This window comes from Gossypium hirsutum, chromosome A09 (assembly GCF_007990345.1).
Source record: "Gossypium hirsutum isolate 1008001.06 chromosome A09, Gossypium_hirsutum_v2.1, whole genome shotgun sequence".
Taxonomy (NCBI): domain Eukaryota; kingdom Viridiplantae; phylum Streptophyta; class Magnoliopsida; order Malvales; family Malvaceae; genus Gossypium; species Gossypium hirsutum.
In genome coordinates this window covers 61952415-62021084 of record NC_053432.1, presented here as the reverse complement: position 1 = coordinate 62021084, position 68670 = coordinate 61952415, and the positions used below count along the sequence as shown (strand labels likewise).

The 68670-nt window shown below is 32.2% G+C and overlaps 4 protein-coding genes across 14 annotated transcripts; 1 reads left to right on the top strand and 3 right to left on the bottom strand.

Moving 5' to 3' along the window:
- Window positions 1–8920: 8920 nt before the first annotated feature.
- LOC107889102 (uncharacterized) lies at window positions 8921–10158 on the bottom strand. Its single transcript, XM_016813427.2, has 2 exons — window positions 9713–10158; window positions 8921–9259 (listed from the first exon to the last, which is right to left on the bottom strand). Exons 1-2 carry the CDS (start codon window positions 10003–10005, stop codon window positions 8983–8985), a joined length of 570 nt encoding a protein of 189 aa, XP_016668916.1. The 5' UTR covers window positions 10006–10158; the 3' UTR covers window positions 8921–8982.
- Window positions 10159–18303: 8145 nt separating this feature from the next.
- LOC107889101 (protein HEADING DATE 3B) lies at window positions 18304–23152 on the top strand. Of its 6 annotated transcripts, none has more exons than XM_016813425.2 (6): window positions 18304–18346; window positions 19284–19342; window positions 19433–19675; window positions 20825–21639; window positions 21839–21890; window positions 22037–23152. In XM_016813425.2, exons 2-6 carry the CDS (start codon window positions 19337–19339, stop codon window positions 23024–23026), a joined length of 2106 nt encoding a protein of 701 aa, XP_016668914.2. In that variant the 5' UTR covers window positions 18304–18346; window positions 19284–19336; the 3' UTR covers window positions 23027–23152. The 6 variants fall into 6 exon arrangements, with proteins under 6 accessions (XP_016668914.2, XP_016668913.2, XP_016668911.2 ...); XM_016813424.2 differs by having other exon boundaries at window positions 18324–18568; XM_016813422.2 differs by lacking the exon at window positions 18304–18346 and adding an exon at window positions 18374–18587.
- Window positions 23153–25501: 2349 nt separating this feature from the next.
- Window positions 25502–41288, bottom strand: LOC107889099 (isoleucine--tRNA ligase, chloroplastic/mitochondrial). 4 transcript variants are annotated; one of them, XM_016813420.2, is made up of 22 exons: window positions 41068–41288; window positions 40353–40551; window positions 39982–40136; window positions 39806–39907; window positions 38882–38951; window positions 37383–37495; window positions 37118–37186; window positions 36537–36644; window positions 35581–35731; window positions 33822–34053; window positions 33407–33693; window positions 33095–33231; window positions 32235–32382; window positions 31885–32016; window positions 31152–31280; window positions 29936–30063; window positions 29673–29837; window positions 28804–28929; window positions 28295–28368; window positions 26557–26806; window positions 26266–26445; window positions 25502–25976 (listed from the first exon to the last, which is right to left on the bottom strand). In XM_016813420.2, the coding sequence occupies exons 1-22, from the start codon at window positions 41155–41157 to the stop codon at window positions 25734–25736; spliced, it is 3288 nt and encodes a 1095-aa protein (XP_016668909.2). In that variant the 5' UTR covers window positions 41158–41288; the 3' UTR covers window positions 25502–25733. The 4 variants fall into 4 exon arrangements, with proteins under 4 accessions (XP_016668909.2, XP_040932274.1, XP_016668908.2 ...); XM_041076340.1 differs by having other exon boundaries at window positions 26557–26737; XM_016813419.2 differs by having other exon boundaries at window positions 39806–39919; window positions 41068–41264.
- Window positions 41289–53324: 12036 nt separating this feature from the next.
- On the bottom strand, window positions 53325–57966 carry LOC107889098 (uncharacterized protein At1g51745). Of its 3 annotated transcripts, none has more exons than XM_016813418.2 (3): window positions 57512–57966; window positions 54898–55889; window positions 53325–54778 (listed from the first exon to the last, which is right to left on the bottom strand). In XM_016813418.2, coding segments are annotated over exons 1-3 (1956 nt in total). In that variant the 5' UTR covers window positions 57514–57966; the 3' UTR covers window positions 53325–53816. The 3 variants fall into 3 exon arrangements, with proteins under 3 accessions (XP_016668907.1, XP_040932273.1, XP_040932272.1); XM_041076339.1 differs by having other exon boundaries at window positions 57780–57960; XM_041076338.1 differs by having other exon boundaries at window positions 57835–57958.
- Window positions 57967–68670: the final 10704 nt, after the last annotated feature.

The window sequence follows — 68670 nt, the reverse complement described above, 5'->3', positions numbered from 1 at the left end:
GTCGCAGGAATAGGGTTACGAGGCATTACTGATCAAATCACAACATACGACATACATTTCTCAAACATAAATTCATTATCACTTAAATATTAATCAAATATAATTACATTGTCCCTTATAAGGCTCTATGAGACTTAAAACATGCTTGAAAGAGGTTTGAGACTAAACCAATAACATTTGAAAACTTTGTGAACCTTATAAAATTTTCATGTATACAAGGATCACACGCCCGTGTGAGCAGGCCGTGTGCCTCACACGGTCACCAGACACGCCCATGTCACAAGCCGTATGGAAACAGGACATACATACTAACTTGCATCACATGGCCGGAGACACGCCCGTGTGCCTTGACTGTGTGAAATTTGAAGGGTATACTGACTTGGGTCACACGGTCAGCCACACGCCCATGTGCTAGCCCGTGTGTCACACACGGCCAATAGACACGCCTGTGTGTCTAAGCCGTGTAACTCACTGACTTGTTTAAATAAGTTACAACAGGCACACGGTCGAGTCACACACCCGTGTGGGGCACAAATAGGCTTGGTTTAAGCCATATTTCTCACCCACTTCAAGCGCACCTAAACCACAACATACCATTTTAATACACTTATAGGCAACCAAAACATGCCAATTCATATACAAATCATGCCATTTCATCTTCAACCATTTCATTACTCAAATCATAACCATAAACATACCAAAACAATATGTCTTCAACTATTTCACTACTCAAATCATAACCATAAACTACTCAAATCATAACCATAAACATACCAAAACAATATGTTTTCAACCATTTCACTACTCAAATCATAACCACAAACATACCAAAACAATATGTCATTACCAACAATTTCACCTGTCTTTCCTATGCATTTTTCTCATCATTTCATCAACAAATTCATGCCACAAAATATACCAATTCATCATCCCTATATCATACCAAATCAACCATGATATATCATTGGTAACCAATCAAAACAATTAACCACTTAGCCATCACAACAACCATACCAAACATGCCAAAACACAAGGTTATATATACATCACATATCACTTACCAAATTCATAAATTAAGCCAACCCAAATGGCCAAATACACACCCACATTTACATCATTTACAAGCTAACTCTTATGGCTAATTTTCATAGCTCAAAACATATCACAATAACACTAGCCTATACATGTCATATACCATATTTACAAAGCATCAAAAGTACCAACAAGTTGCTCGATAGTGTGACGATGTTCCTGATGATCCCCGAGTCCGAGCTAGCTTCGATTATCTATAAAACAGGGAAATAACACACAAAGTAAGCTTTAAAAGCTTAGTAAGCCATATTCAAATAAAAGTACCATATGAATCAACATCATTTCCATCAATAGGCAAACTATGAGTAAGCACATATAAGCTCACAAACCTTTCCCAATATATACATATTCAATATCATGAGTGAGTTCATCAATTACTTTCCTTTTTAATACTCATATGAATCTCGTATGTACCTGAGTCACTTAACACATTCACACATTCTTTCTTGACTTGACTTTGCCCATTGAACTTTTTGGAATAATTAAGGATACTTGGAAATCACATATAACTCGTACAATGCCATATCCCAGATATGGTATTACATGTTATCAGATATCGATGACGATAGCCCAGCTATAATCTCACACGAAATCAAATAACGATGCCAATGTCCTCGACATGGTCTTACACGTAATCACATAATGATGCCAATGTCCCAGACATGGTCTTACACATAATCACATCTCGTTAATCCTAATTTCATGACATTCATATCCTATACTATTTCTAAAGTTCATACAAGACTTTCGCATATTGTAACGCTGTCGATTCTTACTCGTATTTGATCATTCAACATTCATAGCAGTTCAATGATAATTAAACATATATAATTCAATTTAAAGGCATTTATTTGCATATGAACTTACTTTGTATTCGAGATAAACGGATTGGATCGACTATTCGATAACATTTGATTTTACCCGATCTAAATCTGATTTCTTTCGTTCTTGATCTATATACGTTCAAAATTAACTCATTTATTCATCAAATCATTCAATTCAGTCCACAAACACCTATTTGGACATTTTTACACTTTATCCCCTAAAGTTTTACATTTTTACAATTTAGTCTTTATTTCACAAATACAAAAAATTCATGAAATTTCATTAAACCCAAGCCTAAACGAATTTCATATAGGTCCCTAGAAGCCCAATACTTTCATTTATTTCACATTTCAACCCTTCAATTTATAATTTTCACAATTAAATCCCTAATAGGTATTTTTACTCAAAATCACTTAACAAAACTTGTATAACTATAAAAAAATATTCATTTTTCATCATAAAACATTCAAAAGCTTAAGCATTCATCAATGTCACTTCACAAAATCATTAAAAACTTCAAAAATTTTGGCATGGGCTAGTTAGAATACAAAGCAATGATCTCACAAATGTAAAAATTATCAAAACCGAGCTAAAATCGTACCTTAATCAAGCTATGCAAGTTTCGAACCCTAAATGAGCAACAATGGTTCCTTTTCTTCTTCAATATTCGGCAAGATGATGAAAATTGAAGGAAAAATGGCTTTTGTTTTATTTAATTAAATTTAATTTACAATTTTACTATTATAACCTTAATGAAACCATTATAAAATCACTTAATACATGCCCACTTATGTCCATTAACCTTTAAAATGGTATAATTACTATTTAAGGCCATCATATTAAAAAGTCAAGGCCAATTGACACCTTTAACTAATAGCATGCAACTTCTACATTTAACGCGATTTAGTCATTTTTCTCAAATTGACTATTAAACGATAAAATTAGCTCACGAAATTTTCACACATGCATATAATCATGCTGTAAACACATAAAATAATATTAAAATAATTTTTCAACCTCGACTTTGTGGTTCCGAAACTACTGTTCCAACTTAGCTAAAACCGGGTTGTTACACCAACTTCTAACCTAAACGAGCCACGAAGTTACTATAACACAGGGGAAAACAAACCGAGTAAGCTTTTAATCTTAATAAGTTCGTATAACGGGAAATTAACTTACCATTCATTTACAGTTAAGGTAAACATACAAAATAAATCTAAAACAATTCGGCCAATAGCCTAAACACATATTTTCATCAAACGTGTTAGTCGAGTATTTCTCATGAATATTAAGAAACATATATAAGTTCATCAATAATTAATTTCCATATACATATGCTTTTCACTTGAAGTATTCATGAACCATGTAAAATCATATCATTGTATTTTAAGTATATACTTGTTACAATTCATCTTTGAGTCATATTATCTCATGTAAGAACTTTGCCCGTTGAATCATTTAAAATATCGATGGATGCACGGGTAGTACACACGAAATGTATAAATCTGTAATCCGTCAATTCATATTCAGGAATGCTCATAAGAGCACATAAACGGAAAGCTCTCTCTAGATCCATATAACGGGAAACTCATGTGAGTCATGTAACGGGAAGTTCAAGCGAGCCAATATCGGGAAGCTCCGAAGAGCCATATATCGGATGCTTATAAGAGCTGTGGTGTGTCCGCAACACATGCAGGATTACAACCAATTGGGATGCTCCGAAGAGCTATTAAAGGGAAACTCGCAAGAACCATATAATAGGAAGCTCGTGAGAGCCAAATATTGGGATGCTCATGAGAGCTAATAACGGGACGCTCTTTCGAGTTGTGGTGTGTCCGCAACATATGCAGGATTACAACCAATCGGGATGCTCCGAAGAGCTATTAATGGGAAGCTCACAAGAACCATATAACAGGAAGCTCGTGAGAGAAAAATATCAGAATGCTCATGAGAGCTAATAACGGGACGCTCTTTCGAGTTGTAGTGTGTCCGCAACATATGCAGGACCATAACCAATTCAGGAACCCTGTATCCATCGAATATCATCTATTCAAACGAGACTTAGCACTTTTCAGACATTATCGAATATGCGATCCATTCTTATACATAACAATTTTATACATTTCACATACATAACATTCAATTCAAACATATAAATATACAATTTAGTTACACAAACTTACCTTGACAAGTGTTCGTGTACAAAAGCTACTAATCCGACACTTTCTCTTTTCTTCAATCTAACTCCGTATTTGGTCTATCTAAATCTATATAAACAAATTTAACTCAATTTAATAAAATTCATATTCAATTCAATCCAATTCACATCTTAGGTAAAATTACCATTTTGCCCATATATTTTTGATTAATTACAATTTCGTCTCTAGGCTCGGAATATGAAATTCATGCAATTTAATCCTTATTCCAAGCCTAGCCGATTTTTACATATAAAAATAACAGCTCATGTATTTCAAAAAATTCATAATTTTTCCATAAATTTTACCTTTTTTTCAATTTAGTCCCTAAATCATAATTTCATCAAAATTCCCTTAACAAAAGTTGTTTATCTATCAACAACTTTTTATTTTCTACCATAAATCTTCATAGTTCATGCATACTCATCCATGTCAAAACCCTATTACTTTGATAACTTTACAAATTAATCCCCGAGATAGCTAAATTAAGCTATTACAATTTCAGAAACATAAAAATTATTAAAAACGAGACTTGAATACTCACCTAATTGAGCAATATAAGATTATCAATTCTTCAAGCTTTAAACTAGGGTTTCCATGTATTTTTATTTGGGAAAAATGATGAAAAGGATGATATTTTGTCATTTAATCATTTATCATCATTTATTATTTTCACTTTCCAATTTAGTCCTTTTCTTTATCAAATTTTTCATTGATGACTAATCATACTTATCTACTAACTCTTCTTAATGGTCTATTTTCCATATAAAGACCTCTAATTTTGAATTTCATAGCTACTTGATACTTATAGCTACTAGAACTCAACTTTTGCATTTGATACAATTTGGTCCTTTTATCAATTAAACATGTAATCGGTAAAATTCTTCTTAACAAAATTTTTATACAATATTCCTATCATATGGTAGACCATAAAAAATTTTAAAATAAATTTTCTTCCAGACTCGAATTTGTGGTCCCGAAACCACTGTTCCAATTTAACTGAAAACGGGCTGTTACAATCAATTCCTAAAAAGCAGAACTTACCTTATTTCTAAGAGCAAAAGGATTGGTTAATGGTCATTTTGGTCGAATGGTATGCTATTGGAAGGCCTATGCTCCTTTAGCCAAGGCAAGTGGCCAATTAGGTCATAACTTTGGACGACATCAATCAGGAGGTCAAAGCCATTTGTTCTGCTGACATGTGTATAGGTTGGGGAAGGGTTAACAATAGCCTCCCCTAAGTTGAAAAGTAGGTTACAAAGTGACCTTTTGTGGGACATTTCTTTACTCACATGTTTTGAGATAGAAAAAATGTTTTTTTTTGTCGAGAAAGATAAAAAGTTGTTTTAATTCTTCTAGAAGGTTTTCCATAAATGCCAAGTTTAATCCAAATTCACTTAGGGAGTAATGGCAATGATGAAAGGTGTTTGACATGGTGCATATGGTCAAATGCCATTGGTCATAGCCCTCAAACCTAAAACGGTGTGCTTGTGAAGACCTTTGAGAAAATCTATAAATCTTAGACTTGGTTGTCTTTGAAACCTTTTTTGTTTTATTTGATTTTCAAGGTTTTTCCTTTGTATTTTCAATCATCTGAGGTTCTTCTTTGGTTGTTAGAGTTACAGGCTTCTTGTGTTCATCATCAAAGTTTCTATAGACTTTTTTTTCTCCCTATTTCATTTGTTGTTGTCGTAAGGATTTAACCATGTCTAGGAACTAAGGATCAGGATTTTCAAGGGGAAGGAGCTCTACTAAGGATCAGTCATGGGGGAACAGGTCCATCGTCGTGGAAGATAGGTCCACCACCATGACATCAAGTTCAAAGGGGGAAAACCATAATATGAAAAAGTAGTAGATGAAGTGGTTGTTAGTGGTATGTACAAATGTATTACCACCACGAAGCAAGAGATGTGGAGGGTATTGAGGTGCAAGATGCTCCTTCAAACAATGTACAAAATAAAATACGTCACTTTCGACATAATAAATATATAATTTCATCATTCAAAACAACTATTTCCAATTTCAAAATATTCATGGTAAAACCACTCACACCTTCTTACTTTCAATTATTCACATAAAATCATTCATTGAATTATTTATAATATCATTCACCATTTATTTCATCTGTAAACATAATACTTTCATCACTTAAATATAGAAAATAATTCTGCAAACTTAATTCTTACAATTTCACATCAAATTATACAATTAATAAATATAAAATAATAATTTAAAAAACTTACCCATATTTTCTCTCACTTCCATCTTTGTTTTCAAGCCTCTATGGTTAGTTTAATATGAACGGACATTTTTGAATTAGAATTGGATTTGATATCTCACTTGAATTTCAAAGAATTTTTTTGTTAGTAATATGCTTGAACAAGAAAATGACCAAATTGTATTAAATGTAAATTATTTTTCCTCTCCCACATTAGGGTATTTATAGAAGAGAAATATTTCTCTTCATATTTCTAGAATTTTCTTTATTTATCTTTATTTAACATTTAATTAATTTTATCAAGGGTTCACATTAATCACATGATTTTAATCCAATGGTTATAATTTTCCTCATAAAAATATCACATTTTTTAAATTTAAAATTGAAAAATAATATTTAATGACAAAATAACCAAATTGCCCTTTAAAATATTTTGACATATTTAAGACATAAGGGTTAAATAGTCATTTTACCCTTTCCCATCACTCATTTGTTTGACAAATGGCATACTTATGTGTCCTAAGTATAAAATTCATGGTATAATTGCAATTAAGTTATTTTCTCATAAAATAGTAAAATTGTACTTTAGTCCTTATATTTTTCACCACTTTCCACTCTAGTCCATATTTCAAATTTTCGACTCCATCTATTGATTCATATCCATGTCATATTCATACAAAATATTCCTTATTGATTCATATCCATGTCATATTCATACAAAATATTCCTTAAATTTTTTCCCTTTTTTCTAGAATAGTAAATTTGCACTTGTAGCTCATTTTTCATAAACTTTCAATTGAATCTTTATTAAACTTTCGCTATTCATACTTTCTTTTTCATTGTCAAAATTTGATTTTATTATCATTATTCAATTAATAAACTCTTACTTTTTGAAAAAAAAAATTACTATTTATCTTTCGAAATATTAAATGTTTCATAACTTAATTTTTATTAATTAATTATTTAACATTAAATTAATAATTAAATATCAAACCATATAAATTATATTGAATCAATCAATTCAATCCATTTTAAATATAAAAAATTACCAACTTTTAACCTTTAATTTAATGACTAAAAGAAATAAACAGTTTCACTACTGATTTTATATACATGGAAACTAATGTTCAATCTTCTTTACAATATTTTTTTGGTGAAAAGACAAGAATTTGATAAAAAAAATACAATAAAAAATATTTTTTTGGTGAAAAGACAAGAATTTGATAAAAAAATACAATAAAATAAAACTAGTTCCCCAACAAGGAAATGTCAAACACTTGAAGATTTTCTCTCCTTTCTTTAACTAGTTTTGCGATTCTATCAACCTCTTCATTCTCCTCCCTAGAAATATGTCGAATGTCCTAATGTCTTACTCTAGCCAAATTCATGGATAGCTAGAATTGCCTCCATGCTATCAGTTTGAATCAACACGGTGTCATAATTCTGCTCCAAAAGAAGCGTTAATCCATTCAAGATGCCCCACAATTCAGCTTCCATAACAGAGCGAAAGCCCAAATACATGTTGTAGCCTAAGATCCATCTTTCATTTTGATCCCTCATAACACCCCTAATTGCAACAAAACCAGAACCCTTTTTAACAACACCATCAGATCTTAAGCGAATCCAATTATTGTGCAAGGTCGAAAGTGGTGATGATATTTGCAAAGCCCTCTTACTTGCCTTACTTTTAAAGAATCTATAGTGTTTAGCCCAACTGCAAGATACTTTGATAACTTCATTTGTACTAAAAATTTAAAAAATACACTTATATAATCCTTCACAAATCGAGAAATTAAATTTCTACATCTTTCGAGTTAAACGAAAAGAACTCAAGAAGTGGCCTTTATCCCCCACTCAAATGGAAAATTCTTTATATAATCCCTTTTAACTTTTAGGAAATCATAAGTTAATATAATGATAAAATTATATTTTGTCATTCTAAATTTTTTTATTCATTTTCACTCAAAACAATTCTTCTAGCTTCTCTTGTTGGAAATTATAGATTGCAAATTAATTATTTATGAGCACTATTCAAATTTAAAGTGATGATTTATCATCTTGCAAATTAGTTATTCATAAGCACTATTCAAATTAAAAGTGATAATTTATCATTCAATGAATACATTTCCGTGGGACATGTTTCTTCCATGAAGTATGTCCAAAATGAAGGGTTATGACTCTTCAAAATAATATTCCTTGAGTGCATATAAATAGAGGGATTATGGTGCTTACAAATTACATTAAAATCAATTCAATTTTAGAAATTAGAATAAGTGTTAGGGAATTCCTTGATTTTGCTAATCAAAGGAAACTCAAAACTTCGTTGTATCACGGGAAGATCTTTGTCTTAACCCTCTAACAACTTTTGGGGGCAAATAGTTCTCTTTAGAAAATGTCACCTGCACCTAGAAGTTTACTGTTTATTTCTATATAAATCTTTGTTTCTATCGTCTCCACTCAAATTATCCAACATCTCTCTTGTCTTGGATTTGAACATTGTAAAAAAAAAAAACCAACATTGAGAGAGCTTCGATAAGTAAAGTTTTGGGGTTATAATCTTGTGGATCTTCCCGCACTAAGGAGTAAAATGTGGCTCAAGTTCAAATATAGTTGAAATTCAACATGGTTATCGAATACCGAAAATCTCGAAAATCAAAATTTCTTTGGAATAGGAATTATGGGAGGCCTACCACTTAAAAAACTACTTCTAACATTCCTCCCTAGGCATGACGATGAAAGCCCATGATTTCTCCATAATTTCTTACCAATGGTGGCCCTTGGAGGAGTGTACAATTTATGGCTTTTACATGCCTTCAATTTCTTCCTATAAAATGGGGTTTCCTTCTTTGCGAGTTCTTCAACGGTGTTCACACTTGAAAGTGATGTAAATGTTTGTGATTTCCCTTGAAAATATTTGGAAAGTCCTCTCCTATAACACCAAAAAAACTCGATCGTTAAGCATATGATATAAAATCAATTATCGATAATACAAGAAAATATCTAAACACATGGTTGAAAGCAAAGGGAGGCAATGGCGTTGGCTTCCAGAAAATGGTACATCTACTATTTAACTCTTTAAAATTTATAAAATTACATATTAATATAATAATAAAATTATATTTAAAATTTATGATTCATCTACTGTTCCTAACGCAAATTTTTCACTTAATTCCTATCTAAATATATTTAACTTAGAATTGATTATATATATATATCAGTTCTTGTATATGCATAAACATGTTAAGCATCCAGATAATACAAGCAAAAATCTAAGCATATAACTTAAATGATGTGGGATAACAGTATTTCATGGTACATAAATGAAGAAATATGCATATAGAAATTTGTAAATTAGGGTTTATATATGTATGTATATACTTACTTGATGGGGAGTTGGGCCATGAGCTCAGATAAATGAAACAAAGGTCCATCAATGGTGGAAGAAGATGAAGATGAAGATGCATCATCCACCATGTCTAATGATGATGATGATGAACAAGTTCTTGAATATACATCCCCGATGAATGATGATGATGATGAACTTGTAATCTCATCATCATCATAAATAATGATATGATCATCATGATCCTTCATGTTCATCCATTGATCTTTCTTCTCAACAAAATTTGGAGTACTTGCAAACATTCCATTATTCATATCAGCTTCTTCACCCATTTCTGCAAATTCTTAGGGGAAAAAATAATTTATGAATGTTTCAGAAAAGGAAAAAAAAAAAACCAAGGCAATACCTATAATTATGAAGAAGATTAAGATTTATATATATGTATATATTTATAAGTGTATATAATTTGAGAAGCTGATATGCATGACATGAAAGCATACATCTGGATTAGGTTTGTTGTTATCTTTTATTATTTATTTTCAGGATAATGTCTGTATGACAGAAAACACACACATTTTCCATGATATTTAACAAAAAAATGGTTAAATATATTTGGTACATGATATTGATTTTAATATTCAATTTGGTACTTAAATTTTTTTTGTCTCAATTTTATACTCGAGTTTGACATCATTTTTCAATTTAGTGCCTAAATCAAAAAATTCAATGAATATAATTGACATGTATATTCTAATAAAAAAAACCCAATATTTATTAAAAGAAAAAGCTCTAATACTAAATTGAACATTGTAACTAAATTTAAGTATGAAATAGTTTATTAACCGAAAAACTATGAAGTGTGACCAAAATTAACATTTAAAATTAAAAAAATTAATTAATAAAGTGAATGGAAAAGAAAAAAAAAGAAGAAAATCATTGTTTAAGTGTTATCAAAGTATTTGGATAATTTCTAAAGTTAAAAAAAATTAAAAAATAGCCTTGGTTTAAAATAATAATAAATTTCATGTAAAAATAAATTTCATTAAATATTTCATACAACTAATAGATAAGCTTAAAATGCCCAAATTCATATTTTAGTCCATCTACTTTTTATTTTAAGAATTTATCTTTTTATTTTTTAAATTTTAAAACTTAGGTCTATTAGTTAATACTGTTAAAATTATTTTATTAAATTCATGTTCATTACGACGTCATTTTTTAGTTACATTGCTACAAAAAAATCAAAATATTACACCAAAAAAATTAATAATATTAACAATTGGATGTAAATTTTGAAGTCTGAAAAATCTTAAAAATTAAAATAGAGAAACTAAATTCCAAATTTATAAATAGTAGAGGGACTTATAGCATATTTTAACCAAGAAATAAAAATTAAGGTTGAAGGATATACACGTGTTGTTTGCTGGGAATGGAGGTGGATGAAGTTTCCATGCCCTAAGAGGTTAGATTAGAAGTGGTCTTTGTCAGTAGTAAATTATTAATGGCTTAGCCCTTATCCATAAGATTCGACATTATCTATTTTGATTTTTTTTTTGGACATAGAATTATGTAGTAGAATAATTATAAAAGATGATAAGCTTATTGCCTTTCAACGTCCGACACCAACATTTTCAACATCTTTTAATTTCAAATTTAATCAATTTATTCAAATATAAAATTAATAATGAGTACTACCTCAATTATTATATCAAAACTACTAAATTTTAAATTTTAAATTATATAAATATAAAGTAAGTAATTGCTTTGGTCCTAAAATTAGAAATTTGAATTTTAATATTTTAAACTATATAAAATTAATAATGATAAAATTACACTTTAATCCTAAAGGTATAAGGCTAAGGCATTATCTATTTTAATGATTAATATATATAATCTAAATTTAAGATGATTTGAAATAAATTTACAAGATGTAATTTTTTTTATACAATGTATAGAATTATTCATAGTCCCTCCTCAATTTATAAATAGGAAAATAATACATTTCAGCGCATTCGAACCTACATCCTCCTACATAGACAACAATGCCCATGTCAATTTTTTTAAATCGAATCAAATTTTGCTCGCCCTTAATCTAATTAACAGATATAACAAAAAATTTTAATCGAACCTGTAGAGAAATAAATTAAACCATTATTTCCTAATTCAACCGATTTAACTGATTCAATTAGATAAATTTTTTATAAAAAAAATTGTTCGAATCCAACCAATTTAGTTCACATAAATAAATAAACGTTGAAGGGAGGGCCACATTGTTTTTGGTTTCCTATAGTAAGAAATTCACAAGCCGCTCTTATATTTTCTAGCGTTATTTCAGCAAAATCCTAACCGTTTGGGGTGGTGGGTGGGGCCATCATCGCATCATCACCATCATCTTCCACGTAAGCATTACTTTTTAGAAATTATATATTATCGGTGGGCTACTCAGTAATCACATGATCCCAAACGCTACGAATTACATGTGGCAGATAATTAGGTGGTGACCTAAATGGATAACTATCACCCATGTGGAGAAAATCTAAAAACTTTTATCAATTAACGATGTTGACCTTTGACTTTCCCCATTCTTCTCTTCAAATTTTAGGTCTAATTATGGTTTCAGTCCCTTAGTAAATTTGATGAATTTGTATTTAATTTTTAAAATATATTTTTGAAAGAACCTTATATTTGATACTAATATGTTTACATTGAATAAAATACTTCCATCCGTTCAATATTTTTATTTTTATTAATAATAAAATGTTTGACTATGTTAATATTACAAATTAATTAAATATCAATATAATGGGATAACGTTTTAAGAGTTATTTTTTATATAAAAAAAATTTTATCCATATTTTGGTATGCCAAATTCTAGTCAACCATGAATAAGTATGGGATATGAAGTATATGAGAATATGTATCGAAGATGATAATGGATTAGGGCGTGAAGAATATTGCCAAATCCACTATTGTTCTATTGTTTGTATGATTTGTCTTGCTTTATTGTGGATGTTAAATTTTAAATATTCCTACCACCTTCATGAAAGTTGTATATAGCCATAATGTCCATTTGGCCATGGAAACCATAATGTTAGGCTCAAAGTTATTTAGAGGGGTGAATTGGGATTTGAAAATTCTGTTCTAAAGTTAAGAGAGGGTAGAAAAACTTGATTAGCATCAGCATTATTTTCAGAGAAGGAGAACGTGGGTTCAAACACGTTGAAATGTGTTTATCCTTCTATTTAAGGGTGTGAAAGGGTGATGGGTAGTTGTATACGTTGTATCAATAAAAAAAATAGGGTAAAAAAACTTGACACAATTGATTTTTGGTAGTTCAGTTCCAATTGCTTACCTTTACTATCTTAGCCTCACTTACCGGGATTTTCTTAATTTCCTAACTTGAATAAGATACTTTTGAAGAAAAAAGTATAACCTTTACAACTCTATTTTTTTTGTAAAGTTAAAATAGAACATTTTTCTTTATTTTTCAAGGCTAAACTAAAACCTTTCTAGTTTTTATAGCTCAACTGGAAATCCTTCTCAATTTACAATTGAAGAAATTAAAATAAAGAAAGAAACTACTTTAAGATAGGTGTTTACAAGATTTAGGGCCACTAAAAACTAGAATAAAACTTGACCCAAAATTTTGCAATGAAGCACTAAAAAACTACAAACAAGAAAAAGATGAAAAAAAATCAACCTCTTAAAGTAATTTTATCTTTAATTTGGTATTTGATATTGATGTCTTTCATCTTATAATATTCTTTGAGGTTTTCATCTATCAAAGAATTAATTTGTAATTATTGAAGACAAAATATAGCTGTTGCAACCTATGCTAATGATACCTCTAAGAAATATAGCTATTAGAGACACTGTAGTATCGATACCATGAAGCTAGGTATTGATTAGGGAAAATATTAATACTTTGCCCCTCTAGAATTATTTGTGGCTACTAATTCCCCAAGGTATCGATATACTTTAGTACTGGGTATTGAATTACTTTAAAACCATTTTAAACAGTTTTAAAACAATTTGGTATCAATGCCAAAACATAAAGTATAAGATAAAACATATTTAGACCATGTTTTTGAGTATCTTAAAATCTTGAAAATGTATAATAAATATATTAATAATATTACATAAAAATAATTTAAATATATATAATTTATTATATCATAAAGAGAAATTTGTAAAATATGATCTTTGTTCTTTAAAATACATATCAAATATAAATTACGTGAAGAAATAAGAAGGCAAAAACATGGACATCGAAATAGATAATTGCAACAATGGACATAATAGTATACATTAAATTTGCAAAAAACATGATGCAATTAAAACTCGAATGTTCGACCTTTTGTATGCTGCCATTAATGTCCCATGTGCAGGGTCGTGGAAGGCCTCAGATTTTCGATAAGTCAATTTACTCCATGCGAATAAATTTTAAATTTAGGTAAATTATTAAAATAGTCACTTATGTTTGAAATGTTACGTCTTAATCACTTACATTAACGTGTTGTAACATTTTAGTCACTGAGTCATTAATTGCTGTTAACGGTGTAATGATAAGTTAACGTGGTATGTTCAATCATCATAGGTATTTATACCAATACCTAAAACTACTCATAAACGCTATATATTCTTTTGGATTTTTTTTTTGAATAGTTTTATTATAGGTTTTAATCATATCTTCTCTTTTCAATACAATACCTAGAACTACTCATAACTCCTTTCCAACCCTTAAATAGGAGACAATATGCTTCAACGCACTCAAACTCAAGTCCTCCTATATTGGCAACAATACCCATATTAATCGAGCTAAGACTCAATTGGTTGATATCATTCGAATTTATAACATTCATAGTTGAATAAATTTGAATAAATCTAAGTTTAGGTAATTTTGGCTTTTGGATTTAGGTTATTCCAATTTTCCATTTAGATTTGTTGGATAAGACTATTTCAAGTGTTGCTTGTTTAGGTAATCTTACATTTGAATGGGTTTAAATATTATTGAGTTTAGGTTGTTGACTTTTTATAATTTTTTCGAGTTTGAATTTTTATTAATTGAGTTAAAATTTTGAGTTCAGATCAAAATTGAGTTGAAAACTTACATAATATCTTTGTTTCATGGACTTCAATTTGAATGTGAAACACAAAAAATAGACATGTTATTTACTCAAAGTTTTGTGGTTACTAGTGTAATAAAATAAAGAATAGTTAGTATAAATTTAAACTTGAAATTACAAAGATGAGTCAAAACGCTTATAAAAAATAAGACTTCATCAACATAAGCAAAAAATTTTCCTTCTCTTTGCTAAAATTAAGTTATGGGAGTGGCTGAATATTATCAATTGAATTAGTTTATAACTAATTTATATATAAAAACATGTGTAAAAAATAATACTTCTACCAAAGGTAACAGCAAAGTCATGTAAAAGTATTCGGTAATGGGATGCACAATTTCTTTTAGTACATTACAATTTTGGGTAGAGGGCAATAATATTCACTCAAATATTCAGTTCATTCTATTTTGGTCACTTAATTATTAATTTATTTCGTTTTAGTTATTTAACTTTCCGAAATTAAATATTTTAGTCATTCTTTTGTTAGTTGCCTAACAAAAGTCTAATGTGGGCTTTGTTTTATTGGCCTAATAACAAATTTATCTCTCTAATGTTTACACATTCTATTAATTTGATCCTAAATCCAAAAAAAAAAACAAATTTAGCCCTCTTTGTGTCATTTTAATCCTAATTATAAAAAAATTAAAAATATTGGGGGCTAAATTTGTCATTTTAAGTTTTTTAAATATATTTTTATAATTTTTAGAATTAGAACAAAAATGACAAATTTTGTAAACGTTGAGGGTTAAATTTGTTAAATTTTTTAGATGTAGGATTAAATTGATAGAATATGTAAACATTGAAGGGTTAACTTTATCATTAGACCAATAAATAGTTGAGTGACTATTTTTATACTTTATCCTATAATTTTTGAGGAAGGAGATGAATTGTACATAGTTTTGGATCAAGGAATGTAACATTATTGGAGGTAGGATTTCCATGTTTGGATTTCTAACATTATCTTGCGCGGGTAATTTTATTTTCCCAGGTAATTTCAATACCAAGTAGTTAATCTGACATTCTCATGTTTTTTTCTTTTTTTACAAATTTACCCATATTTTTAGTGACTATAATAAAAAAAAAGGTAAACTATACTGTAGGTCACCTTAAAATAGCATTATTTTTATTTTGGTTACTCTATTTTTTTGTCAATTTAATTACTCTAATTAAGATAATTGTTCGAAATAGTTATTGTCGTTAAAAATTATGTTAATCCATTAACGAATTACTAACGTGACATCTCTTTTTTACTTTTGATTAAAGATAAGAACCTCTCTATAATTAGTTAAAAATATTTTTTTTATTTATTTGCAACATGAAAATTCTAATTATGATATTATCAACATTTAAATTCTCTTTAAGAAAAGAAAACCTAACGACAACAAGAACGAATCATGACCATAACTCGATCCTTTTCAATAAACCCACCTATCAACATAATACCACCAACCACCCTTTGATGTGAATAAATTCTTCATTAGAAATGGCCAATATTTGTTTTTGGCATTGTTTCATCAGAGGTCAGGCGGCACATTCTTCCCAACCGGCCAAAAGGATAAACAAAATCAAATCGTGTATTGGGCACATTTTTAGATAATAATGGTAGAGCTGAAATGGGTGTAATAAAGAGTAAAGCATGGCAGCAAGGAAAGAAGTTGAAATAATTTAATGATGCCGTTACAACCATAACATGGAGAATCACAGCGTATATCAAAATGATGAACCCTCCAAAAGAAACAACATTCATAACCAACTTAAAATGATCGAATTTCATGAAAAGGTCCTTTTCAGTTGAAATCCAACAAATGCAGAGGAAACGTATCAATAAATTACTTGAAGCCATTGAAGGAAGTGGTCCAGTTTTGCTTCTTCTCTACGTGCCATTATCGTTGGTGGCTTGAGTTGGCCGGTGACCAAAAGCACCACAGCTAGGTTTAATAAGGGCTTTAGCTGTTGTTGGCGGTTGAGTGGCCGGTGGTGCTCTACTGGTAGGTTATGGTTCGTCGTCATCATTGTTGGATCCTTTCTTCTAAAAAAGATTCAAATATTGAAATATTTATGTTGCAAATAAATAAAAAATGCGTTTTGGACTAATTATAAAAGGATCTCTAACTTTTGTCAAAAATTAAAAAAAATGCCACATCAGCGAGCCGTTAGTGGATTAACGAAATTTTTAATAACAATGACTAATTCGAACAATTGTCTTAATTAAAATGATTAAATTGATAGAAAAAACTTTAAAATGACCAAAATAAAAATAACACTATTTTAAGATGACATATAGTTTACCCTAAAAAAATAATGAATCAAACTCTCTAGTTATGTGATATATTCTTCAGTTAACATTGCAATTATATTTATTTATATTATAAGTTGAGAAAAATTAACATTTTGTTTGAAATATTACATTTATAACAATTATTTTTATCAAATTTACCCTTAAACCATTACGAATAAAGTTTTATTTAGTTTTTTTTCCTTTGAAAACGAGTTTTATTAGGTTAAATTAAAGGTTAAGGGTTTATTTACATACAAATTAAAAAATTAAGGGCTTATTTGGATACTAAATGAAGTATACTGATTAAAGTTTAACTGTTTAACCTCAAGTTGTGGTCAGGGTGTTCACATCCTCCTGTAAGCATAAGGACTTAATTAAATATAAGGATAAATTTAAAGGACTTATTAAATATATTATCCTATTATTTTGTTTTGCTACCTCTAAAGTACGGTGAATTAATCACGTGTGATTAAAATATCTATATACACGCACAGCCAAGTTAAAACATAAAATCTTTATTTCCTTTACCGAGATTTGAGTTTAATTAATATCTATTCAGATGTTCATCTTTAATCCCAAGCGCTAATAAAGGGAGTGACTGTCACTCGCATATATGTCACGCCATATGAATCACTATTCGTCCGTGTAAACCATGCACCAAACATCCACGTGAGTATCAACCACGCAACTTCCATTGTTTTCTTGCAAAATCTGGCGAGAAAGTTAAGGAAAAAATAAAGCAAAATCGAAACAAAAGATTGATATTTTTTTTAGTTTTTGGTCAAAATTTGATGGTAGTCCCTGTACTTTGATAAAAATTATAAATTTAGTCCTATACTTTAAAAGTTAAATTTTATTTCATTTCATTTTTTTGATTTTATTCCAATCATTAACATTGTTGAATTTATCAACTTATTATATATATTTTTTTTTCAATCAGATGCGAGGCCATATGAGACTAGTTTAATCAACAAGCTAAGCTGATAAATTTTGATGAAAAATATTAACAGTTATCAATAATTGGACTAAAATTTTTAATTTTTAAAAAATAAGACTTTTTAATTAAGGAAACTAAAACTCAAATTTTAATAAAGTACAAGGGCCGAATAAATATTTTAATTATTTTATTTTTTAAAAACGGATTTTTAGTTAAAAGATTGGCTCAAAATTTTGAATAACAAATCACATTTGGCCATTAAATCCCCACACACCATCTCGTTAATTACTCACATGTTAATAAGACTCAGTCACTTTGGTTCTTCAAATTTACATGTAAATCTTCTATTTTCCTTTTTCCTTTTTACTATTATTACTCCCTGTAAATTGCTTAGATTTTTTTCTCCTTGTTTTATACCCAATGAAGCAATGTATGTCAGCAACATGATGGGTTACAAAAAAAAAAAGGGTTCTAGATGATATGGCATGATCTTGTTTGTTCCATGCAAATTCCTTCAATAAAGCCATGAATATGAGCAACATGATGGAATAAAAAAAGTGGGTTCTTGATGATATTGTAAGATCTTGTTTATACTCAGTCACTTTGGTTCTGCAAATTCAAGTAATCTTTTGTTTCCTTTCAAAAAAAAAAGTAATCTTTTGTTTTGTTTCTCTTTACATATTCCCTACAAATTCTTAAGCTTTTTTATTTTTTATATACCTAATGAAGCCATGGATGTCAACTGGATTAGGAAAAAGTGAGTCATAGGTGATATGGCATGATCTTTGCTGTTTTTAGCTCTATTTAGTTCAATGGTGAATTGGTGATGGGGCCTGTTTGGGTGATAAAAAGGAGAGAGAAAAAAGATCTTTCTGTTTGTGGAATTTTGAAGGCAAACCCTCTTCTCTGACAGAACCATTTTCTACAGATTTATGTGTCTCCACCAGCTGTTTGTTTTCTTTTCTATATTTTTACTTGATTTTTTACCCCATTTTACTGGGTTTATGTTGTTAAAAAAGGAATGTCTTTAATTGTACTATTGTGGTAGTGGTGGTGTTGGTATCTGAATATATGCTCAAATTTGTTCTTTTTTTTTCTAGCAATAGAGCATGGATATTGGTTAATTTGTATATTATCATTAGTAGCTTTAATTTATTACAAAGGGTAGTGTTCTTTTTGGAGCAAAAGTTTCATGAATTATTGTTTGCGGTTTATGTTTTTCAGAAGAAATTTATCTTCTTTAATCCCAATTACTTCTTTGTTTGCAAATAGGTTGATTTTGGGTGAGAAGCTATTCAATTGCCAGTCGCCAATGCCATCAAGGGATGAAGGTTGGCTTGAAATGATGTTAAAAGGAAATGTTTTTTATGGTGGAATAAGTATAGCCTGTTTTTGAAATTGAATTTTTTGTGGTGAAAAAGGGCTTTGAAAAAATGATGATGAAAGGAGGAAAAGATGAGGCAAAAGTGATGAACCCTATGTTTCCTAGGCTTCATGTGAATGACGCTGAGAAAGGAGGGCCAAAGGCACCTCCAAGGAATAAAATGGCACTTTATGAACAACTCAGTATCACTTCCCAAAGGTTCAACTCAGGATCACAATCCATGTTGCCTTTTCCACCAAATAATAGCAACATCTTGGTTCCTTCAATGTCATCAAGCCATGTAAGTTTAGTTGATTTTTAGCGATTTCCTGAAGTCATATGTGATGCAATTGTCTCCTTCAAGTTGCCTTGTTTATTAGTTATCTCTGTTTGTATGTCTGTTTAATCATCTATGTTACTCGTATTTAGGTGTTATTATTAGATGCAGGTATGTTTCAGACACGGATATGGATATGGGTACTTTAAAAGAAAATGTAGAGTAGGAGCAACATGGTTAACCATTTTAGCCTTTGAACTTTGAAGTCCTTTTTGATCAGATGATACATATTGTATCATAATCATATTCATATCCAACACTCACATTGAGTGTGAGGAACATAGCTGGATTTAATCAAATGTTATCAAGCCATGTAAGTTTAGCTGCTTTTTATTGATTTCCTGAAGTCATATGTGATGCAATTGTCTCCTTCAAGTTGCCTTGTTTGTAAGTTATCTCTGTTTAACCATCTATGTTACTCATATTTAGGTGTTTGTGTTAGATACGGGTAAGTATTTGAGGGTCTTTGGACGGTCATGTATTTGTATTTATACCCCTGTATGTGTTGGATAAAGATTAGATATGGGTACTTTAAAAAAATGTAGAGTCCGTGTAATACGGTTAACCAATTTAGCCTTTGAACTTTGAGCTTTGAAGTCTTTTTTCATCAAATGATACATGTATCGTACGTGTATTCATATCTGACACTCACACTGACTGATTTTTGTTTATAAGTGATATTTTTGAAGTCCTTTTTGGAGTCATATGATGCATTTGTCTCCTTCAAGTTGCCTTGTTTATAAGTGATCTTTGTTCGTATCTCTGTTCAACCATCTATGTTACTCATATTTAGGTGTTAGTGTCAGATAGGATAAGTATATAATATAGGCATCTTTAATTTCCTTTTAAGTTTTTCTATGTATTTGAAGGTTTTTGGACGGTCATGTCTTTGTACTCATATCCCAGTATGTGTTGGACACGGATATTAGATATGGGTACTTGTACCATACCTATATTCATATCCGACACTCACACCGAGTAACATAGCGGTATTGAATCAATTGTCATTAAGCCTCAGTCTCTTCCATTGCATTCATGGTTCTTTACCTTAAAAATTTCCAGTTTATACAAAAGAAAATCGTATGAAGTTCTAAGTTATGTTCATATTTTTAGGGTGGTGGTAATGAAAGGAACATGTTTATGCCATTAGCAAACTCTCATGAATCTTCAGTTTTGGCTGATGAGAAGTTTAATTATTGTTCCATCCCTGGGACTAAACTAAGCACCATGAAAGGAAATCAAGATCGAAAATCCTCGAAAACTACCAAGTGTCGTAGTTTTGATCCATTGCAACCACTTCATTTCTCGAAGTTCAAGAAATTTTCATATCGGTCAGTAGGACTCGATGATGACCTTACAGTCCCAACCTCAATTCTACCTGGGATGGATCGAAATCATGGTTGCAGTAAGCAAAGTGAAGGTAGGGAAAGATTTTCTAAATCGAACTTGAGCTCTTCGATGCAGTTTTGGGCTTCTAATAAAAAGCAGATGAAGGAAAATGGAAGATTATGTGAAAATAGTCAGGACCTCATGGAAAGGTCCAATTCAATCGTGTCAACCAGAGATGAAATATTGGCCGGCACGTCATTGGACTTGTCAACCAAAATCAAAAACCCAGGATCGTTAAAACGACCACATGCGGTGATGAATCAAGAAAATAAAAGCATCACGGTTGATGTGTTGAATAGTAACGATGTTCCTGATGCAAGGTTGATATGCTCGAGACAATCACTTGGAGTCGATAATGAAAACAGAAATCTGGTGCACGAAGAAAAGACACATGGGGCTACAGAAGTTGAGGGTGTTAACAGACATAACAATGTCCCAGATGCATCAGAGTACATATCTGCTTCCGATATATGTCCTGATGATGTCGTGGAAATAATTGGCGAAAAGCATTTCTGGAAAGTAAGAAGAGCCATAGCCAAGTAAGTATCCTTTTGGTGTTGCTATCTGCGTCTGCTACAGCTAATGAACATCAAAAGGTCTATTGAATTCGGTTTTCCATGACTGCATTTTTGTACCGATATTGAATCATATGAACACCAAAACTCTTCCTGAATGCATTAACATGTGTTGTTAGTTGTGCTTCTTAATGGTATACTAACATTATGTCGTAATTTTCAGCCAACAAAGAGTCTTTTCCGTGCAAGTCTTCGAGTTGCATAGACTGATAAAGGTAGACATCTTAACATGATATTAATCTCATTTCTTGGTTTCATACCAATCGGTGTAACATGAAAACTAAATCACCCTGCTCGATTTTCTTATTTCTCGGATGGAACTGAAAGAAAGGGAATTTACATTGCATTGCTTTTGGAACAGGTTCAGAGGTTGATTGCTGGCTCACCACATATGTTGTTTGAAGATACCTTTCATATCGACAAACCATCTTTCGATGTTTCTGCTATCAAGAAGTTGTCATCTGATGATGTTCCTCAACCACCATTGATTTCTAAAGTAAAAAGTAATTCTCGAAAACCTGATACTAACATCGAATGTGCGAATGACAATGCATTTGCAGAGCTTCCTTGTGCTTCTGCTAATGATGAGACCAAAGGACTTGTTATACATCAGCCTAAATACGAGTCTTATTCTGGAAATGCCTTCTCAACACTGATGACTGCCAATTCCGGGTTGCCTCCTTGGTGTGTCTCACCACCCGGAAATCAATGGTTAGTTCCCATAATGTCTCCTTCGGAAGGACTTGTGTACAAGCCCTACACATGGCCTATACCTCCAACTGCTGGCTTACTTACACCAGTTTATGGAAGCTGTGGTACTGTGAACTTAGGTGTAAGCGGTCGGGACTTTTTGAACACGGCTAAAAATCTTGCAGCTTCTCACCAACACGATATTGAAATTCTTCGAACTGACCCTCCTATAAGTCAGACCACCTTTCCGCATTATGGCATGCCGGTCATGAATCCATCAGTTACTGGCTCAGCACTTGAGCAGATGAGCCTTGTTATTGCAGTCCAGTCTAAGGCCAACTTCACCATGGCTCAACCGAGTTCATGTAACACGTCTAGCCAACCAAGTCAAGCAATCTCGTATTCTACTCAGAAACTGCCTGCACCAAATGAGACCGAAATACGAGGGACTACTGCCAGTAGTCCCTCTGAGAGAGCTAAAGTGGATGCACTTCCTCTTTTCCCTACTGAACCACCAACAACAGCAGCTAATTGCGATGCTCGGACTCATCAACAACGAACAAAGGTGATTAAGGTTATACCCCATAACCACGTATCGGCAACTGAATCCGCAGCTCGTATTTTCCAGTCTATACAAGAAGAAAGGAAACAGTATGATTAGTGTTTTCCTTTTTATCTAATGAGAGTGTTCTTGGTTTTGTGTCTGAATATTTGATGTGTAATATTTAAATGTTAATTCATGTACATATATGCAACATAAGGTTGAAAAGAACCAGTTTTTGTTCTATTCTAACCAATGCTTGCTTCTATGCTTTTATGATCAATAGGCATTTATTCGAGAGCCTTTTTGCAGCTGGGCTGGACCGGCCGGTTCAACTGAAAACCGATGATTCTTATCGTCCAAGACATCCTAAAAACTGAAAATTTAATGGGTAAAAGTCGGCTTTTGTTAATTCGAGATTTAGCTGCTACTTGCCCCTCGTTGGCTAAATGAGCAAATTACTCTTAACTCCTCCTAAAATTAAAAGATTCAACGTAGACTTTTTTAACCTCTGATTAAATAGAAAATAATATATAATTTTAACTCTTTAGAAAAATTAATAATTTAATATAAGCATTTTTATTATAAAATTTGTAGCTTCCTGTACTCAAACCTCCAATTTCAAATTGTTGTAATAACAACAGTATCAATCGACAATAAATTGACAATAAATTTAAATAAATTTTAAGATGATTTTTTTATTTAATTAGTAGTACACGAGTGCCCCAACTTTTCATAAAACTTTCATTGCATAGACTAGTGAAAGCAAGATGGATAAGTTGATGTTTCTATCCATTTTATGAAAGCTATCTCAGTTTTGAATGAATGACGAATATTCACATTTGAATTCGAGTAATTAAAGTGAAAGAAGAACAAAAAAGTGATGTTTTCTTTCTATTGCGATAGCTAACTTAGTTTTGAATCTATATTTCCAACATCCACATTCGAGTTCGAGTAATTAAATCAACATTTCCTAAAATCTGTTTCATGTGCATTTCGAAACTTCTAAGAAAATGTTTACATCTGAGTTCTTATTTTTTTAATCATATAGAAACATTATACTCTAAGAACATGAAAGAACTTAGGAAAGAAAAAAATTAACTATACCAATGTCTAATTTCTTATTTCTTTGCTCACTGGCAAGGTACTCATGAATTGAGCCTAAGTATGATATTAACACATTTTATGTTTAATTAAATCGGTCCAATCCAAAATATAGGTCTAAATTTTTTTTCAAGTCTGCTCATATTTTTAAATGTTTTACTCAAACTCATTTTAAACTGCTCATATAATTTTTAATTTAATACTTAATAATTTTATATTTTTTTTATTAAAATTTTATATACTGTCATTTTAACATAATGTATACATTATAGTAATATATAACTCACATAATATATTTTTGCTTCATCGTATTTTCGAGTTTAATATTTTTACTCAAACACTCTCAAATTTCAAATAAATAATAACTAATCTATAAAATCTAATTTGGTTAATTAATAATAAAGGAAAAGGAAAGTTGAAGAGAAGGGTAAAGGAAATATATATTTTTTTGGATAACTAAAAAATAATAAAAAGAATGGGAAATAATTTTAACATATTTTTTTTTTGGTTAAGACTTGAAAATGAGAGTTAAAGTAAAAAAGTCATTAAAATAGACAAAGGATAAAAATATCGTTTTAAAAATAAATATTTTATTTTATTTTATTTTCTCTCACTTTCTTTCAATTAGGGTATTAAAAAAATAAATTGATTGACTCTTAACTTGATTGGCATAAACATTGTAGTCAATACAGGAAGACGTGAGTTCAAGTATCTTGAAGCACATTATCCTCCTACTTATGGATTAAAAAGTAAAGTGCGTAAATGTAACTCGTTTAAGAGCTATTCAGAGTTCTTAGTGCTCCATGTAAAGCTTGTTGGAAAATCCGTTGTTGGACTTGATTAATCACTCTTTGTTATTCAAAATAAATGGTTTCGTTTTTATAATTTTCTAATTGTTCCAAAATCTTATAAGTTGAATTAATTAAATTTAATTTTTCTCGTTCTATCTCAGAGTATCTATTCACTCGAAACTAATCCGCCTCCGTTTCTATTTTCCGTAAGCAAACCTGAGTCTTTTCCAGCCGTTCAATAGCCCCTCCCCCCTCCCGCGCATGATTTTTTTGAATTTCGAATAGTATTCAAAATCATTTTTTTCAATTATCTAATAAACCACTTACTGAAAATAAATTACCTTTCCATTATTTTTTTTATTTCCCATGATTTTTTTTAACATTATTCGGGCTCCATGCATTTCATTTCTTCCATTTAAATTTAACTCTTGAATTTGAATAATTCTAAATTATTTCGAATCATTTCAATTTGGGATTTTGATTAAGATCAAATCTAATTAATCCATGCTTTAAAATTTGAATTAGAAATGGAGTTATTTTCAAGTCATTTGTAAATAAAGGGTTGTGGATTGGAAGAAATAAAATGACTTTTTTTTACTATTCAAGAAAATGTAAAAAAAATATTTTTATATTGTAATTTTTTTAATAATTATTATTAAATAATCGCTCAAATTGGACACTACTGAGTTAGAAAACAATCTTACCTAAAATCCAGCTCTAGTAATCTGTTCTATATTTTGTGTGCAAAGTTTAGTAATTTTGCAGAAAGGTCACATGTACGCAGAAAAATTGATTTACTTAACACTCTTCTGCAAAGAATGGGTAATATTTTAGCTTGGACATGAAATTAGCTACACTGTGAAGCTCAAAACGAAGATCGGCCAACTTCCAGGTTAACCTCATTTTCAGCCGGATTTGTTTGAGTTTAGGTCTCAGCTGATGGCTGCTGCCATTGCAGGAGTTGGTTGAATACCAACAACATTAAAACAACGGCCACAAAGGGTAGGGTGCTCCGTAAAAGATCCAACTTGAGGTGAGTAATTCCAGCATCGCTCACACTTTGAGCCGTCGGCCCTTGATACTCCGATCCAAACCCTGTCATCTTCGACAACGTACTCTCCAGTATGTGAAATATTTTGAACAAGTTCATGGTCTAAAGATGGAACTACCTCTACCTGCAATATTTCCATTGAGAAGAAAGAACATGTGTTGAAAAATTATGCGTAAAGAAGTGTAATCCATTAAGTTAATAACAAGGTTTTTTTCCCAACTAGACCTGCCCAAGGGCCGGACTATCTATTCAGCCCGAGCCAACCTTGGACGAGGATAATTTCGAGTATTGGGGAAAATCGACTAACTACAGCTTAAACCGATTGGTGAATTCCAGTTCGAACATAGGCAAGCCATCAAATGTAACAGATCACTCAGTTTCAAGAGTATATATGTAAATGAAATTAAAATTACCTGAGACGTTAAGAATATGCGGTGTAAGGCGTCTGCATCATTGTTAGCTGAACACATTTCGAGTAATCTAGACGCCAGGCTGGCATCAGATACATGTAGATAAACCTTTGCTTCAAGACTGGAACCTATTAACTTCCCGGTACGAGCAATCTCCAGCACCTTGTTTACCTCGGTTCTCAGCTGGTATCAACACGATAAACATTAGCCCTTTGCCAGTCTTCAATTTTAGTGCATTTCTCAAATAAACAAATCCAAGATTAAACATTTTGTTACGTTTAAAAGATTGGTTACCTCAAGGACCTTTCCCCAGAAATCGACTTCTTCAGCTGGAAATGTGAGCCATTTTTCATTCACAGATGGCCATTTTGACTCGAAAACAAAACCAGCAATAGAACCATCTTTGATGGTATACTGAAAAGGAAGATTCTGCCATACATCCTCTGCTAAATGTGGCAAAATAGGAGCAATTACCCTGGATAGGGAAAGGAGATGCTCAGCAAGAACAGTTTGACAACTTCTCCTTGTAAAACTTGTCGTGCCGCTGAAAATTGTCAAACTTAGCAAGGAAAACAAGAGAGAAAGAGAAAGAGATACTTTTTCATGATCACTTTCTTTAAGACTAGACAATCTACAAAAAATAAACTAAGCATAATGGTTGGTTGTGGTTGAAACTCTTTACTAGTTATAATGCGAAGTACAACTGGATAAATCTAGCCTATTCTTTAAATAAAGAACCAGCACACAATCCCTTTCCAGAAAACCTCAATACACCAAGGGCCATACTTAGATTTATTGGATTTGTTACTGAAATATCAGTATTAACCCCAAAACTACCAGTTGATGGCCAGTGACCCAAGGAAATGAAAGACTCAGTCACATTTTTCAGACTGACAGATGATTTGTGGCTATTAATAAGAAATCAGTTATTTAAAAATGTCCTAATGCACATGACACGAAGATTCTCAATCTATAGATATGAAGTAAAATGTTCCTAAAACTTGGAGACAATTTATCATTATATAAAAAGCTCGGCAATTTCAAAATAAGGGAAACAATATAAAATTATATGAAAAGCTCAGCAATTTCAAAACGGAGAATGCTCCAAGCAGGCTTAAACAGTGCTCAAAGAATAGTTGGACATCAATTCCGTCCAATAATAAAATAAATGGAAACTAAAATGTTAAGTGATGGGTAAAACATATTAACTCAGCATTTGACTACGCAACCTTATTTTCCTGAAATAAATTAAAGAACTTTCAGGGAAAGCAAGAAGAAGAAACATTTGAACATGCACTCCTTCACTTTTAAGACTAGTTCCAAGCATATAAACATCCCAAGCCATGACTCATACTACCAGTTTATGTTTCAATTCAATCGATCAATAGCGTATAGAACTCTTATCCTGCATTCATATGCTGAATGTCTGTTGATCAAGTTTATTAAGCTAAATACAAATGCATCACAATAACAGCAAACTCATTCCAAAAATAAATAAATAAATAAAAATCTATAGATGCATTGCATTAAGCACGGACATAAGCTGTTGGGTTATAACTTGTTCATGCAGAATCATCATGCCTGAATTGCCTAGATATAAAAGAAAAAAACACTAACCAACTTTCTTTGCAAGTTAGATATTCTGAAGCAGTCTTGCTCTTGATTGTGCAAGCAAAAAACCATAATAATGAGAACTCTAGTTTAAACTACATAGTTACTGATGGAAAATTACTGCAACAATAAAATTACACGGCATATGACCCACAGTGACCTGTCTTTGCATATAAAAAGCTGGTACTCTGTCAGAATTTGTTTATACTTGGGAGTAAAAGTCATTCTTGTTATTAAATCAATGCGAACTCCAAAAACTTAGTCCAAGATGTGGAAAGAGGCAAATGATATTAACCAATATCATACAAAGACTCACACTCTAATCATCAGTTCAATAAAAGGGGGTCTACTAGAACACAATAATGAAGAAAAAGTAAAGTGGAACAGCTATCTAGATATGATACATTAGGGAAAGAATTACCCAACATAAAGTCGATCTTTGGCAATATCAAAGTAGAAATTTGACAAATCAACATTCACAAACCGTTGTATGATCTGAAATAGGGAAAAAGTTGTAAGTATTAGAAAAAAAGCAATAATGTGCATTTAGCTAAATACAAGATCTACTATATAGCAAATGAGTCATCTGTAAGGCAGCTACCAGAAACACCCAAGACTACTGTACGCAACAAAAAGCTGAAGGTTGGAACCATATTGTGATTTCAACTTTTTCCTCACAGTATTGTTACATTGTCCAATAATAGTAGGATCTCAATAAGAAGAAAAACATAGTAGGATCTATGTTAGGGTGCCATTATCATTGAGAAAAACTAACAGAGAGGAAAGTGTGTAGAAAGCATTTTCTGTGACCAACAACTTTTCACTGATTGTTGCACTTTAGGGAATAACTAAAACTCCAAAATGCCAGTTTGCTTGAAGCTAAACTTGCCAGAAATCATGAATTCAATATACAATTTAAAATATATATACCTGGAATATTTTGAAAAACTGATAATTTTCATAACCCTCCCTTATATTCTTTACAACATTTTCAAGCTGAAACAGTGCATGCCGATCAATCATGGGCAGTTCCTGGTAAGAGACAGCATTTTCAACCTGCCATGTAAGTAGGCCAAACTGTAAATAACAAATGATGTGAAACAAACCAAGAAATGCAAATATGCTTCTCAAATTCTTCTTCTGAGTGTATCATATATTTATTGTTTTTGTGTAAGGTATGCAGGTTAGGCAGTGAAAAGTCTAACAGAATTAGCAAGTAATTTAATCATCTAGTGGAGAAAATATAAGTGTGTGTTTTGATGAGGGATTTAATTCGTATAGGAAAAAAAAAAAAAAACCTTGCTTGACATGATAAAAATTTAAATTCTCAAAACTCTTTGAATTTGAATAAGGGAATTGGATGACTCAAATTCTCATTTCAAATTCCACCTCTCGAGGTTAAACCTGTCAAGTCCTTTAAATGAGCATCTGTTATGTTTCAATTTTAAGCAGCTTTTATTTTATCTAACTCTTAACAACAAAAAATTGATTTACAATATCTTCTTTTTTTTCTTTTACATATTATTAATAATATTATTTCACAAATTAAATGATAGCAGATTGTTCTTTTTCTATCTATAACATCATTACTTTCTACTATAATTTTTATCTCATCATATTCTAGCACTTAAAATTTCTTTTAAAAAAATATTCATCTAAACAGAGCAATTTTAAATGTTTTCAGTTCAAAATTCTTCAAATTTTCAAAATCCTCATCCAAACCCACTGTAACAGGGAAAACAGGGTAACAAGTGAAGCCGGGACTTTGAAGGTTGATTTTAAAAACAACTAGAACATACCTTCCAGTCATGCAGATTCCCAAGGAGATATCTCAATGTTCCTCTCAGCTTCCTATATACATCAGATATTTGACGGAGGATCTGTGGCCCAATCATCACATCACCAGTATAATCTACACTAGAAACCCAGAGTCTCATGATATCAGCTCCATAGCCAGGTGCTTCCTACCACCATGAGATAATTATCATCAGAAGCTATATCTATTGAAAGAAACAGGGAAGACAGAAAGAATTTGGAGGGGATTATATTGCCAAAAACTAACCTTCTGGTTCTTCCCTCCCTCAATAATGGTATGAGGATCTACAACATTCCCCAAAGATTTGCTCATCTTTAAACCCTTCTCATCCAATACAAATCCATGCGTTATAACACTGGAATACGGAGCCTTTCCTGGATGGTAGAGAAGAAAGAACAACCAATCAGGGTTACATATCCAAACAGAATGAACAACATTGCAACAAGAGACATGCTGGAATCTATTACATTGCAGTAATATAATTCTATTCAACAAGCAAGTTTAATATCAAATCAGAGAATTGGTAGCAACCACTAGTGCGCCGCAAAAGTTCATAAGGACTATTAATTATAGAAACCAGGTGTACTTACAGTCATTGATGCAGAATAGGAAGAAGCTGAATGAGATATTTAAATATTATTAACTACATGGATATATTGTTGGGTTTACTCACAATTGTTATATACATTGAGAATAGCATATTATTTAGGAAATTTAGTGTTACTGTTTCACTTATTTTGAGATGATAAGTCATCAAGTTATATTTGGAATTTTGTTTGGTTCCTGGTGTACTCTACAACCTACAAATTGCTTCCTTATCTCACCAATTGCACTCGGTAATCGTGAATTAACTGATATTTAGGTCCATTTTAATAATTGAGATTTTGAGATTTAAGGTATCGAAATGAAACTTTACCCTCTTGTTCTACTTTCCACTTTCCCTCAGTTTTCTCTCCAAGCTGTATATCCTTGTTCTCTATCAGACACTCTGTCTCATGGTGATCGCTAGTTATGAAAACATAATATAATAAGGTTTATTTTATTTTTGATAGTTGTATTTAAATGCTTAGCTAAAAATTGCAAGTAAAGAAAAAAAAATACAAGAATATAGTTACAGTCATTCTGAAAAATGAAACGACATTGTCATTTACTACTCAAAATGGAACAAGATAAGGTGACAAGTATCCACAAGGAGACCAATGCTAATAGAGTTAAATATAGTCTTAGGGAAATAAACATCTCTGTTTCTTCCATCTTTCCTAGCAAAATTCACAAATGTTAACATATGGATGCCCTTCTCACTTGACCTTATGGCTAGAATAATTCTTTTCGACAAAAGGATCAAACTTGAAAAAGAGACATACCAAGAAAATAAAAGAATGACACCATGCAAAACAAAAGAATTATGCATTTTAAAAACCGTTTGATTATAGGGTTAACATTTAGTTTTCAACATTGATACCTTTTGTGGCAATACTTGTTAACAAGGAACTCTGGAACCACCCACGGTGCTGATCTGTACCCTCAAGATACAAATCCGCAGGAAAATTAAGGCAGTCTCTTTCTCCCAAGACAGCAGCCCAAGAGGAGCCTGACATACATGAGCAGCTATCAAACATCAGAAAACTATATAAGCAATATTTCACAACATTAACCATTTCTCAACTATAGTAACAGAACTCAAAGCTAGGAACAGTAAATGAAAGAAGGGAAAATAATTGCTTAACATTTAATGATGTCCCTGTGTTATCTGTAGTCTAACCAGAAAAGAGGTTCTATGAAGTTTAAAAGCAATATAATCTATTTCATATCATTAATCTAGCATACAACACAAGTAAAACTTTCTTCCTCATTGGTCAGCAACCTTCAGGAAAGCTTTGCTAAAACTCTACGCCAAAGAATTTCATCTAACCAGTTGTCCTGAGGTACCACAATCCCCTTCCAATGCACAACCCAAAAGAACAATAACTAATAAAGAAAAAGAAAAGAAAAGTGAAGCTTCTAGTTTTAGAATAAGTCAGCTTGATGCACAATTATCTGGAGAATTTGTAACACAACCATAACAATTTAATGAGAGTGGCAATGACAGCCCCAACCTTGCGATGATGCTCAAGCAAGACCAAGCAACTTCTACATTCTAATCTATTTCTCAAAAGCAGCAAAGCACTTGAAGGTTGACCCCTAAGTGAACAAACCTGAGTCAAACCAGACATCCATGGTGTCTGTACCCTTTTCATACTCTGATGCTGTATCACAATATTCCTCAGGTAGCAGGTCCTCCACTGTCATGTACCACCATGCATCACTGCCTTTTTGGGCTATAATGGCTGCCACAATAAATGACCAAAATATCATGGCATGAAATCTTAATAACTCCACAGAAGTTTAAAAGTAGCATACAAGGGCAATAATTACAGACTGTCATAGCAGTGGAAAATAACCCAACTTGAATAGAAATCCAAAAATATCACTAATGAATCCTTGAAAGATTATCAAGTGAGGGAAAAATATAAACTAAGGCAGTAAGGTTTAGAGGACATCTTACATTTGATATGATCAATAGTTTCTTTGTTCATAAGAGGTTCCCTTGAAGTGACATGATAAAAGACAGGTATAGGAAGGCCCCATGTTCTTTGCCTTGATATGCACCAATCAGAGCGGCTGGAAGTCATGGAAGATATTCTATTTTGTGCCTAAAATGCCATTAACAAAATATACCAACATATAATTGTCAACATAAATGATACCATTTTTCAAAAGATAAACTCAAGGCTTTGCTTGGTAAAATGGAAAGAAAATTGGAAAGATGAAAGATTGAAGGAGAAAAATGGAAAGAAAATATTTTTGTCCTTTCTGTTGGTGCACTTGATAGGAAAGATGGAAAAATAGAAAGAAAAGGTAATTTATTTTCATCCATTGCTTGATAGAGTAGAAAAATGAGAGGAAAGCAAATTAAAATTTAAGATGTGAAAGCCAAATCACCAATGAGCTTGAATATATTTTATTACTTTACATAGTGTTAAGCATCCAACCTAAAACTACTTGGCAGTATATGGGGAAACACAACTTGAATATAAGACAAGAAACCAAAGACTTAAGACGTGAGATTACACAAATTAACACTGCCCCTCACGAGCTCAACAAGAGCCCACATGTGAACAACCTCATGTTAAGCATCCAACATGAAACCAATTGAAAACAAGGTGGAGAGACTCAACTTGAATATAAGACTACAGAAAACCTAAATCTTAATCGATGTGGGATAACATTACATAACACAGAATTCATATTCAATCACATTGTTCACATAGGCTCAATGAAAGGTGCATACATCTGCTGCTAAAGGTCAGGTTTGAATCTCCTCTCTACTCAAAGATTACTTCCAATGCCAATTAAAGCAAATACCTGAGCAGGAATCCATTTTACATGACCAATAGCATCCATAGCAGCCTGACGAAAGCCTTCCACTGATGCAAACCATTGTTCAGTTGCCCTAAATATAGTAGGCTTCTTTGTACGCCAATCGTATGGATACTTATGTTCTGCATAACAGAATAGGTATGGTGATTCCTGGCATGGCTGCCCTTTTTTGTTTAACAATACCTCAGAAAAAAAATAGCAGCCAACAACAGACCTTTATAAAATTATCACAAATAATAATAATACAACAATAATAATAGTAGTAGTAGAAAGATGGGCTTTAAATGAAAAACCTACCATATGATTCTTCCATTATAATGGACAATGTTTCATCCAAGTATTTGACAACTGCAGCATTACCATCTCCAAGAACATCAAGCCCATTAAACTGCCCAGCTTCCTCGGTGAACTTTCCATCATCATCTACTGGAGAATATATAGGCAGTCCATATTTCAGACCAGTCACATAATCCTCCTGACCATGACCAGGGGCTGTATGAACCAATCCAGTTCCTGATTCTGTAGTAATGTAATCTCCTCCGATGACAACAGGACATTCCATGTTGTTAATTGGATGAATATACCTGAAACCGCAAGTAAAATCTATGATCAGCAAATTGACAATTTCTTTAATTCCCCAAACATGCATTGTTAAATGATGCATTGGATTATTTAGCTCAAAAGTAACTACATATTTCAGTTTTAACTCAACCTGCAGTTTTCAAGATCAGAACCCGATAGTGTTTTCTTGACAATGAGCTTAATTCCCCATTTTGCTTCTAATGTTGGGACAAGATCAGATGCCACTATAAAGAAAGGCATCTTTGGTTCTGTCACAATATTTCCAAGTCTTTTCTTTTTATTTCCAGCAGATAGGTGGACATCTTCTGACAATGATTTTGCTTCAACAACAGCATATTGAAGCTTGGCATTCACCGCAACAGCTGACAGGAAGTAGAAGAGAGATGTCAATTCTTTCTTCAGACTAATGAACAAAATACTTGTTATCAACCTAGACAGCACAAATTTAACAGGTAAGTACGGTGCCTCAAACACTCAAACAACCAAAGTAGCAAGAATTTATAGACTAGCTGCTTATTCATCTTCAAATTCAATAATAGTTTTCCTATAGTACCATTGGCTTAACATAGACATTGAACCAAAACCAAATCACGTGATTTATTTGACAATAATTTGATTAAATAAAATTAGTAACACGTGACCTTTCACAAGTTAAAAGTAAAGCAATAACCATAAATTTGAAAAATCAAAGAGAAGTATACCTTCATTAAGATCGCCTGTATCTTACCCTTATCATATCTGTGACTAATAATTTGCAATTTAGATATACCTATAATGATTTTGTATGCTGAAAGTGCATGTATAGAAACTACTGCTGTGATCACTAGTCACTAGAATTCAATATATAACTTAAATACCCATACAAGAAAGTATCATGGTATGCATCCACCCGGTCACAATTAATATATAATTTTTAAAACCAATTAACATGTTTTCTTATATGTCTATTTATACATATTTCTTTTTTACACCAATTATTTTTAAAGAAATCTGGTCTTTTAATGTGGATAATCAAACACTTGAAGATTAAAAATAACATGAAATTTCTAGAAACATCAGATATTGATAGAGATAAAGTCATATCAAGGCTGAACAACAACAATGTAACACTAAACCCACATACCTGGTGACATAAGACCTATATAGACCTGTCAATTTGGGAAGTAGGGTTGGTTTCAAGTTGGACCAATCTGGATCAGGTCAAGTCAGGTTTTGAAAATTTCAGGTTCAAGTCAGTTTTGGATTGGTTTAGTTTAGGTTTGTCGGTGGGATTTTCGGGTCAGGTGATTTCGGGTTTAACATGCAAGTTTGACACTTGAATTTAGGTCATTTTCCGGTCCAAGTTGTTGATTCTTTTATGGTCAAATTGAGTTCGGTTGAGTTCAGATTCAATGTTATGACCATGTGTTTGAGATTGAAACCTTTCATCTCATCAAAGGTTGACTAAAACCTTAAGGTTTTGTCCTTGATAAATCTCTTTTGACCACCATAAATAAAAGGAATAATAATTATCTATTTACACGGCTATTTACAGGTAATGTTAGTTTGATTGAAAATTTAAAAAGGTTAATGGGCCATTTGCTATTCGAAACATAGAATTAAGAACCAAAGGTAGATAGGTTATAAGCGTATTTTCCTAATAGGATATTTGTACCAAAATCTCTCTTTAAACCTTTTCAATGGTGACAAAAGACTACAAAAAGGCCCAAAAATAAGATGCCTACTCAAGTTTTAAAAAGGAGCCAAAAGTGCCATAATTGTCATACAGACCACCATTCCAACTTAAAGAAAGGATGCGACACTTCTGTAAGATGCATGTCTAACAAGCTGAAAAGGACAAGTATGACAGTGATATGGGCAAATGCAGGGAAAAGTCAAAGAAGACATACCAGCATTGGCTGGAACAGTCCACGGAGTTGTAGTCCATATTGCTAGGCATATATCTGGAAAGAATTCTTCCAATAAGCTCTCTTTACTTGAAGGTGTACTGACCATTCTAAAAAGAGCATAAATGCTTCTTGAAACATGACCCTCCGGATACTGCATTAGGACATAAATGAGAAAATTAGAAACATAGCGATCCTAGAAGAAATGCATGAGGAAACAAGAATAAATATCAGTACTGAAAGAAGAGTCATAAATCATTACAACAATAGTTTTAAAAATAGTAATAAGAAAAATAAAAGGGATAACTCTTTTACATAAATATGATATTCAACCCTCCAACTTTTGTTCCATCCAAATAAGCATCTATCTCTTTTCACATACTATTAGTCTTTAGCCATTATGATGAGTGTGATGCAGCATAACAGGAAAGTACTCTTTTTTGTTTCTTTTTGGATAAGCAACATTAACCCTTTTTACTTATGCAGAGTTATGCTTGGACGACCCATATGGTAATTATAAACAGAAACAATTAAAGCTGAGAATTAAATATACTTTTTTTCATATTTCATTTCTTTGGGTCCTTTTCTCTTTTTTTAATGTGCCAGAAAAAAAGAAAAAAATCCAACAACATGCCAACTATACTTGCTGTTCCTAGATCTCCATAGTGAAACAGCAAGGGAAACCACAATGTAGCAGACATGTTTAAGTACAGTGACTAGTCTCTAACTACAATGGAATCTCTTTGGATACAATCCAGCATAAAACATAAAAGTATACCAAATTATGTGATTCAGAATGACATGCTTATACTGCCCCAGTTTCCTTATTTCTCTTTTCTAGTTTTCTCTTCTTTCTTTTTTTGCAGGGTTTTTTTTTTATGTTTCTATGTGTTGGTTTTTTTTTTTTTTGGGGGGGGGGGGGAGGGGGAGGGGGGACACTAGGAAAATAGATTTTTTACCTCCAATTCAGCCTCTGCAAGTGCTGTACGTGACGATGGACTCCAATGAACTGGTTTCCTTCCCCTATATATATGACCTTTAAGTGCCATCTCGCCAAACACTTCAATCTGGCAGATGTAGATACAAGAAAAAACAATTACTTAGTTAATAATACACCACTTTCATTAGAGATATTATAAGGGTACCCAAAAGGCATCTTATCAGGGCGTGTGCTAGAATCAGAACTTGAATTACACATTTTCTCATGCTAGATCAGTAAAAGAAAGAGTGGGATATAATTTAAAGGTCTCAAAGAAGAGAAACAACAGTTAACTCTAATGTTGGAAAGAAATCATAGGAAGGTAATATTTTAGAATTATTTTCCTTTATAATTCACAGCAACTCTCCTTTGTATCAATGACCCACTTTTCTTCCTTCTTCCCCTTCTTTTTAGCAAAATACGCAAAGAAAAAGAAAATTCCCATCCTCTTACCAAGTTTTGACTTAATTTGTAAATCTTATTGCAGCACACAAGATTTGCTTGTTTATGATTTATGATTAGGCACTGGTAAGTAAAACGATGAAAGACTGTACCAGATACCTGGGCAGCTTCATATTTTGGATCTAATGTTAGATAAGGATTATTCCAGTCTGCCCAAACTCCAAAGCGCTGCAAAAATTTAAAATTCAAACTACTCAATTGCAAATTTTAGTCATCTATTACCAACATTAATAAATGGAAAAACAAATAAATATATCATCAATGCGACTCTTAACCATGAAAAGCTTTAAAATGTAAGTTCATTAAAAAATCAGTGATTCATTGATAACATGAATCAAGTAAAACAAGCCAAACTGGTTAACACCTGAAATGATGACATTTGAGCTTTGACAGTTGCTTTGGCAAATTTGGCAGCCTTCGCTCTCAATTTCAGTGGTGTTAGATCCTTTCTGGCATCTTGATCCAATGATTGAAGAACTGTTACAATTAGAAGTAATATAGTCAACTTAGAATTTCAACTGGGAAGATTTTGAGCTTCCTCATAAGTCAAGTATGAATGACCCTGCTATGAAGTTGTCATGAATGAGACATATTCCATTTTTGGACCTAGACCAAAAACACGACTGGCAAAAGGCCGTTATGGCCAATATATCTATTATTGAAAAATAACATTCAATATTTACTGAAGTTGACCCAAAACAGAAATACCCGCCCCAACCCAATTTGACCCAGAAAAATAAATCAAAACCCACCTAACTTGACCCCAAAATTTAATGAAGTATAATTTTTAACATTTAAAAAATATTAATGTTATAAAAAATAATAAATATAAGATATTATATTAAGAAAATATAACTTTGATTATTATCTTCCATAATAACAATTCAAATTTTGAAAAGAAAATTTATCATTATAACAATTTTTTAACTTAACAAAATAATATATATCTTCAAAAAGTAGTCCAAAAAGATTACTGTTTAGTGAAAAAAAGTAAAACAGCATATATTATCTACTAAAAAGATTAACTATATTTTAAAGCAAACAATGTTCATAGTTCTTTCCATGTCTTTTAGATGGTTTTTTTTTTTTTGTACCTCTTAAATAAAATTCTACTTTATAAATTAAAAACTAATAATTAACACCATTCAAACTTTTGGAGTTAAGTTTGATTGTGTAAGCCGAAACATACAAGTCTTAACAAAAATAATAATCAAGCCATGAAAATTGAAAACTAAATTAAATATCAATCCCTAAAAAATCATTAATACTTTTTTACCAGGAGCATATTGTTAATCTTTTCTATGACATAAACATGCATAAAGGAGTATACTATTAGCAATTTGCATTTAATGCACTTGTTATGATCTTAATTTTACATAATTCATTGACAGTTATGTTTAAGAAAAAAAATTATCTTTATGATACTAAAAATTTAAAAAAAGAAATTGAAAGTATGTGGCAGGTCCACATGCCCCTAGTTCACTTAAATAACTTAATTACCAATGATAAATTTGAACTTTATTTGAATAATTTGTCCAAAACCAATCTGCACTGATATTAAAAGTTAACAAAATGAACACAAATTGACCCGTAACCCAAGTATTGAACCCGAAATGACTTCAACCTAAGACAACTTGAATAAAAAAAAGACCTAAACTTATATTCACTTTAAATAGAATTTACTATGGCCTGAAACAACTCAGCTTGCCTGAGTGAAAACCCTAGACATATAGATTCATTATCAATAACAATTCCAAATTTTATACACCTACTTTCTCAAATTTCTAGGTGCACCTTTTTCAGTAGCATTTGAATAAGGATCACATCTTAATAAACAGAAGCAGTGACCTTAGTGATACTTGCCTTTCAACTCAATTGGCAGGCCATGACAATCCCAACCAGGCACAAAATGAACTTTATAATTTTGAAGAAGCTGTCCAAATAAAGAACGAAGTAAAAACGGATGATAACTGTTTGATTTGAAGTTATAAGAAAGAAAAAAATAAGGTACTTGAAAAGAAAATATAATAGGGAAAGATCAAAATAAATTACAGCAAATATCGATGATATGATGCCATCACTGCAGCAATAAGAGTGTTCATGATCTGATAGTCAATAGTTTGGGCCAATACTAAACAAAACTATCTTGGTTAGACATATGTTACAGATACAGAAACTTGAAGACTTCATTAACAGAATTTGAAACAAATATAAAGTGCCATGCTCCATAACTAAAGCCACAATTAAATCACTAGATCTAGAAAATAGACAACTTAAACTGCCTCAGAAAAGTAGACCAGGCAGAGAGTTGAAGCAAGAGTGTTCTATAACAATAAATAAGTTCTCAAAATCTAAAGGAAAAGTGTCATTCAGAGATACTACAGCAACTTATCAGTTTTAATTGAGTTTGAGTTTCAAGTTCCTTATCTTTTCCATTATTTTTGCTGAAATGAGCATTATTGAGTTTGAGTTTCAGACCCAAATTGGCATTGTGTTTGTGACTAAAAGCAAGCGGAATCACAACACAGATCTCTACCTGCTTTTTTTATTGCAAACAACACATGACAGATTCTTGGTCAAAACTTTGTCTTGTTTGACGATGTGTTTTCAATCAAATTCAGCGATCACAATAAAAAGCATTTAGATCACAATGGCTAGCAGACTCAAATTCCTTGTTTTTATTGCTCTTCTGATCTTGTGCACCCCACAACAGAGAAAAAGCATCCATAAATCGAAATTCAAGGGCAACAAACTAGATTTCCAAGGTAAAGAAGCCAGAATACCTACCTTATAACGGTTAATTATATCCTTTAATATCTTATTTAATGCATGACCCATGTGTAGATCACCATTGGCATATGGAGGGCCGTCATGAAGGACAAAATTTCCCTGAAAAAGTAACTAAATCTAAGATAATAAGTCCATATAAATAAAACACAGGAATAAGTGTACGGTAAACCTACCCCATCATTTTTATCAACAACTCTCTTGAACACTTGATGGTCATCCCACAGTTTTTGAATTTCAGGTTCCCTCACCAAAGCATTAGCCCTCATGCCGAATGTTGTCTTCGGTAAATCAACAGTATGCTTGTACCTTCCTTCTTCTTCCTTTTGACCTGGATGATTGCAAACAAGCTAATTAGTTATTAAAAATCTGAAAGTGCGAAAAGTGTGTGATCACGAATGCACATTTGTGTATGTGCCATTGTCGTGGGGGTTGGGATGGGGGAGAGAAAAGGAAAGAGATTGGTGAACAAAAAGATAAGTTAACAGCCACAGTCTGATTAACTCGTTAATGTCTCCCATTAAAGAAAATATATGATGAACCTGACCTTGAGATGCTTTCTTTGCAGCCATAACAGGTCCTCTAGATCTTCTCTTTGAAGAAGAATAAAACTCCTCTCCGGAACAACTTGAATAGCGTGCAATATTTAAGAAAGAGAAGACTCTAACTGAAGAGCTTCCTCTGAAATAAAGTAAGTTAACAGAAGTGGTTTTCCTAATAGATGAACCAGCTCTTTGCGACAATACCTGTACATATATAGCATGCTACTATTAGTACAAAAACTGCACTTATTTATTAACATATTCTGATGAATTTCTGAGGCTGAGGACCTTTCCACCATAACATTATAGTAACTTGCTTTGAACAATCAATTTGAATATTTTCAAGCAAAATGCAACATCATAGCTCAGAGCAACTTTAATCGCTTTCAGTAACTCTTCATCTAAAAGGAAAAAAGCATGACACAATCACCGTGCATCTTACAAGGTAAACAAGTAAAAGACCAAAGTCCACAACAATAACAAGTAAACTGATTTTTTCGTTTTTGGGATTAGAATTCACATGCAAAAAACACTATTTATTGGTACCAAAGATTAATGAAGCAACATCAAAGTCAATAAAAGAGTGAGGCTGCATATGTATCGCAATTGTCACTAAAAGAAATAAAGACCCAATGGCCAAAAAGAAAACCCTTTGCAGTCTCTATGGCATTTGATCGAACACTTTCTGTGGCACAAAGAACGGATGAAGAAGATGCTTACCCCATAAGTAGAAGGTTGCCGCATCGCCATTTTGGCTTCCCTGGGAGTGAAAACAGACGAATTTGCCGCAACTGATTTGAAGAAAGACATTATTGCTTTCAATTCTCTAAAAAAAATGATTTGTTTTTCAGCTATGGAAACACTCCATCTATTGCCAGGATTGAAAGGTGGAGTGAGAGGGAAAAAAAAAGTGGATAATTACGAACCACTATTTTTATGGTACTCATTTTAGCTTTAGGACATGGAGATTTAGACCCGACCCGAAATAAAATTTTAATAATAAAATGGTAAAAGTGCATCTTCAATCCCTCTAAATTCCATATTAACAAATTGATTCCTTTAAAAAAAATGAAGCAATTTAATTATTGCCAAATTTTTATATTATATCTATGTTTGGGGTTCGTGGTTTGTGGTTGGCCCACCCCACAATGGAGTATCCAAGATTCAAACTTAGGTCTTTTCCTTAGGAGTGTAATATGTTTTACGATTTCATCCAACCACTTGTTGATAATACTTACTAATTTTGAAAGTGAACAATTAAAGATAATTAATCATGATTTTTTTGTCAATTTTATGCAATTTTGATTTCTATAATAACAAATTTAGCCTTTAGCGCTTTATATATTCTATGTAAATGTGTTAATGTTGCAAGCTAAATTTGTTAAAATAAGACCAATTTGAGAAAATGTTGCGGAATAAAAAATAAAGTGAGAGAATATGTAAATTTTAATGGCTAAATTTATTATTATAGTAATAAAAAATATGTACGATTGACAAAAAAATATTAACGTTGTGATTAATTGTCTTTAATTGTTCACTTCCAAAATTGACACTGGTTAAATTACTTTGGCTTTTTTAAAGGAATCTTTTTTTTGAAAGAAATTAAAAAAATCTTTTTACCTAACAAAATTAATATTTTTATTAATTTTTCATTACAAACTATAAATATGAACATATAATTTTAATTTATATATCACAATAGTACTAATAACTTACAATAATTTTTTTATTAAAATCTCATAATATTAATGAATTTTAATATTATTTAAAATACATATTGTCGAAACCACTTTTTTGAAAAACAGGAATTGACTTTTTAAAACAAAAATTTGGAGTCGCCACCGATCCTTTTTGATGAGGCGTGATCTGGTACCTCAAAACGTGGGTGTTTTTCAATTAACATATTGATTTATCAAAACAACGATTTTGGTCAACGAAAATTGAAAAAATGGGTTCGGGAGTCGATTACGTGTGAGGAAGGGTTATCACCCTTGTCACACCCAAATTTGGTACCTAATTGATTATTCAGTGTCTTAATGTCGAAAATTGAAATTTTGACAAGAGTTTAAAATACGATCCTTCTTAGTGTTAATGTTTTTTTAAAGTATTTGGATGAATTAAAATGTATGTCAAGGACCGTTTCATCTCAAGGTAAAATATTATATCCAGTACGTTAGGACACAACACCTCGACCCTCGAGTATGAGCTTGCCTTCTATTTCATTTAAAACTCATGTATTTAAATTTTAAAAAGGATATTCGGATATTTAGATCAAACGGAAAATCGAAACCCAATACGTTGGGGCACGACTACTCGAATTTCTAAATACAGAATATTGCCTTTTATTTTATTTAAAACTCATGTATTTTAATTTAAAAGGATAATCGATTACTTAGATCAAACGAAAAACCAGAACCCAGTATGTTAGGACACGATTTATTGAATTTCTAAATATCGAATATTGCCTTTACTTGAAAAATCTAGACAGAAATAATAATAAATAAAATAATATAGAGATAAAAAATGGAACAACAAAAAAAATTCAAATGAAAATTTAATTTAAATCGGGAGTGGGCAAATAAATACATGTACAACAAAATATTGAATAAAATAGTTTAAAAATAGAACGGATAATAAAAATAATAGTAATAATAAAAAAATATAATGGTAATAATATTAAAAAAAGTAAATATAATGATGATAATAGTGTTAAAAATAATAATAATAATAAACAAACGACATATTAATGATAATAGAAAATAATGAAAATAATAATGGAAGTAATGAAAATAATAATAATAGAAACAGTAGTAATAAAAGTAATAATAAAATAGAAAATAACAATGATACATTAATAATAATAATATACGTGCTAATAATAATAACAATATAAAAAAAAAGAAAACAATATTATATTAATAAAAATAATAATAGTAGGTTAATAATAATAATAATAATACTCTCCCCTTCCCTTCTAAATCCGGCCATCAGTCCGACCTTGCTCCGGTCACCGGACCTCCACGCGCCATCGTTAGCATCACCGTACATGGCAGCTGGACCTCAAAAAAACCCTTTTTTGGGTAATTTCAAAATGAGTAAACTTATTCCCTTTATTTTTACTTTCGTATATAAAAAAACTAAATAAAATCAGAAGAAAAAAAACAAATAACTTAAAACGAGAATAGACAAAAAAACACCTCTTTTGCTTTGATTTTTGATTAATCTCGTGTATTTCTTGTATTGAAATTCTCTATTCGAATCTCTCTCCTTTTTCCTCAAAAAAAAACCCTTAACAATAGTTCTGAATGGCTTTTATAGCCAAATTTTGCAACTGATTGCCTCTTTCTTTTTGCAGACAAGTGGGGTGATGGAGTTAGTGGGGTGTAGTGGTTGGTTTAGTATGGTGTTAATTGGACTGTTAATTTATTTGGTGCTTTGGGCTCTGCTTGTTGGGTCAGGGCAAAATTTGGGCTCTACAGTTGCCCCTCTTTGCTCATTATCGTGTAACGAGAACAGAGCAAAGACTTTCGAGGAAGACCAATTTTGCCCGGCCTCACAGGATATTGACTTCTTTTGGTGTTTCTTTTCTTCAGATAACCTCATTCTAGTTCTCTGCGTCTTGTTGCTTTGATCCATTCCACCGCAAATTCAGAGAGATAAAACTTATAGTTTTGATCTACTCTGTTGTCGCCTTAATCCACTCTATTGCAACTTCAGGGAGATAGGATTAGCTGTCTTCAGTCTACTCCGCTGCAACTTCAGGGAGATAAGACTTGTTGCTTCAATCTATTCCAATGTAATTTCAGGGAGAAGAGATTTGTAACTTCGATCTACTCCGCTGGAACTTCAAGGAGGTAAGAGTTTGTAATTTCAACCTGCTCCACTGCAACTTCAAGGAGATAAGGTTTGTAGTCTTCAATCTGTTCCACTGCAACTTTAGGGAGATAAGACTTGTTACTTCAACCTGTTCTACTGCAACTTCAGAGAGATAAGGTTTACTATCTTTGATCTACTCCGCTACAACTTCAGGGAGATAAGATCTGCTATCTTCGATATGTTCCACTGCAACTTCAGAGAGATGAGACCTGTAACTTCAACCTGCTCTCTGCAACTTCAGAGAGATAAGGTTTGTTATCCTAGATCTATTCCGCTGTAACTTCAAGGAAATAAGATCTGGTGACTTAAATCTACTCCATTGCCGCTACATAGAGATAAGATTTGCCATATTCGATCTGCTTCACTACTGCTTAGGGAGATAAGATTCGTTATCTTCAGTTTGCTCCACTGCAACTTCAAGGAGATAAGACTTGTATATTGAACCTGCTCCACTGCAACTTTAAAGAGATAAGGCTGGTAGCTTAAATCAGCTCTATTGCCGCTACATAGAGATAAGATTCGCTGCCCTCGATCTACTTTACTACTACTTAGAGAGATAAGATCTGTAATTTTCAGTCTGCTTCACTGCAACTTTAGGGAGATAAGACCGGTGGCTTAAATCTACTCCATTGCTGCTATATAGAGATAAGATTTGTCGTCTTCGGTCTGCTCCACTACTACTTAAGGAGATAAGATCTGCAATTTTCAGTCTGCTCCACTGCAACTTCAGGGAGATAAGACTTGTATCTTAAACCTGCTTCACTGCAACTTTAGGAAGATAAGACTGATGGCTTAAATCTGCTCCATTTTCGCTACATGGAGATAAGATTTGCCGTATTCGATCTACTTCACTATTGCTTAGGGAGATAAGATCTGTAATTTTCAGTTTGCTCCACTGCAACTTCAGGGAGATAAGACTGGTGGCTTAAATCTGCTCTATTGCCACTACATGGAGATAAGATTTGCCTTCTTCGATCTGCTCTACTACTGCTTAGGGAGATAAGATTTGCAATTTTCAATCTGCTCCACTGCAACTTCAGGGAGATAAGACTTGTATCTTGAACCTGCTCCACTGCAACTTTAGGGAGATAAGGATGGTGGCTTAAATCTGTTCCATTGTCGCTACATGGAGATAAAATTTGTCGTCTTCGATCTACTCCACTACTACTTAAGAAGATGAGATCTGTAATTTTTAGTCTACTCCACTGCAACTTCAGGGAGATAAGATTTGTATCTTGAACCTGCTCCACTGCAACTTCAGATATATAAGATTGGTGGCTTAAATTTGCTCTATTGCCACTACATGGAGATAAGATTTACGGTCTTCAATCTGCTCTACTACTGCTTAAGGAGATAAGATCTGCAATTTTCAGTCTGCTCCACAGCAACTTCAGGGAAATAAGACTAGTGGCTTAAATCTACTCCATTGCCACTACATGGAGATAAGATTTACCGTCTTTGATCTGCTCCACTACTACTTAGAGAGATAAGATCTGCAATTTCACCGATGTTGCTACACCGTCCTCTAGGGGACATGTCCTGTAGACTCGATTTTATATGCCTATGTTTATGCCAAATGATTAGAATGCTACAATCAGAATGAATCAGATGCTCCTAACCAAATGTGCTATTAATGATATAAATGTAGAAATGTCATGAGAATGATTCCTTTTTAAATGCTTAAAATGTCATCACTCGTTATTCATCAGAGTTTTATTACTGACGTATTATGCTGCCATCTTGTTCGACTGGTATTCTCGACAGAAAATCTAAAAAAACAATCACATTTTGCTCAGCCAACTTGCCCCGCTGTTATTTCAGAGTCCCTTCCACTGTACCTTCTGGGACATAAAGTTTATACCTCCCACTGCAACTTTAGGGAAATAATATTTGGTTTCTTCTATCCATCCTGCTGTAACTCAGAGGTATAGGATTTGTATCATCTTCAATCAATTTGCCCTGTTACACCATTCCCTGGGTGTAATGACCAAATGTATATGTCTACTATTTGTATAAATGCAAAGTATCAATTTTTTTCCCGAGAATGATCCCCTTTTACACTTGAGTTGACATTACTTGTTATTTTTCGAGGTTGTATCACTGATGAAATGTCTTATCTTTTGTTCCACCGATAAAAAGTCCACAGAGATAATCATCTTTCTTCAATATTTTCAACCACCAGGCTTGGTGAGTTCTAAACAATAGTCCTGTTTCAAGTTCTGGTATTATTTAGAAGCCTCCAAAGTAATATGCGAAACTTCTTTTATAAAAGTATTATTAGTCCATTAATCTTTATTTCAATGCAAAATGATTGAAAAAGATCATAACAATGGACCGGAAGGAAATTAATTACAAGTATAGCTCGAAGTAATCAAGGATAGCAAATGCAATTAAGAACGAAATTTATTGAGACGTATCTTGAAAAGAATAAGGTAATCAAAGATAGCAAATTTAAAATGGGCAAAATGGAAAACTAGGTGCCTCAGATATCATAGCTTGAGCTTCTCTGTACCAACTTCTTGAGGACCATTTTGAGTTCAATTTGTATTTAGGGAATCCAGAGTACTTTATCGATGCCCCAAGACGTAGCATACTTCTTCATTGTTAATTCAGGAATAGAAAAACTACTGTATGCCCCACTTTGATCCAAATTTGAGCCGTCCTTTTCGAGTTTTCAACTTAAATCCCCTTTGGTCTCAAGGCGCCCTTCGCGGGTTTTCACATTGGCCTCTCTTGTTTCTTTTTTTTTCTTTTTTTTGTATTTTTTTAAACTATTAACTGTGACTGAATTTGAGTTTACCGGATTGGGCAGGTCCTTGCCATCCATCTCGGTCAATATCAATGCTCCTCTAAAATAGGCTTTCTTTACTACATAAGGTCCTTCCCAATTTGACATCCACTTTCCTCTAAAGTCCTTTTGTATAGAAAAGATCTTCCTCAATGCCAGGTCCCTAATTCTCTAGGATGAACCCCTTTGTTGTAAGCTGCATCATCTGATCGTGATGAATATCCTTCAAATTCGACTGATCATATCGGGATTAGATCCATTTTACCCCATCCAACTTTAGTTCTGACAAGACTCGGAGAAAAGAAATAATGGACAAAATGCTTCCCTTCCACAAACTAATTAGAAAGGCGTTGCCCTGATGAAGGTCTTAGCCGATGTTTTATAAGTATAGAAGGTAAATGGTAACTTCTTTATGTCAATCTTTACAAGTCTCGGTCACCTTCCACAATCTTTTTTGTTGTTTTTGTTTTTGTTTTTTTTTCTCTCTTTTTTTGTTTATTTCTTTTTGGCTGCCTTCGTTGTACTAGGATATGGTGTATGATCTTTGAACAGACTGCAAGATTTTGACATTGTGTAGTTGTATTAGAGATGATCCTTTCTGATATTTCTTGTCGGTACCTAATATTTTTCTTTTATTTTTTTAATTTTTTTTAAATTTGATAATTATCTATTGTATAACATTGGCATATGAAGCGACTTTCACCCTCTTCATGAAGTAATCGATGACCCCAAAGATGAATCGGTATCGGTTAGAAGCTTCTTAAGAGATCGGCTCCATAATATTCATGCCTCACATATAGAAAATCTGTGAAGAAATGGAGGTGGCACATAAGTCTTGTCTTCCTCCATTTGGCATTTACGGCATAACTGATACAATCCCCTTCCATGGTGGATTAGCAGTACCCGAACCTCATGATTAGTCTGGCTAACGTAAAACCATTAGCATGTGTCCTTCTAACACCTATATGGACCTTTTTTAGCATCCACAAGTCTTAGTAGCCCAGGCATATCTTGATACGATCATGCGAAAACATCTTTAAATTCTTGAAATAACTCAATGACGTCTCACTTTGTCTTTGCAGTGATGCTGGCTCCGATCTTTGCCTCTTTCTCTTTTCCTAGGCTCACTGTCCATTGACTTTTTGTAGAGTAGGATCTGTTTTTTATCTTGCTCTACCATTCTTAACAAATCAGGAGATAAGTTACAATCTCTGTCATCTTCAAAGTCCTGAAATCTCCCTAAATACATATCTCACCCAAAGGAAACTTTGAGTCAATGACAGTTCGCTCACGCCATTGATATCTAGGGACCTGTTGTAGGTACGAAGGCAGATTTCAAAAAAAAAATGATTCTAAGGATGATTATTTGTATGGTATAATCATGAATGAAATGAAAGAATAAAAGAATATTTGCTCAAAATAAGAAACAAAAATGTATTGTATTGAAATAAAGATGCTGGAGATAAGCATATTTCATAAAAGAATTCTTATTTGCTCCTAAGCTTAGAATAATAAGCGTGTTCTGAACATTACTCCGAATTGGCTCTAAAAAATATAGGATCTTTTCTACAGTCTCATTGTTCAAAACACTCCCAGGTAAGTAAGGGTGAATGCCTGATAAATTCTCTTTTTCGGCTCCCTTTTCAGATACGGTATTAATATTTAGAATCCCCAATATCTGAGCTCTTGGTTTTTTTAAAGAATTCAAACTTTTTATTATCCATTAGGCCCTACACCAAAGTTTTGAATTCAGCGCACTACTGAATTTCATGACCGTCTTCAACGTGGAATGTATAGTAGCTCCCCATCCGTTTGGGTATCTTCCCTGAATTTTGGATGATCAACCCTATATATATCATTTGTTTCCATACCCAGTTCAGTGAGGTTTTTACTTCTGCAATGTTCTTCTTGATTCTCTTCCCCACATTCTACATCTTTGCTTTTTCCCTTTCATCCAGATCAAGAGCTACAGGATTGGTTGGATTGCTCCCCGGATTAGAGCCTGAGCCTATCGGGTAATTTACTGGTGCTGAGGTACCGGCCTAATATTGCTCGGTTCTGATAATAGGTATACTTTGCAGACATGTCTGAGCATTTGTCAGGGTGAAACTCGGAGGGTAGAGAGACTCATCATTGTCCTACCCAGCATTGTTCATAGAGCTTTTTCCTTTTTCTAGCTCATTAGTCAGCAATTGGGACAACTGATTCATAATATTCCTTTGAGACTCTACCACTTGGTCCCTCATATCTTACTGGATTTTCGCCAGTTGCTCTTGCATTTTCATTTGTAATTGGTATTGCATCTCTCTTTGAAGTTGTTCAAGTCTTTCCAATCTTTGGTCCATATCTTTTGTCTTAGCACGGGTACTGTAATGATGCTTGGTTGGTAAGCTTTTATCAGTTTCCAGATTAACTGAAATAATTTCAATTAATTAGGGTATTTTTATGAAAATCTAATACAAATGATGCAATACAATGCTATGGAATGAATGCAAAAGAAAGAAAGGCGTTGATTTTGAATTCAATTCTATTAGAACAACTTTTCTAGAAAATAAATTCCTTTACATAAAACGGAGACTGTCTTGGAAGCAGTGGATTAATAGTTGGTCGTTATTAACATATCTTGTTATCCTTCGACAGAACAATGTGATGTAAGCTTCAGGACAACTAATCCCATTATACTTTTCAAACTCTAGAGTCTTAAATTTTGGCGGGAGTACTAGATCGGGGACCAAACTCAGATCCTTGGCGTCAATCCTACAGTAGTAGTCAACGTTCTCCATTGCCTTAAATTTCTCCTCCAACCACCTATACCGATCTTCGAGTTGTTTTGGCAGTCCCATCTTTGCTTTTTCCCTTTCATCCAGATCAAGAGCTACAGGATTGGTTGGATTGCTCCCCGGATTGGAGCCTGAGCCTATCGGGTAATTTACTGGTACTGAGGTACCGGCCTAATATTGTTGGGTTTTAATAATAGGTACATTTTGCAGACATGTTTGAGCATTTGTCAGGGTGAAACCCAGAGGGTAGAGAGACTCATCATTGTCCTACCCAACATTGTTCATAGAGTTTTTTCCTTTTTCTAGCTCTTTAGTCAGCAATTGGGACAACTGATTCATAATATTCCTTTGAGACTCTACCACTTGGTTCCTCATATCTTGCTAGATTTTCATTAGTTGCTTTTGCATTTTCATTTGTAATTGGTATTGCATCTCTCTTTGAAGTTGTTCAAGTCTTTCCAATCTTTGGTCCATATTTTTTGTCTTAGCACGGGTACTGTAACGATGCTTAGTTGGTAAGCTTTTATCGGTTTCCAGATTAACTGAAATGATTTCAATTAATTAGGGTCTTTTTATGAAAATCTAATGCAAATGATGAAATACAATGCTAATGCATGGAATGAATGCAAAAGAAAGAAAGGCGTTGATTCTGAATTCAATTCTATTAGAACAATTTTTCTAGAAAATAAATTCCTTTACATAAAAAGGATTACATATGCGGCCCTGCCCTCATATTCCAGGCGAAGACACCGATCCCTTTCTTCCGTAAAAGTCAAATTTCGCAAACTTCCAATAGATGCCTCTTTTAAGAAAGTCGGGATGTGACGGCTCTCAAATAATCTTTATCGGCTTGAATCCTCGGGCAATAAAACAAAGTCTCGTTTTCCTCCGCGAACTATCAGCCTTCTTTCGTTGTGTTTACTTGGACCATATTCAGACAACTGTATTATAATCGACTTTATCAATAAATTTATTTTCCATTAAAAGATATTCTATTTAGTAATCGAATATGAATCAACACCTCATTTCTATGATGAGTAATGCAATGCAGTAATAAACAAAACAAAACACGTTAGCAGAGGAGAAAAAAACAATATAAAACACCTATCCGGGTGACCGCTAGGATTTGGCATGGCTCTACCTAGGGTATGCTCCTAGGTCTCTCTATATGTAGTTCGGTTCTAAAGTAAGGGTACCTGAACCAACAGATTCCTCGATCCTCACCCATTATAGGCTCATATGGATCAAGTTCAGTTTAGGGGAATACATTTCCCTATGGCTATGCGGAGATGAAAATCTCACGAATACATAGGTATGGATGTATCCTGAAAGTAATCCACTAGCCCATGCGGAGGTAAAAACCTTACGAAGGCATAGCTTCTCACTCACACTTAAAGGTGTAACCACAACGATCATACAATGCAATGCAAGAGTATTCTACTAGATTCAAACAACAGCAATCATGGAGATCACAAACAAATGCGACAAAAGAATCATGATTTTTCAAATCAAATTTTCAATTTTCGACAAAATGATAGAAAATAATCAATTTTACGGCCTAACTCTCTTATTATCCCTAGTGGAGTCGCCAAGCTATCGAAACCACTTTTTTGAATAACGGGAATCGACTTTTTAAAATGAAAGTTTGGAGTCGCCACCGATCCTTTTTGATGATGTGTGATTGGGTCACCTCAAAATGTGGTTGTTTTTCAATAAACAGATTGATTTATCAAAACAACGATTTTGGTTTGCGAAAATTGGAAAAACGGGTTCGGGAGTCGATTACGTGCGAGGAAGGGTTATCACCCTTGTCACGCCCAAATTTGGTACCTAATTGATTATTCAGTGTCTTAATGTCGAAAATTGAAAATTTGACAAGAGTTTAAAATACGATCCCTCTTAGTGTTAATGCTTTTTCAAAGTATTTGGATAATTAAAATGTATATCAAGGACCGTTTCATCTCAAGGTAAAATGTTATATCCAGTACGTTAGGACACAACACCTTGACCCTCGAGTATGAGCTTGCTTTCTATTTCATTTAAAACTCATGTATTTAAATTTTAAAAAGGATATTCGGATATTTGATCAAACGGAAAATCGAAACCCAATACGTTAGGGCACGACTACTCGAATTTCTAAATACAGAATATTGCCTTTTATTTTATTTAAAACTCATCTATTTTAATTTAAAAGGATAATTGATTACTAAGATCAAACGAAAAACTGAAACCCAGTACGTTAGGACACGATTTATCGAATTTCCAAGTACCGATTATTGCCTTTACTTGAAAAATCCAAACAAAAATAATAATAAATAAAATAATATAGAGATAAAAAATGGAACAACAAAAAAATTCAAATGAAAATTTAATTTAAATCGAGAGTGGACAAATAAATACATATACAACAAAATAGTGAATAAAATAGTTTAAAAATAGGACGGATAATAAAAATAATAGTAATAATAAAAAAATATAATGGTAAATGATGATAATAGTGTTAACAATAATAATAATAAACAAACGACATATTAATGATAATAGAAAATAATGATAATAATAATGGAAGTAATAATAATAGAAACAATAGTAATAAAAGTAATAACAAAATAGAAAATAACAATGATACATTAATAATAATAACAATATAAAAAAAAAGAAAGCAATACTATATTAATAAAAATAATAATAGTAGGTTAATAACAATAGTAATAAAAAGGTAATAATAATAAAATAATAAAAATACTATTATGTTATTACTAATAATAATAAAAAAGAAAACAGTAATACTATATAGAATAATAATAATAATAATAACACTCTCCCCCTCCCTTCTAAATCCGACCATCGGTCTGGCCTTGCTCCGGTCACCGGACCTCCACGCGCCACTGTCGGCATCACCGTATAAGGCGGCCGGACCTAAAAAAAAATCCTTTTTTCGGCAATTTCAAAATGGGTAAGCTTCTTCCCCTTTATTTTTACTTTCGTATATAAAAAAACAAAATAAAATCGGAAAAAAAAACAAAGAACTTAAAATGAGAATAGACAAAAAAAACACATCTTTTGCTTTGATTTTTGATTAATTTCGTGTATTTCTTATATTGAAAGTCTCTATTCGAATATCTTTTCTTTTTCTTCCAAAAAAAAACTTTTTACAATAGTTTTGAATGGCTTTTATAGCCAAATTTTAAAAATAATTGCCTCTTTCAAGCAAGTGAGGTGATGGAGTTAGTGGGGTGGTTTAGTAAGGTGTAGTGGTTGGTTTAGTGGGGTGTTAATTAGACTGTTAATTTATTTGGTGCTTTAGACTCTGCTTGTTGGACCCAGGTAAAATTTGGACTCTACACATATGTTTTACTTTCATGTTTGACAGCAGTACTAAATCAAGTAACTTTTAAAAATATTTTTTCAAAATCACATTATTCACTATAATTTACGAAAAAAAAAAGCTAAACAAATCCTAAATAACGTGAAAACCTTGTTTATGAGCCATTTATGAATAATAAACAAAGAGAGGTACAGTTACAAAGATGTAAAGCTCAAGTAGTTTCTTTCAAATTTTTAATATGCTTCAACCAGTTTTGACCAATGGATACAAGATTTTGATATTTTAAAATTTTAAAAATTTTGATAACCCTAAAATAGTACACCATTCCAACTACATACCAATATCAGAACAAAAAGGGTACGTCTAATACTACATTACTAACTACTAACTACTAACTACCTTGCCTTTACACCTCAACAAATGTTACATTTTCATGTATAAAAAGAAAAGCCTAATAAACCCATCTTCATCATCCTTCATATTCCAACCATGTTCTTGTTCTACAACAACAAAATGTTAACTCAATCATACAACTGGGATTCCTTCTACCCGCCGCTGAATGCAATGGTTCGGGCCGCTGCTGCTTCTATTCGAGGCTTTGAAAATGAAACAGCTACCAGGTTTTTCAAATGAACAAAAACACCGAAATGGCGACAATCATTATAGTAAGGACTACCTATTCTTGAATTGCCAGATGTTAATGACGCGGTGTGTTGGAGTTGTTCAATGCTTCGTTTATCCTACTGAATGCTAACTTTACAGCAATGCAAGCTATTTCATGGCCCTTGAACTTCTTTGTCACTAGTTTCCAGTCATCTACGCCTGGCTTTGGACAGTTCAGTGAAATCAATTTCCGAGTCTTCTTAGATGATAATCCAGTTTTCTTCACCTTAGCTGATTTATGTGACGGGAAACGTGATTCCATTTTCATATGCTTTGTAGAGATTAGTCCACCGGGATTTTGCTTCACTAAATGACCAACTTCGGTGCACTCCATAGCAACTTCATGAGTCAAATCACCGTAGTAACAATCATCACTTGAAACCTCAACCGTTAGAGGATGACCAATTAAGGCTTTCCCATTTACTTTACTCACAAGGGAAGCTAATTGAACATGCTGTGGCCAGTAGTTAGCTTTCACCTCGATCCTAACATCATATAATGATGAATCAGTAGAATCAGTTATTCCATGAAATTCTGTCATCAGATATCTGGAGTTAACAGTATAGTGACAATGATGGTACAGAAGTGACCTTCGAGGAGTCATAGAACGACCAGGTAGTATTTTTGCCTCCACTATCGGCCCCCTCACTCGAGGCTCCTGAGACATAGACTTACAGTCCTGGAACCCATCGAGCTGCTCTTCAACTTTCTGATCAGAACCCCGAGAAAACCCATACGAGTGTTTTGATTCATCATCCATGTGCAAATATTTTCTCAAGCCACGCTTATGAAATTTACTTATTTGTCTCATTTTTCTCTTTCCTTTTAACTGCCAATCCGTGGCACCTTCCCCCATTCTTTGGCTAGTACTATTTGTATCGATAGCAACTAATCTCGTAAAACCAGATTCATTATGTCCTTCAATTTTAGCTCGCCTTCCCAAATCACCAACTTCAGGTATTGCAGATGGACATGATACAACTATCGGAGAAAAATCTGCTATGAGAGTAGAAGGTCAAACAATACAACTGTAATTTTACAAATGTTTATGCACAAAAAGAGATGCAATGATAATAAGAATGCTATATTTGTTATAAACGGTCAGTCTAGAATACCTGCAGATGGTTTATCTTCAACAAAGGGGACATCAAATAGCTGACCTAGAATACCTGGTATGCCGAAAATTTCATCATCTTTTGTCGTATTACTAATTTGAGATACATCAGCAACATGTTCAAAAGTATTTGACACACAATTCTCACATGAAATTCCAGTATTATCCGAGTTGTTAATAGTATTGTTGTTGTTAATTACTGCATAAACACTTTCCCCAGATTCATTAAAGTCCATTCCTGGAAACTTCTTGTCAGAGAGTCCCATAAGGCACAAACCACTTGAACTTGGAACTTCACCAGAAACAACAGGAACCGACACCAAAGCTGTACTTGCCAAAACCTTGGTTAATGGTCGCCAGTGATATTTCCTTTTCGAGAATTTGTGAACATTTGCCAGTTGTGATCTCTTTCTTTTTATCAATGATGAATGGTCTCCGTTAGAGAGGCAATGGCCGTTGTTTGAACCATATAATGAAGCATTATCTTGTTGAACTAGCTCAAGCAAGCCTGGAGCCTCGGCTTTTCTTTTTGATTCAACACCCATGCCTAGATCCTCAAGTCCTCTCATTCGCTTGATTCGTTCTGCTCCATCATCCTTGGAATCATTTGGTGTGTTTGTTTTCTTTACCAACATAGAGTGCATCTTAGTACCGTTAATATGATTTGGCTCTTCAAAGGATATGAAAGGGCTAGATAATTCCAGAGCCGAATCTGAGTCATCCTCGGATTCACTCATTTCATCAGTCAAATCCTCATTTTCTTTCCCAGAATAAGAACCAGTAAGTGATTCTCGGGCCGAACTACAATGATCCTCGACTAAATTTTCACTCTTGATCTCAAGAGCATGGAGAATAGCATATTTTCTTTGAGCATATTTCACTGCTTTCTTGCTAGAATTTGTTGCCGCAGCCGTTGCTTTCTCGATACATTCATCATAGTCTCCACTGTGACAAGCCTTCACCCTCTTAGGCTTTTGAATATCACAGCAGTCCCTAAAATCGAAAAAAGTCAGGAAATTAGTCAACAAATTTGAGAAATAACAACACACACCAATCGACTGAATTCTTTCCATTCAATAGTGATCATATGACCAAATTTGTATATTTCAAACTTCAAAAACAAATCATTCTAAAGGGAAGGGGGTTTCGATCATTGTAGAAACTAAAAGAAGAAAATGCATCACAACATGAGCTTGACTTGTAAACAATTCTGCATTTAGCGAGGTTTAAACTTTACATAACATAGATATAAGCTATAATGGCAAAACCATGAATCTAAATCGATATATGTAAATATAATTTTGTTATTTCTATCGGATTAAGAGATAGTACTTAAGTTACACAAGGTGAAAACTGCAAGAAAGGGATGGTTACATCCTCCAATGTAGCTCTAATTCTATATTTTCTTCACGTACATGTGTCCGGTGCATATTTTGTTAATACGTAGGAAAACTCAAAATAATTGAACATAACTGTATCTGAACTTGTACCCAAGTCCCGGTAACATAGGCAGCCTCTACTGACAAATACTCACCTACTGAACTGATTTAGAAATTTATCTTTTGAACTTAATTAACCAATGCCTAACCACTATAACAGAGTAAACCATAATGTACCACAGCAAACAAGCACGCCTTTCAATGTGATGCAAAATGCTGAACTTTCCACCGTATATTGCCACAAAAAATAAAACAATATACATGAGAATGAAAGTGCGCCATATAGGTTGAAACTGCAAGCTTGCAATCTTCTCCTTAGCAACAATATATATATTAGAACTTATATTTGATGCAATGACAGGGTATAATATTACTCAGACCTGAATGTAAGTGTTAGATACGGATATGTAGTCAACACTGGTATGCTCAAGTTCCCAGTATATATGGAGCTTCCTTAAAGGGTCATATCTACCATGTTGAATGCAGATACTTAAAGAAAAATAAAAAGTCAAAGCAACATAATAAACTTACACACTGTCATGAAACAAATAGTGCCACTTCACTCCAAGTTATTCATATACATATGTATACATAATGCCACTAATAAAGAGTCAGAGCAACATAATAGATAATATATACACTGTCATGAAACAAATAATGCCACTTGACTACAAGTTTTTCACACACACACACTTCACTACAAGTTCTTCACACTCGTGTGCACACACACATACATATATACACAAAGGCAATAGAGTAAGAGAAAACTAAATAGATCCAAGTGTTTTCACTTTTTTCAGGATCTTATTTATTAAACAATATCAAAAACAAAAGTTCCAAAAATGCTATATTACTGTAACTTGAGTTTGAGAGTTGGATATGAAACTTGTCCAACATAGGTATGGCTAAATTTTTAAGTTCTTCATGTACTCGGAGAATCTTAAAGGTCATGTCCTTGCATTCATGTGTCGCTCACAAGTAGTTCAAGAAAAACAAAGAATTCGAGTAACATAGCAAAAATGACAAAAAAAAAAACAACCAAAACTAGTAACAATCAAACTTGAATAAGAGAAAAGTAGAACAATGAATCATCAACATAAATGAAAGCTACTAAAATTACTAAGGAAAACAAAAATGCTAAACAGTGACCAAGAGATTTCAAAGAATGGGACTCACATGCTTGTTAATGCCCTTTATGTTGGATTCATTGGAGCTCCCCACAAGGAACCATTTCCACTAAATTGTTCTAAAAACTAAATGCCAAGGAAAAAAAATCTGATTTTTCAGAGCTGGTTCTTAAACTCCGTTTTGAAGCAAACCCACACTCTAAAACCACCAAAAATGTTGATTGCTTGAACAAGTGCATATGCCCTTTAAAACTTCGAAAAGAAATTTTAAAAAATAACAAAAAAAAAATGCATGCAATTAAAAGAGAAATAGAAACCTAAACTCGAAGGGGTTTTATGTAGGAAAAAGGTCCTAGCTGGAGAAGAAAAAACCTGTGTTCAATCATCAAAGAAAAAAACATCCGAGCATTGCATTTCTATTTTCAATTAAACTATTCTTTTTTGGTACAGATAATGATGAATAGCAGAGATAGAGGGAAGAAATGATTTTCGGTAAACTTTTTGCTTTAGTTGTTGAAGTAAATAAAAGTTACAATTTGATACTAAAATTTTTTAAATTGTTATTTTCCCTCACGTGACAATTTTTTAGTTGATATAATAATTTTAAACTTGATTTTTATACTTTCTATCAATTTTACCTTAATTATATATAAAATATTTTAAAAAAAATTTAAAAAGTTCCAAAAATTAAATAAACATAGATAAAATTATCAAAAATAGGTAAAGTGAAAGAATATGAGATAAAATTATTTTTAAACCCTCCAAATTTTCTTTATGTAATATCTGTATAGAAATATTCAATACCCGTTCTTTAAAAATAAAAAATAAAAACATTAAGTAAAATTATTGGTTCTCTATTTTTTACCTCTTATGATTATTAACTTAGCTTTTTCGCTATAAGAAAAGAAAAAATTCATAATATAATTTGTTTTCAGAATCTGAGTTTTGAAAAATGATTTAAATGAATTGAAAATTTAAATTTTTTAAAAAAATATATAGAATTGGGGTTAAATTGAAAAAAATATAAAAATCGAGGACTAAATTTATTATTGTACCAATTAAAAAAGTATCACTCAATATTTAGGTGACAAAAAAGTTCGAAAATATTAGTGATCAAATTGTAACATTTCTTAGTTAAGTGACTAAAATGAAAACTTACTCATAGTTTAATGAATAATGGTGTAGTTTACCCATAATTTTTAGGTTAAAATTTGCTATTAGCCCCTGTACTTTGTGAGAGTTATGGATTTAATCTTTGTACTTTAATTTGACCAATTTTAGTCCCTATACGTTTTGAAATTTGAAATTTTTGTCTTAACTCAAATAGTAGCAGTTAAATTCAAATTGGTTAAATTCAATTATTAGTCTTGTACCTTGTGTATAATTGTATATTTGGTCCATATTATCCAATTAGATAATTCTAAATCTCTATACTTTTCGAATTTTGAAATTTCAGTCTTGATGTAAATAATAGTCGTTAATCCATTAACTAGAATTTTATATGAGTAACATGTAACACCTCTAACCCATATCTATCGTCGAAACAGGGTTACGAAGAATTACTGAAGTTTACAGAACAAATATAATTAATTCATGTCATTTATTATTCATATCCGAATCCAATCATATTCAATCATATTGTCCCTTAAATGGACAATTGAGGCCCAATTTATGCATTAGAAACAAGTCGAGACTAAATAAAAAACTCAGAGAATTTTTTGCAAAATTTCCAAAATTTTTCGTAGATGCAGGGGACACATGCCCATATAGGTAAGCCGTGTGGGCATTCGATGTAAGGCACACGGCCGTGTCCCAGTCGTGCTCAAAATTAGGGTAGTTATTGCTTGGGTCACATAGCCAAGCCACACGCTCGTGTGCTAGGCCGTGCGTCACACACAACTGAGACACACACCCATGTCTTTGCCCGTGTGGAAATACCTGGGCATTCTGTTTCTCAATTTTAAGGATGCAGGAGGCACACGGTCAAACCACACACTCGTGCGCATGGCCGTATGTCACACATGGTTGAGACACACGCCCGTGTGTCTACCCGTGTGGACGAAAATAGGTCATTTTCAAGGCCATTTTTCTCACCCAAATTTGCCTTCCACCTACAGCAACACTTAAATATATTCACCAACCAATTCGAGACATTAAAACCAAGCCAAAACCAATCTTATACATGATATATCATCACACGTATTTAAGTATTAAAACTTACCTATTTGTATAATCATATAAGTTTATCAAAATTCAATCTATCATACCAAGCACATATATATTAAACATGATATAATCTCCTACACAAACATCAAATATACTATCACTAGCCATTCCAGTGGCTAGTTACAACCAACCATATACATGTCATCATTGGGCAATTTGACCTGTACATGTCATTATATAAAAATAAGTTTGCTATTTATACCAAAAAGAGCTGAAGGATAGTGTTATGATGCTTCGACCAACTTCCAACCTTTACGAGCTTCCGAACACTATAAAATAGAGGAAGATAAATAGAGTAAGCATATAATGCTTAGTAAGTTCGTATAATTGGAAATTTAACTTACTATTCATTTCCATTAAAATAAACATGCAAAATGCATTAAATAAGTTTGGCTAATAGCCTAAACACCCAACTTCATCAATACATGTTAGTCATTATAATTCACACAATTGCCAATAAACATGAATGAGCTCATCATGTAATAAATTTCTTACACATATACTTTTCTTATCATATTTCCATATAACATATACATTTCTATGATAAATCATTTCAAGTTCAGTTTAGCCATGTTAGAACTTTGCCTATTGAATTTATTTAAAATATCGATGGATACACATGTAGTACACTTAAAGTGTACAAAATTGTAATCCGTCAATTCATATTCAGGGGTGCTCATTGGAGCACATAATCAAGAAGCACTCTCTCAAGCCATATAATAAGAAGCTTGTGTGAGCCATGTAACATGAAGCTTATCTGAGCTTAATAACAGGAAACTCATAAGAGTTTAAAACAGAAAGTTCATGTGAGCTTAACGAGATAACTCTAAAGAGTTATTATCAGGAAGCTCCATATAGCCATATAATTAAGAAGTTCAAGTGAGCCATATCAGGAAGCTCGCAAAGAGCCTATATCAGGACGCTTATAAAGAGTTGCGGTATGTCCATAATACATGAGGATCAATACCAATCATATAATAGGACGCTTACAAAGAGCTGCGGTATATCCGCAACACATGCAGGATCAATACCGATCGGGATGCTCATAGGAACCATATAACGAGAAGCTTGAGAGGGCTTATAACAGGATGCTCTTCCAAGCTATGGTGTGTCCGCAACATATGTAGGACTACAACCAATACAGGAAACTTGTATCCATCGATTTTCATTTGTTCAAACGGAACTTAGCATTTATCGGGCATTTTCGAATACTTAATCACTTTCCATATATGGCAATTATATAATTTTACATAGATAACATTTAATTTAAACATATAAACACACACAACTTAGTTACACGAACTTACCTCGAAAATTGTTTGTATACGAGAATCTACTAATCTGATACTTTTTGTTTTCCTCGATTCAACTCCGTACTAGGTCTATCTGGATCTATACGAGTAAATTTAACTCAATTTAATACAATTCATATTCAATTCAACTCAATTCACATCTTAGGCAAAAATATCATTTTGCCCCTATACTTTTAATTAATTCCAATTTCGTCCCTAGGCTCGGAAAATGAAATTCGTGCAATTTAGTCCTTATTCCAAGCCTAGCTGATTTTTACATATAACATTTACAGCTCATGTATTTCACAAAAATCAGAAATTTTCTATGAATTTTACATCTTTTCAATTTAGTCTCTAAATCACAATTTTATGGAAATTTCCTTTACAAAAGTTGTTTATCTATCAATAACCTTTCATTTTCTACCATAAATTTTAAAATTTCAGCATAATCATCCATGGAAAAATTTTAATACTATGATAACTTTGCAAATTGATCACCAAAATAAATAAATTAGGTTATTACGATCTCGAAAATGTAAAAATTACTTAAAAACGGGACATGATTACTTACCCAATTAAGCTTGCTTGAAATTCTCTCTCTTAGCTAGGGTTTCCATAGAAAATTTTGGGGAAGATGATGATATAAAATTATTTTATTCATTTAATTAACTTATCATCTATTAATTTTTCAACCTTCCAATTTAGTCCTTTTCTTTTTCTAATTTTCCATGGATAAATCATCATAAATATCTACTAACTTTGATTAATGGTCTATTTGCCTTATAAGGATCTCAAATTTTGAATTCCATAGCTATTTGATCCTTCTAGCTACTAGAATTCAACTTTTGCACTTTATGCAATTTGGTTTTTTCCTCCTAATTAAACATGAAATCGGTAAAATTTTCTTAACAAAATTTTCATATGTTATGCCTATCATAATGCAGACCATGCAATAATATTAAAATAATCTTTTTGACTCGAATTTGTGGCCTCGAAACCATTGTTCTGATTTAACTGAAAACAAGTTGTTGCATAACATGTGGAAATGATAAGTTAATATGGGATTATGCATATGATAATATATAAATTTAATAGTTACCATTTAGTGATAATTAAATTTTAAAATTTAAAAAATACAAAGGCTAAAATTAACCAAATTAAATTATAAAAATTAAATTCACAACTTTTGAAAAATACATAAACTAATAGTGGAATTTAACTTTTTTTTAAGGATTTAACCATTTTTTTTCATATTTAATTTTATTTTCCTCACTTCTAAATTTACTTCTCCTTTTATATGAAAATTAGTAGCGCATAGATTATTACTTAAACTATATCTATATATTTTTGTTTAATATAATATTTGGTACTTGAATTTGATATTTTTTTTAATTTGGTACTTAAACTTGATACTTTTTATTAAGTTGGTATTTAATCTTTTGGAGGTGCAATTTGGTATCTGAACTTGACTTTTTTCCTAATTTGGTACCTTTTTTTTTTTGATTTGGTACTTGAACTTGTCAAACGTTTTACAAATTACTTTAATATACTAAGTACTAACAATATTATTTTTTTATGAGGTAACAAAAATAATCAATATATGACCGATATGTGACAAATGATATGATATTTTTTTTGTATTTTATATCTTCAATAACTTTTACTTTTAATTAATTAATTAATTATTTTATTAATTAAAAATAATGAATTTCTTTTAATTTGAATTTTTTAAAACTCTTTTTTTATTATTTGATATTAATTTGTTAAGCATAATTCAATATCTATTTTTTTAACATGAATTTCCGTATTGACAATGTTTTTGTAGCATAATCAAAAAAGAAAAAGAAATTAACACCATTAGTGTTTTACGCAATTTGTATATTTAGGTACCAAATTGAACCTAAAAAAAGCCTAGATACCAAATTAGGAAAAAACTGTCAAATTTATGTACCAAATTGAGCCCAAAAAAATTTAAGTACTAAATTAGGAAAATGTGTCAAGTTCAGATATCGAATCTAGCCAAAAAAAATTTAGGTACTAAATTTAAAAATAAATACAAAGTTTAACACCAAATATTATATTTAAAATATCAATTTTCCAACTAATTATAACATGTCATGTCATATAAACTTCAAGCTTAAACTAATTATGGGCAATGTTATGTTGCCTTGTCTCCTCAAATGACCTATATTCACTTCAAAGAGCGATTTCCTTCGGTTTTGTCGCCAAAGAGTCAACAGCAGATTTCGACCATCTTATTGGCGACCATGGACTACGTGTTGAGGAGTTCCAAGCGCTTCTCCCAAAATTGCAGCCTGCAAATACGAACTAAAATGGACCGAAGAAGTTGCAAAAGCCTCTCACGACTGTTCAAGTTACCATGTTTCCCAATGCGGGGATTGCATGCATTAGGTGTCTTAAACTACTTGCGAGGTAGTTGTATTATAGAGAATACATTAAATTTGTTGTTTTATTATTAAAAAAATTAATTTTGTCCCTATATTATTATAAAAAAAATTAAATAAGTTCAAATTGTAATAGAGTTAATATTTATTGTATAAAACATGTTTTAATTTTTTTTCAGTTTCAGTTTAATTCCAAACAATGAATTTTATTTATAGAACTCTAAAAACTTTAAAATATTAACTTCATTAAATAATAAATTATATTATTTAAACAGTAAATATTAACTCTATTCCAATTTGATCTTATTTGATTCTTTTATAATAGTATAAGAACTAAATTGATCCATTTAATACTATAAAGACTACTTTTGATTAAGCCCCTAAAATAGAATGATCTCTAAAAAAACATTCACCCACATGTAACCGTATTGTAGCTATTGGTAGCGCACTTATTCATTTAATGAAGTCATGTGCATTTATCCATGGATCCCAATAGGATACGAGTTTTCTCAACAATTCTCCATACGTATGTATGTGCACTTAGGATATTTATGCAAAGAAAGCAAAAGGCCTAAGGCAAAATTGAGAAATACATTTAACAACTATTGCACTCAAATCCCAACCTTGCTAGAATCAAGCTCTTAAAAGAAATGGCAAAACCATTTTGTAACAGACGCGTTTTGTCTCGGAGCTAGATACAGTGATGAATTGGATTACACAGCCGTATGACCCAAGTCAGTGAGTTACACGGGTTGGAACACGACCATGTGTCTCAAGTTAGTGAGTTACATAGGTAGAGACACGGGCTGGGATATGGCCATGTGTCCCAACTTCGAAAGCCACACAACCGTGTGACCCCTGATTCTAAATTTTTTGAAAATTTCCCCAAACCCTTCTAAATTGTTTCAAATTAGTCCTTGTTTATTTTCTGATTATTTTTAGGGTTCTGAAAACTCGTATTAAGGATTGTAAGAGTATTTTTACTCTAATTTAGAAATGAAATAGCAAACCTAAATCAGGTGAAGTAGGTCATTCTACTAATATCATCGAAGGTAGTAGTCAAAGTTTAGTTCAATACTTTGATGCTAATAATTGGAATAGTCTTATTATGTATACAACTTCTAACTTTCAAGAGAGGATAGATAGTGATAATAGTGTAGACAGTGGAAAATCAAGTTTAGTATTGCATAGCATATCTCATCACTTGGTTGTTCAAGATAATTTTATGGAAATATTAAATTAGCATGTATTGTTCATTGTGTAATACGATGTTAATGGTCAGTTTGCACATTTGCTTATGCTGTAATTAAATGTTCTTATTGGTTAGTAATGCCCGTGACCCTAATCTGATGACAGAGATGAGTTAGGGGTGTTACACGAATTCAAAATTAATTCATCTTGGGTCAACTCCAATGTATCATTCTACTAATGAATTCATCTATGTCTCTACTTGTGGAGTCAATTGCTCCGATAGCCAAGACTAGCCATCTCCCCAATTGGAATTATAGACGACATAATAGTCCTTCTCAGTATTTGAATCAAATGTTCACTTTGATTCTTTTACAAAATTACAGACTCATTTAAATTATCTACTGAAGTAAATTGTCTTTCTCATAATGTAAACATTCTTTACAATGCCACTTATATTCAGTTTGAACTTTAAACAATCCATAAGCTAATATTTGCTTGTCACAATTTTGCTATGCATGCAAAATATAAAAGACATAAATACAAAAAAAAACATAATAGTGAAATATGAAATTAACTTTATTTATTTAATCGTCAAAATAAATAGAAAACAATTACATGTTTACTACAATATGGATACATTTCCCAACAATCTCCCACTTGCCCTAGTGAAGTAAATGTGTCATGTTTCGCATTCCCATATCCTCGACGTGTTTGTTAAAACTCCTAGTTACAAGAATATAAATAAATGGATCCACAAGGTTACTTTCAGAATTTACTTTCATAACATCCGCAATTCCTTCGACTACTGTATTTCTTATCAAGTGATGTTTACAAACAATGTGTTTCGTCCTTGTAACACCCCTAACCCGTATCCGTTGCAGGACTAGGGTTATGAGGCATTACCGGACATATCGGAATATTTTATGATCAACTTACAAACATCATTCACACATCATAGCATCACAGTCAAACATCAACATAGAGTCCCTTTCTTAGGTCAACGAGACCTTAAACATACTTTAGGAAGGGGTCGGGACTAAACAGAGTACATACAAATTTTTTTGAAACTAAACAATTTTTCTAAGTTGCAAAGGTCACACGCCCGTGTGAACAGGCCGCGTGCCTTACACGGTTACCAGACACGCTCGTGTCATAGGCCGTGTAAAAACAGGGTATACATACTGACTTGAACCACATGGCCGGAGACATGCCCGTGTGCCATAGTCGTGATCGAAACTGACTTGGGTCACACGGCTAACTACACGCCCATGTGTCTAACTCATATACCCTTCAAAAGGGCCACACACGCCCATATGTTAAGGCTGTGTGCCTCACATGGCTACCAGACATGCTCGTGTGTTTAGGCCGTGCTCGAGACTGACTTTAAATTGTAGGAATACCCCAAGGGACACACGACCATACAACAAGACCGTGTGTCGCACACGGCTGAGACATTCTCCCGTGTCTCTACTCATGTGGACAAAAATAGGCCATTTGAAAATCCAAATTGCCACCCATTTAAGCCATACGTACAAGCTCAAAATGGCACATAATTCACAACCAAAATGCAACCAAAATACTACCACATCAGGCATCATTTATGCTTCAATATCATTAATCCTCTCCAAACACAATTCTAACTCAACATATTAATTCAAAGTACTAACTTCATATAAAAAACATATGATTCATACATCATATTAATCCATTTTAATTCATAGCATTTCACAGTATATCAACTTGCCAAATCAACCATGAAACTTACCAAAATTGACTATTTCATTTGGCCATTCAATAGCACATCAAAACTGTAACACTCCTAACCCATATCCATCGTCGGACTAGGGTTACGAGGCATTACTGAACAAAAACATAATTCCAAACATTCACATATTCAAACAAAATTAATAATCATATTGCATTTATGAATCATACTTCAAATTTAACCGAATCTATACCATTCAAATAATCACATTTTCATTAACAAATGTATATATATATACACACGCATACTTTCATTATAAACCAAACCATTATGGCAAGCTTCATTCGAATACACAACATGTACATATATATATAATTAACATCTTATTAAAAATTCATATATCTTCCATAGTGCATTATTACTCAAATCACTAATCATTTGGTAAATATCTTTATCTGACTTATGATCTATATTCAATAACTAATCACTTTAAATACATAAACACTTAACATGCAAACTGAACTAAGTTCTTTTCATAAAAACAAAACATACCCTATATCATGCATATCAAAATATCTTCTAAACAAGCTTAACATATGAACTTATATTTATAATTAACTATACATATTCCAAAATCAAATCATATTTATTCAAAATATAAATACACATCATGATCGAAATATCAACCACAACCAATTCCAACTATCATTTTCAAGCTATTTCCAAAACATATAGCACCATTGACATATACTGTTCTTTCATTTCACATAACATTATAATCAAAACCAGTATAAACCATTACCAAATATAACCGAATCCAAACTTTAAAGATAATTCGTATTTGCATGGCTCAATATATATACATATTTTTAATTTGAACAAAATACATATTAGCCTATACATGCCATAAGTTCGAAAATAGACTTTTAAAAGTACCGAAAGTTGACGATAGTGTGGATGAATTCGATAACGATCCCCGAGCTCGTAACTTACAACCAAAATCTATAAAACAAAGTAACAAAAACACACACAGAGTAAGCTAACTTAGCTTAGTAAGCCTTAAGCAAAATAAACAACTCACTGAATAATCAAAACATTCAAACTAACCAAATTATATCAATAATGTTATACTTTAACATATTAAGATACCTTGGCCGAATGTTCAAAAATCAATTATATAACATCACATAAATATTTCCTATATAGCCGATTATACAAGATCAATTATATCATCACATAGACACTTACATATAGGGCCGAATACACAAAATTTATTATATCATATCATATGGCCGAATATATAAAAGTTAAATAAAATATCACATGTAACTTATAGTTCAAATTCAAAAGAACATCACATATGGCCGAATATGCATATTTAAGATAACTTCACATATATCTGAGTATACATTTTCAATATAAGTTCACATGTAATCGAATACTAAAATTCAATACAACCTTACATGCAACCGAATATACAAGTTCAATATAAGCTTACATGTACTTACTTATGTGGCCGAACATATACAAGGTAATTTATCTCAATTTCACTTGCTCAATATCCATAATAATTTGAACTCTTATAATCACAGACTTGTAAACAAATCACCGGTATAAAACCTGCTAGGCATAAGCCTGAATCACACACCGGCACAAGGCCTGCTAGACCTAATGTTTGATATTTATTCACCGGCAATAAGCCTGCTAGGCATAAAGGCCGATCAATGTCACCAGCACAAGGCTTGCTAGGCTCAAAGCTTGAATATCCTAATTATAGAATCATTCCACAACATTTCATATATCGAATAGTCCAATATTCCATGTAACACATACACACTTTCAAGAGTTTTGAATCAGTTGAATAAAATTCAACCACATTAAATCTTTGATATATCACATTCGGCTAATACTAACAAATTATAAAATTTAAATCATCTTAATAGAAACAACTTATATTAAAAATAAACCATGTTTAATTGCTTAAAGACTTACCTCGGATATCGACGGATGTTACAAATCAGTTATTCGACTATTTTTGTTTTTCTCCGATCCAAGTCCGATTTCCTTTGTTTTTTATCTATATAATTTCAAATTAACCTCTTTTAAACACAATTTCACTCAACTAAATTCAACAACACATAAATGGGTAAATTACCATTTTACCCCTAATATTTCGTACCTTTACAAATTAGTCCTAATTGCACAAAACACAAAATACACCAAATCTCACAACAATGTAGTTGGGCCGAATTTTCCATATAACCATACTAATCCATATATTTCTTCTATTTCTCATTTTAATCCCTCAATTTATTATTTTTGCAATTTACTCCTAATAACTCAAAATCATGAAAAACTCCAATACAAAACATGTTAATCTAAAATATAT

Coding starts and splice junctions, on each gene's coding strand:
- LOC107889102 (XM_016813427.2), bottom strand. CDS start 10,005: ATGGGTGAAGAAGCTGATATGAATAATGGAATGTTTGCAAGTACTCCA. Junction 9,260..9,712: donor ATGGCCCAACTCCCCATCAA/GTAAGTATATAC, acceptor TTGGTGTTATAG/GAGAGGACTTTCCAAATATT.
- LOC107889101 (XM_016813425.2), top strand. Junction 19,676..20,824: donor CTTCAATGTCATCAAGCCAT/GTAAGTTTAGTT, acceptor TCATATTTTTAG/GGTGGTGGTAATGAAAGGAA. Junction 21,640..21,838: donor GTAAGAAGAGCCATAGCCAA/GTAAGTATCCTT, acceptor CGTAATTTTCAG/CCAACAAAGAGTCTTTTCCG.
- LOC107889099 (XM_016813419.2), bottom strand. CDS start 41,157: ATGTCTTTCTTCAAATCAGTTGCGGCAAATTCGTCTGTTTTCACTCCC. Junction 35,732..36,536: donor TTGCAGAGGCTGAATTGGAG/GTAAAAAATCTA, acceptor GTCCTAATGCAG/TATCCGGAGGGTCATGTTTC. Junction 25,977..26,265: donor GCATATTCTTAACGTCTCAG/GTAATTTTAATT, acceptor GAAATATTGCAG/GTAGAGGTAGTTCCATCTTT.
- LOC107889098 (XM_041076338.1), bottom strand. CDS start 57,863: ATGTTTTTTTCTTTGATGATTGAACACAG. Junction 55,890..57,834: donor TCTTTGATGATTGAACACAG/GTTTTTTCTTCT, acceptor TTTCGATTTTAG/GGACTGCTGTGATATTCAAA. Junction 54,779..54,897: donor TGAAGATAAACCATCTGCAG/GTATTCTAGACT, acceptor CTCTCATAGCAG/ATTTTTCTCCGATAGTTGTA.